Genomic DNA, 72089 nt, shown 5'->3' with positions numbered 1-72089 from the left:
ATTGAGTAACTTGATGGATTCCCTCTAACAGAAGATAAAGATTTTGTATGCAAACTAAAGAAAGTACTGTATGGTCTAAAATAAGAACCTAGAACCTAGTGTGCAAGGTTGGATAGGTATTTATCAAAGTTTGGATTTATAAAGGTTACAGTAGATGGTAATTTATATTTGAGGAAAACTAATGATGTCCTATTTATCATTGTAATATTTGTGGATGACATAATATTTGGAGGAAATGATCAAGAAAGTGATAAGTTTGTTGAAGAAATGAAAAATGAATTTGAAATGAGCATGATAGGAGAAATGAAGTTTTTCCTAGGATTGCAAATTGTGTAAATAAAGATGGGATATTTATTTCACAAACTAAGTATCTAAAAGATTTATTGAAAATATTTGATTTGGAGAATTGCAAACCTGTTAGTACACCCATGATAACTGGTCACAATTTATCCAGTAAGGATGAGACACCTACAATTGAGCAGAAGAAGTATAGATCTATGATTGGAGGATTGCAATATCTAACTCACATCAGACCAAATATAGAAAATGAAATTGGGATTGTGGCAAGATTCCAAGCTGATCCAAAAGAGTATCATTATGCAATAGTAAAGAAGATATTCAGATATTTGAAAGGTGCATGTAATTATGGAATATGTTATGATAGATCAAGTGATTTCACCTTGTGCGCATATATTGATGTAGATTGGGTAGGCAGTATAGGTGATAGAAAGAGCAACAGTGGTACAACATTCTTTCTTGGAGGAAGATTGTTTGAGAAAGAAATAGGATTGTATATCTCACAGCACAGCTAAGGTAGAGTATGTTGTAGCAGCAAATAATTGCAATCAAGTTATATGGATGAAAAAAATGTTATGATAGATCAAGTGATTTCACCTTGTGCGCATATATTGATGTAGATTGGGTAGGCAGTATAGGTGATAGAAAGAGAACCAATGGTAGAGCATTCTTTCTTGGAGGAAGATTGGTTGAGTAAGAAATAGGATTGTATATCTCACAGCACAGCTAAGGTAGAGTATGTTGTAGCAGCAAATAATTGCAATCAAGTTATATGGATGAAAAAAATGTTGAATGTTATAGAACCTGTTATCATTTACTATGATAACATAAGTATAGTAAGTATATCTAAGAAATGAGTATTGCATTCTAAGACTAAGCATATATCCATAAAGTATCATGTTTTGAGAGAAAAGGAAGCAGAAAAATAAATAAGGCTGGAGTATGTAAGCTCTAAAGATTAGATTGCACATATCTTTATGAAGCCTTTTCCTAAAGATACTTTTGAGTACCTAAGAGGTATGCTAGGATTTATGCCACTACCTACTTTAGAGTAGTTGATGAAGGAGTGCATCAATCCAGTGGTATAGAGCTCTATAATTAGACTAGACTAAATGTTAATGCTTCCTGTATGAGGGAGTATCTGACATGTACTAAGTCATGAAGGACTCTAAATATTTGGTATTGAATAGTGTCTTTGGACACTTGAGCTTTTTGATGATTTGAGAAGCTAATTAGTAATTAGTATTGTGTTTAATAACTTTGACATTAATGTCAATGGGGGAGAGAATGTACATGAAAAACATATTGAGTGAATGTACATAAGAAGAAATGCACCTATTGAGATGGCAATGGGGGAGAGTTATCTCTTTAGGGAGATTTAGAAAAATTCTTGTAAGTGTGAGATGTAGCCATAGGGTATTGTAAGTTGTTTACTACGAAAAACTATTGTTGAACCTAAAAGAAGAAGAAGAATAGTATAGTGCTCTAGAAGATCTCAGATTGATGAAGAGGATTTGAGAAGAAGATAGAAGTATAGTACAGTTTGGTATTCTTGGAACTTAGATATTTTTCATCTATATTGTCATCAATGCCAAAGGGGGGATTATTAATATTTTTCATCTATATTGTCATCAATGCCAAAGGGGGGATTATTAGCATAAATGCTAATGATACTACATTGGGGGAGTATCCTAAGCATTGATGATTATTGATATGTTACATTCATGAAATTATTTGTCATTGATGTCAACACAGTAGTAATTCTATTAGGATTGGAAGAATAGTAGTCAGTAATCTTAGTATGTATAGCAACTAAGGAAGTTTTAGATGATGCACAGTAGAGGACATGTTTTTAAGGTTGTCTTGATGATGTGGTTCAAAGGACTAAGTTTGATTTGATGTTTTACGGAAGTTACACCTGTGTTACTAGAAGCAATGTAGAAATAGAGCATTGGAAAATAATGTTTTGATGATCTATCACTATCTTTCATTTGAGATGTAATGAAGGTGATGTGTATATAATAGTGATAGGAAATGATTGTATGATGATGTCAGCATGTGTGCAAGGCATGGTTTCACATGTGTAAATTTTTGTATAGACTATGAGTTGATAGTGTTGTTGTAATTGTGAATTAATTAATTATCTTATTTTAATTAATTGGGAAAGCCTCAAGGCTGACTCAAGGAATTATTATGAAGATGTGGTATAAAGGAAAGTTGTTTTCCTCATTTTTAATAGAGATGTGGATAAAGAAGATCAAGTGGAATACGAAGTATTAGTGCACAACTTGAGAAGTGGAATGCTTACTGAATGTGTGTAAGCAATCCAAGGGATCATTAGATGCATAGTATGAGATTTGGTTACAAGATCTAAAGGAGAAAAAGTTTGGTTGAAAAGATAGAGTTAGGGGAAGAAGTACATATGGTTGAATCAAGGAATTATTATGAAGATGTGGTATAGAGGAAATTTGTCATCCTTTTTTTTAATAGAGACGATGATAAAGAAGATCAAGTGGAATATGAAGTATTAGTGTGCAGCTCAAGAAAGAGTGGAGTGCTTACTAAATGCATATAAGTGATCCAAGGAATCATTGGATGCATAGTATGAGATTTGGTTACAAGATCTAAAGGAGCAAAAGTCACAAGATAGAGATAGAGATAGAGGAAGAAGTACATTTTAGTTCTATTATTTTGCAAGGAATAATACAAAGATCATTTGGAAAATGGGGTCTTTGATCTTAACCTTGAATATATTTGGGTAGTTATATTTGGGTAGTGGGTTTAGCTATCTTCCACAAATCCTAGCAGGGTTGGCACAACTCCTAATAGGGTTGGAATCCCCTAATGAGGATTCAAAGTCTCCTAATAGGGACTCATATGTATTGAATGTTGTAATAGACTCCTAACAGGGTCTATCCTCTAACAAGGAATATTTATATTGTACATCATTTTTTGGGTACCATCCCCACTAGGGTTTTCCCTCTGATCAAGGGTTTCCCTAGTTAACATATCTGGTGTTAATTATCCATTAGTATCTTGTTGTGGTTTCAATTTATATTACTCATATGGTTAAGTTTGTTTAAGGTTAATTTTTGTAATGATAATTGTAATGATAATTGTAATGATAATAGTGATAGCTATACCTTGTATTGTAATCCCAATTATAGGATTTGCTAGTATGGTTTAACTTGGCTTGCTTGTTTGATGACTAGTTTGACTTTGATCTACACTCATATACTCTATGTCCATACTTCTTATAGTTTTAGTAGTAATCTTCAAATATTTGTGTGCTTGATGTCTTGGTCTTACATTCATGTTCCTTATGTCCTTGATTGTTGCACTTGTGACAATTACCCATGAATTTATTCTTAGGGTTTTGATTTTCATTTTTGCTCTAACAAAAATTTATTGTATGACCTATCTTACCACAATTATGACAAGTAGGTTTATAGTTCTTACCATTTTTTCTCCTTTATTCACCACTTTTAGATGATTCTCCTTCTTTAGTACTAGTGTAACCCAATCTAGTAGCATCATTGTTAGATCTAAGAGATCTCATGAATTGTTCAAAGTACTTAATGGCTTTACTATGTCTATTGAAACTCTTAGAAAATTATTTTTCTCTTTTTAGATCATTTCTCAATTTTTCATTCTACAACTTCAGTGTTGTGATCTCAATACATTTTCCATTCAATTCATGATTGGAAATCATCATTTGATTCAATATTTCCAGTTGCATGTGAGCAATCCTATTCACCTCTAATGTCTTCTCTTCTAGTCTATTTGTCAGTATCCTTTTGTCATCTTCAATCATGACTTTATCTTCTCCATCTTTATTTTTCTACTTGGTTACTTCGCATAACAATATTGATTGGACTTCTTGTTCTATTTGAATATTTTTGACCTCTTCAATTAGGGCTCCATTCTTTTCCATCATATTTGCAACTACTACATCAAATTCACTTGTGTTTCTGATGCAAGAGCATCTTGAAAGAAAATAGTCCAAAGGGTTTTGAAAGAAAATGTTAGGATTGAAATTTATGATTAATGTACTTGGGTATAAAAGTTAGACCATGTGAATAGTGAAGTATTGTAAACTAGTGTTGGAAAGAGTTTTGTTTTGCCTCATGAGATGTCTTTAAATATGGAATTTATTTCATGGATTTTAATGGGATCAAAATGTATCCCAAAATTTGGTTTACTCCATGGATCAAGACTTTCCCTTCGGAGAGGATAAGTTTTTGTGAATTGTGGAAGACATTAAAAACAAGAGAATAGTAGGCAATCCTTCAAACCCTCCTAAACCCTCATTTTTACAAAATCTATTGTACAACCTTTTTGAAGCCCAAGACCCTAATAATCTTGTACAGGTTTCTAGGGGATAAAATGTCCTTATTACTAGATATTTTGAATCCTTAAGGGTAAAAATTTATAGACCCTACAAATCCAGTTGGAGGCCTGATTTGGGGCTCTCTTAGTAGCCTTTTTGTGAAGAAACTACTAAATCAAGAATTGACCCATCATTGCCATTAGTTTGATTGTGTTAAGAGTGTTCCAATAACACCTTAGGACATCATTGAAACCTTGGTTTGACTAGGGAGTATTTTGGTACCCTAGTAGACCTATAAAACCTTTGGAGGGATAGTGTTCCTAGAAGAGCAAGGGAGTGATGTTGTAAGTTTGGATCAGTTAACCTAGTGAGGAGGTTAGGCAAGGTTAGGGGATGTTCTAAGTAAAAAGAGATCCTATAGACCATATAGGTGTAGAGAAAACACCAAGATCCTATTGTTGGATGAGAGGCATTAACTAACTAGTCTACCCAGCCTACCCCATCAAATTGGTATCAGAGCCAATGAAAGATCTGGTGTTTTTGTGGGTAGAGATATAACTAGTGGTTTGTGGATCCATCATAGCTACAAGGAAGATTTAGTTTTGATTGTGTATATGAAGATATCAATCTGGGATCTTGGTATTGTCTCCACCAAGATAAGGCTAGGTAGAAGGTGCAAGAGAGCAACCACTAAGAGAAGGATGGTTTGCATCTTCTAGGATCTTGGGTGGGTAAGATTGCAATAAGGTGGTATGGAGAAGTAGCATGAAGCATGATGGCTAGCAGCTAGTCTTTACTCCATTGATGGGAGTCATTTGAAAAAGATAGAGTATGTAGTAGAAGCATGGACCTAGTGATAAAGACAAGGAAGAGAAAGATTTTTTTGTAGAACTCTCCACTACACATTTCCATGTGACATGGAAGTCTTTTAGGACTGGGAGTATGATGCAGGAGCATCTTGACCCTTCATACATTATGATGACTTTCATAATATTGTAATATTTAAGTCATTTAGAATTTCCTATAACCATGTTGAAGAAATGGGTTAAATGCTTAGCTTTGCATTGTGATGTATTAAAAGCTAGAAAAAAATAGATTTGCATTGTAATGGGAGTGCTTAAAGAAGCATTGAAAATGTAAAAGGGCTAAAAGAATGTAATGGGTGAAAGGTGGTTGGGAAGTTGTAAACCACCAAAACCACTTTAAAATCATTGTATTGGTCATTCAAAATCAGATTTGAATGAATGAGAAGAGGAAGATCATTTGGAAACAATTGGTATCTTCATAACTTGCAGTTTTGATTGGTGTTAACTATTTTGATGTGGTTTCCAAGTATTTTATAGAAATGCACATCCTAGAAATGTTGTAAAAAATATATTTTATTTAAATTGGAATGAATAATCTTTCGTTTGGTTCTAGTTTGGAGTGATTATGTTGAGAAATGAAGAAGTTATGCTAGTTTTAGTAAAAGTGGTTATTTTTAGATTTGAGGATGACCAACTATAGTCAGATTTAAATGTTTGGTATAGAAACATTTGGATGAAAAAGAAACCATAGTTATATTCATTAGAATGGTATATGAACTAGATTTAATTTTCAATTTTTTTGAGTCATTTTCATTTAGATATCTGTATGTTATGTTCATTTTAATGAAGGCTGGTTTTTAAGGATCTATGTTGAAGTTGCAGACAATGATTTTTTCTTGTAGAACGATTCATGAATTGGAAAAATTAATGGCTTATAGATTCAGAAACTAGAATCATATAAATTTGATTTATAATTGGTTTTTTTTTCATTTGAAGTCATTTTGAGGAAGTTATTAGATGCCCTAAGCAGGGTTACTGGTTTTACTTCTAATTTATGACAGTGAAAATGGGTCTACATGCAGAGACTATAATGTGTAATAGATTTATCATTTTTAGCTCATATTTGGATATGTTTTGGTATTTTTAATTTGGAACAAATCCTCCAAATTTTTTTGAAATAAAATGTCAGGATTGAAATTTATGATTAATGTACTTGGGTATAGAAGTCAGACCATGTGAATAGTGAAGTATTGTAAACTAGTGTTGGAAAGAATTTAGTTTTTGCCCATGAGATCTTTAAAAATGGAATTTATTTTATGGATTTTAATGGGATAAACATGTATCCTAAAGTATTTTTTACTCCATTTATGCTATTTACACCAGTTTCCATCTACAAAAAAATCAGTAGTGTCTTCCTCTTGATATTGCATGTCATTCTCTTCAATATCTATCTCTTTCCTTCTCTTCAATGAACTCTTCAAATCATCGCTTACTTCATTTAGTTGATGTATGGAAAATTTTATTTAATTATTTTGATTCTCAATAGTCTTTACCAACTTGTAAATCTTTTCTCAAAGTTGCAAAGCTTTCCTTTCCAAAGAACCAATGCTCTGATACCAATTGTTAGAAATACAATAGGGAAAGTAAACTCTGAGAGGTGGGGGTGAATCAGTCCTTCAAAAATTTAACCATAAATTCATTCACCACACATCCATCTCACAATTTTCATGTAAACTGAAATAGCTAGCTAAACATATTCATTCATAGAATGAAAGCAAATAACATTCAACACATATATGACACAAGATATTTGGTTACCTTTAGAATCCCTCCAATGATAAGGGAAAACTATGGTGGGGATGACACCCAAAAATCTCCAATACTATAGTAATAAATTGTATCTAATGAAGGCTACAATGTTTGATCATAAACTATGATCAACCCTGTAAAAGGTCTTCCCTATTAAAGGCTTACAAGATTGTTAGATCTTACCCTATTAAAGGATTTCAACACCACATTAGAAGTGTGCCTGATTAAAGGACTTTGACTTAAAATTAAGTAAGCACCCTATTAAAGGATTTACAACAATTTTTTAGGACTTCTATGTTAAGAGATTTAACTGATTCACCTGCTAGAATGTATCAGCAATGAGCATGTGGTTAGCACTCTGCTGCTACATAACAAATCACCTATTTCCTTATGTGTACTTAATCCTTACTAATTACATGTATCACTTATGTCCTCTAATTCCTTTCCTATGTTCTCCTCTAACTAATTATATAATGTATGTCAATTCACGACTCCTTAGCCACCATGAATACTTTTTTTGTGCATGCGAACTTCTCTATTCAGTCCTTCCACATCTACATAATGTTTTGGGTTTGTCCTGAAGAATACCTAGGTGACTTAGGGTTAGTAATGAATCAATAATTGTGATTCAACCATTTTTCTACTTAAAAAATTCCTTCAACTGATTGGCTACATATAATACATAGGACTCAATAAAGATTTGTCCTTATCATCTAGAATTGCAAAATAATCCTTAAGTCGGCTAAAAAATGGTTCACATAGAAGTTTGTGTCATTACAAATAAATATGTCCAAAACTTTTGACTCAGCATTTGAAGTGTCTAATGCTTGGAATCTACTATCTCTTAAATTTTGTAACTTAGCCTCTGAATGACTTGACATCCACTGATCACTTGGCATCTGAATGACTCGGCACTTACTATCTGCTCAAAATTTGAGTGACTCAACACTTACTAGTTACTCAACATATACTATATATCTCTCTCAGCATATACTATATATCTCTCTCAGCATATACTATATGGAAACTTATGCTTGGCATACATTACTTGTTCAACATGAACTCAAAAAATGACTTAAGTATATTGTCACTCATGTGTCAAAACCAATCTTAGATTAACGGGAGAACCTAAGGATTTCCTAGGCAATCTAAGGTTTCTTATTTTATTATGTAAGTGTGAGCCTTAGGTAATTTTGGATGTGTTGGATATAAGTTCATGTTGACCATAGTATGATTGCAATGGAGAATTTATTCATAGGTTCTTAGGGCCTTTCACTAGGTGCAATCAGGGGCTACTGAGTTGTAAAGCCCTCTGATTGGCACCAGGCAAGATGATTATGTCATTATGAGGTCAATAGGGTCTAGGAATGGTTAGGGTGAATTTTTTTACCCTATTTTAGGGTTTTGGTTAAGTTTGAACAAATGGGAAGGTCATTTGACCAAATTGGTGAAAAGTTGCAAAAATATGTAAAAGTTGCATTGTGCAACTTTGTAACTTTTAAAAGTTGCTTGAGCAACTTTTGGGAAGATAGTTGAAAGGCATTAGAGATGAACCCTAAGGAGTTTATAACCACCCAAAAAACCTATATAAATGTGGATAATACTTATGAGCAAGGTTGGAAATCCATTGTACGGTTTGTGTGTTTTTGCAATCAACATCTTTAAGCATTTTGTGAGCAATTTCATTGTTTTGAATGACATTAGGTAGTGAGGAGTCAAAGATAATTATTATAACTTTTGCACCTTTGGTTCTCATTTTTTATTAATTTTTTTTTTGGTAGATAGGATTTTTTATTATTTTTATTTCCTTTTGTGAAATTACTTTGGTTCCACACTATCACTAGTTTTGTCCAAGCAGTTCTTCAAGATGGAGCTCTAACTTACTTTTCCATTGTTCATTTTGTATGACCTCATATAAATAGTGAGTAGACTCCATGTACATCATGTGTACAGAAGTAAGGGCCCTCAAATTCATAGAAATAATCTTTAAGGTCTTTCCCTAGTCAAGCCTGTGGTGAGCCCAACTAGGGAAGACCATTTTGAAACTAGCATATCTTGCAGAGGAGGAAAGATAGAGTCCAAATTATTTTATAAATGGAATAAGAAAGGCTTACCATTATACCATGAATTAAAGAGGTTCATAAAATCCCTATAACAATCCCAAAACAATCTTGTTTTGTGGAGGTAGCCAATTAAGCCTAAAAAGGTGCAATTTTCACCTAATTTGGGTTAGGGTAATGGATGGAAGGGTATGAACCCAAGACCCCAAAAATATATAAGGGGATGTAAAATAAACCAAGAAACAAAAATTATATTGAAGGGTTCCTTTGGAAGACATAGGAGAAAAACCCTATTTTCTCGTTATAGGAGACCTTATTGGGGCTACTAGCCTATTAGGCCTATTTGTGAAAAATGGAAGAAATTGGATGGGAAGATGGAATTTATGGGACTTATAGCTCACCTAATTGGTTGAGTTGAATTTTTTTATGAAACATATATACCTCTACAAGGTCTAGTTCAAAATTTGAAGGCTGAGAGAATTTATGTTGATGTAAGGGCTAGGGTGAAAGAAGTGTGAAAGTATCAAGTTTTGACTTGATAATTTAATCTTTCTTGGTATTTGGGTTGGCTAAAGAAACTAGGGGACCCTAAGGTATTTAAGTTCCTATAGGTGATAGGGGGTAAAGAATAGACACCCTAAGAGTCTTGCAAGAAGACCAAGAGCATGAATCAATGAGTTATGCATCCAACCTCCCTATCATATTCATAGAAATACAAATTGGTGCAATGAATATCATATTGAAGAGAACACAACCCAAGCAATAAATTTCATGCCCAAAATGAAAAAATGGATGTCTTATGTATGATGACATCCCATGGTGCATCAACTCTACAACTCTAAGTCAAAATAAATAAAAGTTTATTGACATTATTATGACACACTACCATAGCAATCAAGTGGGAAATCCTTTATTTATGATAATTCAAGGAACAAAAATAATAAGAAAGTCTTATATGATTAGTGCCATTATAGAATCTTTTCAAATGGTAGAAATTAAAAATACTTCCCTGCTTCTATTTCTTGGACCAACTATGGTTTTAACTTTTAATATAGGAGCTTCTACCATTCATTAGAAATTGTGGATATCGATTACTAATTTTGTGTAGCTAGAAGGGACATGAATTATGAGTTTTCAACAAGAGATGAAGAATAAAAAAATATCTTTTGATTGATGAAATGAGCTTCATTGGCCAAAACATATTGGAATATATATATGGTTGAATCAGACAAACCTTCTCGTAATGTACAGACATAAGCTTTAGTGGTATACCTTTCCTTACATTATCTGGTGTTATTAACATCTTCTAATGCTTATTAACATAGATTATATAGAATTCATATGTTATGAAAATGCTATATGGTCCTCACTTAAAATTTTCCAACTATTTTTTAGGTGCATCTATTATTTTAGTTGGTGATTTGGGCCAATTACCTCATGCTAATGATAGACTGGAACATATGATAGCAATAGGTAGCTAAAGTTACTATTGTAGGAATTCAAGATGGTGGTTACACTAGATAAAGTATTTAGGAAAGATGGAGAAGATATCCAACAACAAATATTTTTTCATCTTCTAACAAATCTGAGAGATGCAAATCCACAAATAGATGGCTAGAACTTTCTCATGAAAAGAACACATATAAGGTGATGTTGTTATAAATGATGACTTTGATAAGAAAAAAAAAATTCCTCTACAAATGACAATTTTCATAACTGTAGCATGAGGATTTTGCATTATTTAAGACATCCAATTGCATGTAGCCTCACAACTAAGTCAAGGAGTGGTAATAGAAATAAAGATTTCTCAACTAAAGAACTTGATACATAGTTATTGTTTAATAATAATTCAAGGGTAATGCTAACTACAAATCTATGGATAGAAGATGGTCTTGTGAATGGATCACTGGGCTATATATAAAATATTGTTAAAAAACTAGGAATAGCTCCACCTGAGCCACTCACATATGTTATAATTGTATTTGATAATTACTCTAGAATACTATTTGATGACCATCACCAAAAATAATACCAATAGCACCATTGCAAAGGGGTAGGACCTTCCAACTACCATTAAGGTTGGCATGGGCATTGATAATTCACAAATCTCAAGGGCTAAGTCTTTCAAAGGCCATAATTGACATTGGTCCAAGAGAAAGAGAAAGTTTGACATTTGTGGCTATATCTCGTGTGAAGTCACTAGAAGGTATGAGAATTATGTTACCCTTCACATGTGGCCTCTATGAGAAAATAAAAAGTGGGAAACAACTTTTAAAGAGAAAAGTAGAAGAATGTAGACTCGGATGTCTGGAAAATAAATAATGTATTTGCAAATTATTATTAAATAATATAGAATTGTTTATTCTCTTATATTATGGGAACATCATTCTCAAGTATTATATCAATAATATTATTGAGTACATTGCCAATTTATATTAAACACTTAATGACAAAAAAAGTGCATATTCTCAATGCAACATGATTACCTTATTATTTTAACCTTTTAATGGTTGAAAGATTCATTTGGCTAAATTTTTATTAAATTAATTTAGTAATTTCAGAATTTTGCTATGATCATGAATTGGGTCCTTAGATAAGGTTGTAGTAAGACTAATTCAAATCATAAAGAACACTTAGATTAAAATAAATCATAATAAAGATAATTGAAACTTTAATCCTAATATTACCCAAGGTTGCATACAACTCTTTGCCAAAAACACATTTAACATAAAATAAATACTAATATATTTGTAAAATGTAACCCAAAGACTAACTACAACGTAATACATAATAGTTACCTTAGCATTAAGTATAACTATAACAATATAATATTCTATAATTCCAATACAAGCACTACCCTTAGTTTTTTTTATAACCTAACACTAACATTAAGTGCAACAATAACAAGTTAAATTTTATTGTAATAGAAACACTACCCCTAACCATAACCTTCACCTTGGGAATATTATTAAACTTAACCATACAAATACAAAACAAACCTGAACAAAACCAAATGTATCCAAAAGATAACCATAACTTATAGTAAAAAATCATTGTGTCAAACATTACAAACCGCCTACTAGATATAAATATGTTTCTAACATTAACTCTAACTGTAATCATAGTTGTACTCCAGTCTATTACATTACCCATTTCCTTTTCCTAATTTTAATATAAATCTTAACTATAATAGTACATATAATCTAAAATTATAACCCTAATCTATTTCTATTTGTAACCCTAATTATAATTTTAAACAACTACATGTTTGACACTTACTATAATTATAACCTTAACCATAACCCTACTCCTAAACATCCATGTAACTATACAACTATCTCAGCTTCTAAATCTAACCCTTTATCAAATCATAGTTCATGACCCTTACATCTAACTCTAACACTAACCCTACCTCTAACCCTAATACTAACCCTAAACCTAACCCTAACCCCTAAGATAATCCTAACTCTAACCCTAAATCTAACCATAACCCTAACCCTAAATCTAACCTCAACCATAGCTCTAATCCTAACTCTATCCCTTACTCTAATCCCAATACTAATCCTTACCCTGACCCTAACCATAACCCTAACCCTAACTCTTACCCTAACCATAACTCTAATCCTAACTATAACATTTTACATAACAATATCATTAAAATAAAATAAATATTTTAAGTTATGCAAATTAAACACCATATAGAGAAATTAAAAATGAGATTAAAAGAACAAAGTTGTGTCATCCTTGAAGATATTCAACTGGGTTATGGTCAAAATAGTTATGTTTGAAAGTGTTATGGTTGAACCCATGTGGTGCGAAGTGACATCAACGTGGCATGAAGGTGGCAAAATGGTTACAACTGAAACAATTTTAGTCATAACACTTTCAGCCAAAACTATTATTTGAAAATTAATGAAGAAAGGTGTTTATCTTATATGAGGTCGTATAACTGGGTATAAAAAGTCACCTTGGGTTTTGGCCAAGAGGGTTTTGGCCAAGAGGGTTTTGGCCGAAAATCTTTGGGTTGAAACTGTCTATGCGACATCCTATGTGGCAACCACACAAGCAAAAATTAGAGTTTTTTTAAAACTTCTTACTTCTAATGCTAATTTCTCTATAAAAAATAAGGCTTCTTCAAAAACTAAAAATACCCTTTTGTAGACCTCTAACTCAATATTATGGTCATATAAGTTTTATAGTGTTTTGAGTAGTTATAATATGTTATAGTTTTAAAATATTAGAGGTATTTATTTTAAGATTCAAGAATTTCTCACTTCAAAAAAGGAAAAAAATAGTAAATCACATTCAAAAAATTAAAATTTTATATGTACCCCTAGAGGAGATAGTCCTCTTCAAGAATATGTAACTTGTTTTCAAAAATGTGTAGATTTGGTAGGGGAAAAAAATCATCAATTTCTATTAAGTTTAACTTTGAACAGTTATAACGTAAAAAAATATAATCAAAAACCAAAATTTATTTTTTTGTCCACTCAATATACATGTTAACTATAAAATATTAAAAAAATTAGAGAAAAATGTGATCAATTCCAAATATTTGTTTAGCGATAATGGAACTCTATATTTTTCAACATTTTTAAAAAAAAAAAATGGACTTTAAAAAAAAAATTAAAATGAAAAACTTCTTTCTCCATCTGTAAAAAAAAATTATAGAAATAAAATCATCCATTTTTACACATTTCATCAATTTACATCATTTTCAAATTCTAAACACAAATGCCACTTTTATGTTGTTAATGTTGAATAGTTTAACTTTTGAGATCCTTTTTCTTTATAAAAGGTAACACATGTTTGTGCTTTTACCCATAGAATTTTGAAGAATAATTGATACTAATCTTATCAAAATAGAAAAATAGAAATATGTTTTCCCTATTGCATTTTGACTACGACTAGCTTATGTATACCTATATATATTACATCGAAAGTAATCATTCTCGAGGGGCCTATTTTCATAAATCTCAACTAAGAAAATATAACCTTGCGATTAAATAAAAATAGAGTTGACATAAAGGTCAATTTGTCTATTAGTGACTCAACACTTAGTCAATTGGTTAAATTTCTACCAAGCTCTACAGTTGCTACTGAGCTTATCATTCAGTTTGTAGTGCTAACCAAGTGATTCAATTTTTTTGAGTCAAATAGTTAGAATACATTGTCTACCAAGAACTCGAGTCAGTTTTTAGTGTTTACCAAGCTACACAATGTTTACTGAGCTTCATAAATAATGTACACTGCAAATCGAGCATCGAAGAGGCTGTCGAGCTAGTTAGTAGAAGTGAAGAAGATCGTACTATTAACTGAGCTTATAGGGTTAACAAAGTGGGTCTAGTATTGACCAAGTCATAAAGTGTCAACCTAGTGATCTAGTTGCTACTGAGTTTCTTAGTATTCACTGAGTCACATAGTGTTGATCGAGTTCAAGTTACTTGGAAGTGATTAGTATCAAATAACCTTCTAGTTCAACCTAGTGCCAAAGATTGTCAAACATTGACAGTGTTTATTGTGTATCAGAACATCACCAAGTTTGTCTTCAAAACCTAAGTTACAGTAGTTGGGTTGACTTTGTGAATTATGATGAAATTGGTATTGGAGCCAACTCGAGTAAGTTATGGTTTGGATTGGTATATATGTATTTCATTGTATCATATCCAAATATAGACGTGAAGAGAAAATGATGACCAAAAGTGTGAAGTAAAGAAGGCTACAAGAAATATAAGGGATAGTAGAGATTTTTCTATCACAAGCAAGTGCTCATTGTAATACAAGGAATTTCAACTAGAAAATTAGAGTTGTAGATCAGAGACCAACCACTGGTTCATCCTAATAGGTGCATCTATCAAATCCTTTAATATGGTAGACTTAACAATCTTTTCTAAATCTCTTAACTGGGTCCATACTTTTATGTATGTTTGTAAATCCTTTTACAAGGTAGACCTCATAGTCCTTATTGTTTCTAATAGGGAAGATCACCAAAAGTGGTCAATTGTAAGCCTTAACAAGTTAACTTTATGCTTCAATACTAAAGCTTGTGGGTATCATCCCCACCCAATTTTTTCTTTCTAATTGGAAGGTTTCTGAGTCACCATATCTTGTGTCAAAGTGTTATGAATATTTAAATGCTTTCATTATTTCATGCATGCAATTAGATAAGAATATTATATGAAGGATTAATTGGTGAAATAAGATAAAGTTTTATTGGTTCTTGATTCACCTGTCCCCTCTCAATAACCTTTCCTACCTTATATTTCTAATAATTGGTTCTCACATTAGAAGTTTAGTAGGTTGAGAAAAGATCAGAGGCAATGGAGGTATATGGACTAGATAAGGCTATTGGCAATGAAAAGTTGGATCTTGAATTGGAGAAACTCTCTCAATCATTGAAAAGAAGGAAAGATCTTACAGTACAAATGAATGACAATCTCTACACTAGAGAAAGAATTGAAGATATGTATCCAGAAATAAATTTAGATGAAGTTGATGAAGCAATCAAAGACCTATTAGAAAAGAATTCCAATCTTCAAGAAGAAGTCAAAAAGCTAAAAAGAGAACAAGAAATCCATTCAATCGAATTATGTGAAGTCATGGAAGAAAAAGACAAAGCCAAAGAAGAGATATAAAAAGTAATAATGAAATTCAAAAACTATCCCTTCAGCAAGAAGACTTCATTGATCAGCTCATTAATGCAAATAAAGAACTTGTGAATCTAAGATCAGAGAATGAAAGACTACAAAATGATCTCAAAATTGAAAAGAAAACCTATGAAAGAATGATGAAATCTCAGGAAATCATGAATCAATTGAATGAACAAAGATAGTATAGACACAAAGAAAAAATTGGAATAGGATACACAAAAGAAGGTGAATCTTCCCAGCAAGAATCTCAAAAGAATCAAAAACCTACTTGCAATCATTGTGGTGAGATAGGTCATACATCAAAAAAAATGTTGGAGTAATGGTAAATAAAAATTCAATGGAAAGTGTTACAATTGAAATAAGCATGGTCATAGAGAAAGTGAATGCTCAGAAAAACCTAAGTTTGAAGGTAAATGTCACAATTGCAAGAAACAAGGACACAAATCTTCAAACTGCAAAACCAAGCAGTGGAACCTAACAAAAAAATTTGTGAAAGAAATATTTTGATGGGATTACAATACATGGTTTCAATGTCACTACTATGGTGAATTTGGGCACATTGGAGAAAATTGTGTGAAACATCATATGAGAAAAAAGAGATACTAAAAAAAGGTGTCTTATTTCTACAGAACTTGGACATCTTTCCAAGAATTGTATGAACACAGGTAGAATTGAAGATGAAAAGAAAGAAAAAGCTAACAATATTAGAAAAAAATGAGTTAGCAATGGGTACCAAAATCTCAAGAGAATGAAAACCAAGATCATGAAGTGAATGACACCCAAGTCAATGAGTTGGGTAGTTTAAACATTTCAACTTAGTTCCTTATGGAGATCACTAGAACTTTGATTCAAAAGAATTAATCCAACACCAGTTCTAGCCAACAAGCAAAATGATCCACATCAGCATTCAAGATGTGCATGGATCATCGAGCATGATGGAAAGTAGGAGACCTTACCAACAAAGGTTAGGTTGCAAGACCTTACCGAGTAAGGTTGGGTTGCATACTATTGCAAACACAAAATTGGTAGTTCCTATTGAATAATGGTGACTCTACCAAGTTGTAGATGTCTCCTAAGAATTGAAGAACAAACTGAGTGGAGGATAGCCTATAACCGAGTGAGTATGAAGTATGAAGCATTAATGGCAATTGAAAGGAGAAAATTTGTTAAAAGGAACAAATCAGAGGCATTATTTTACCATGAATTTCCAAAGCTATTTATGAAGAGAAAATTCAGAGCCCTCAAGTGATTTGAATATTTTTTGTTGAAGAATTCTTGAAGTTTTTAAAAACCCTACCAAGCATGGAATCTTCAAGTAGAAAAGAAAAGATAGGTTCTAAAATTTTGGTTTGTGGAGTCAACTACAAGGCACCTAATTTCAAGTTGAGTACAATGATTGCATAGGCACTCGACCGAACTGGTGCATAGTCTCAAATTCCACCTAAGGTATTACTTGTGCATGAATTTTTTTCCTTTTATCATTGTTCTATTTAGGAACTTAGAACCCTAGAGATGAATGAAGCATTCAGGGAATTATGTGTGGATTGTGCATTAAAACCTGAACATCAACATTTGGAAACCAAGGGTTTGACACATATCTCTCATATGCCAAGAGACTTCTAGGTCAAATGGATTTGTTATATTCTAAGCCATGTAAACAATGGGAAATTATGGTTGGACCAACCCATTCAAATTATGAAGAAAATGATTCACAAAATCGCTTGGCTTCCAATGTTAAACAAATCTAATACTCCCAAAATCCTAGGTCGGATCGAATTGGAAAAGTGAACTCTTGTCAAGTGGGATGAAAGAGGTATAAACATTAGTGGAGTTAATGGAGCTAAATTTTGGAATTCATGTAATTGCACAAAAGATTTACATTTCTAGAAGATTAAACAATGCATCATGTGAAGCTATTGATCTTGCATACAAGGTTGTAAAGAATAATCTATCCTTCGACCTTGCCAAGTTACTATTGAACCAATTCAACAAAAACATGGAGAGCATCAGAGGATCAAAGAATAATCCATGTAAGTTAAAATCTCTTTTGGCATGTTTATTCTTCTTTGTTCAAAAATTATTCCCTTATAAAGGTACAGTAGTATGGAGGAAAGATGTTCATGTTTTATATCAAATTAATTTGTATATAGCAGAGATGGGTGAAAATTTTGATAGCATCATGGATAACTATTTTGAAACATTCAAAAAGAAGATAAATAATAGATTTAGGATCCCTAAAAGGCTTACAGAAGATTACAAGGATGATATATGTTTCATGGTAGACTATGACAAAGTATATATTCAATTAGTTAAACCTAGAGTGGCATGGGTTAAGTCTCTAGAGTATGAGGTTAACATTGATGACACCAAGGATATCATAGAGGCTTAGGTGAATGAACCTGTGGATCCCAAAGCTACATACTTCAAAACATATGATGAGGCAAAGGAAAGAATAGAGCTTGAAATCAAGCCACCTCAAGTAGTGAATAAAGGAAGGAAAAGAGTAGAGAAGCTACTGAAAGACACTAAGAAATAAAGTTCCCCTCTAATACTTACCAAGGGAAAAGGTGATGATATAGAAGTTGATGATGTAGAGGGTTAAGAAGAAGAAGCCAAAACTAAGGAAGAAGAACCTCTAAGGAAGAAAGGTAAGGTTATCATAACTAGATCTTCCAAGTCATCCCCTATTGTATTCATAAGAAGGGCAACCAAGTCTAGGAAGAAATTGAAGTTAGGTGAAGATGAAGCCAAGTGGATTATCTTCAAAAGATTTGCACCTACACTTTAGAAAAGATTGAAGAAGATGGAAGAAGGAACTGGCATGGCATGTTTCAAATTCATCAAGTATGAGACAAGGAATTCAAAAGAGAAAAGGAATATTGAAGATACCATTATGACCAAACTAGGCAAATGGAAGTACTCTCTAGATGATCTTGTGCAACAAATACCTGATGAACTTATGCAGGTAATAAAGCCTAGATGGGACCATACAAAGAAGACTTCCAAGGACATCTATGTATAGACCTTGAAGCAACTCATTCCAAATCTCAATAAGAAGGAGGTAAAGGAATCCTTGAAGCAAAATGAAAAGAAGTTCACTCTCAAGTTGAACACTTGTATGATATTTCTTAAGGACATTGAATATGTAGTGAAGGTAGCTACAACTACATGGAAGAACATTTATAAATTGCATCAACCTAGTTTCTTTGTTGTGAATGTTGATGACAAGGTTGATGAAGATGAGAAAGAGGATGTTGAAATAAAATATGATGAGCTATATGATGCCAATCTAGATGAGGAAGAGGAAGAACAAGAAGCTACTAGAGGAAGCCTTCTAGAGATATAAGGTATTAAGGAAACTGATGCAAAGAAAATTACAGCAGCAGTCATGGCCTCATTTCCTCACTCTCCAAGCATAGCCTTAGTGTAATATAGATCAAAGATAGCTTCTACTAAGTTGATTGTGGATACCATTTCTATAAAAAGAACCCAACCAAGCTCTAAATTTATTTAGCTAAATGTTATAATGACTGAAGTACCAACACTTCATCTACTAAGTAGCAAGGTCCTCCATCATCAAGCTTGACTGAATAGCAACAAGGTATTTATGTTGTTAGTGTCATTTCAACATTTTTTTCTAATCCATCAGTTTCTAAAATTGCTTCCATTCCAAGCATATCCATAGATAGTACAATGATAGTTGAGAACTAGTCTCAATTGAGTATGTTTCCACCATTCTAAAGGAAAAGGGCAAAGAAGTAGAAGATATTAATATGGATGAGGATATAACTATTCCAATTTGGGATGTCTCTACCCTCACCCCTAATCAAATGAATACCATGGGAGAACTACTAAAGAAGAGAGCTAAGCAACAAAAGCTCAAAGAAGAGAAGAAAAAATAAAATCAAGTTTTTGAAGACATAAAGAGCATATTTGTTGATGCTCTAAGTATTGAGGTTGATAGTACTCAAGCTATTCTTGATTAGTTAGCAAAAATTGTCCAGAAATTCAATAAAGACTTGAATAGACAAGAGAAGTTACTTCAAAGAGCTGAAAGAAAAATTGAGAACGAAGTGTTACAACAAGTTGCACAAAGAATTGCAATAAATCAAGTAGAGTTAGCTACTATTCTCGGTTCACTAGTAACATCTATTAATAATGTTGTATCACTATTTGTCAAGTTAAGTGACACATCTATCTTCACAAAGGATATTAAGGATAAATTATCAAAGATAGATGAAGACATGAAGGCAAGTGCACACCAGTTTTCAGTTGACCTAAGTCATAGTTCTACACATTATTCAAAGATCAGATATCTGACAAATCTATAGGTAGAATTATTGAAGGAAGAAGCCAATATTAGGGTCACACTTGTAGAAATCCAAGGCTTGATTCTTCCAAACATGGATGCATTGCATAGGCAAAGACACTCATCCATGATAACAACTTCTCCATATCTAATCACATGATGGAATTATCAACAAAATTTTAGATTGCATGCAAGCAAGGTGCTATAGGAGAATTTGGACAAGACAATGGTACTTATTATAAAGGTACATTTTGAATTATTGTCACATTTTGGTTTTAACATATAGATATTATACATCTTTGGCATTTGTGTCAAAATGAGGGAGAAGTGAATATGTAGTATTATATGTAAAAGGGAGAGAAGTGATATTGTAAAGGAGGAGAAATATACTATACTCCATTTGTATGTATATCGGAGAGATATATGTATGGGGGAGTAGTATAGTATGGATAAGCAAAAAATCCCTTTACAAAAGAAATTTTAAAAAATTAGAAAAATAGAGTATGTTATCGAGCCAGAACAGATGAAAGTCAAAACTGAGTTGAAGATAGAAAATGATGCCAAAGGAAGTTTTAAATTATAGTTTTGAATGATCAAATTTTTGTTTGGATAAGTGTTTTTGTCATTAATGCCAAAGGGGGAGATTGTTGACATAAAGGTTGATTTGTCTATTAGTCACTCAACACTTAGCTAATTGGTAACATTACTGAGCTTATCATTCAGTTTTTAGTGTTAACCAAGTGATTTAGTTGTTCCTGAGTCAAGTAGTTAGAATATAGTGTCTCTCAAGCACCTGAGTCAGTTTTTAGTATTTGTCAAGCTACACAATATTTATTGAGCTTCATAAACAATATACAGTACACACTAAGCATAGAAGAGGCTACCAAGCTAGTCAATAGAAGTGAAGAATATTGTAGTGTTAACTGAGATCACAAGGTTAACAAAGTGGATCTAGTGTTAACTAAGTCATATAGTGTCAACCTAGTGATCTAGTTTCTACCAAGTTTCTTAGTATTCACTGAGTCACACAGTGCTAATAGAGTTCAAGCTACTTGGAAGTGATTAGTATGGACTGAGATTCTAGTTCAACCTATTGCCAAAGATTATCGAGTGTTGATAGTGGTTGTTGTGTACCAAAACATCACCAAGTTTTTCTTCAAAAATTGAGTTACAATAGTTGGGTTGGCTTTGTGAATTATGATGAAATTGGTAGTATAGCCAACTCCAGTAAGTTATGGTTTAGATTGGCATATATGCAATGCATAGTATCATATCCAGATATAGATGTGAAGATAAAATGATGAGCAGAAGTGCAAAGTAAAGAAGGCTACAAGCAGTATAAGGGACAACAAAGATTTATCTATCACTGTCAGGTGATCATTGCAATACAAGGAATCTCAACAAGAAATTAGAGATTAACCATTGGTTCATCCTAACAAGTGTATCAATTAAATCCTTTAACAGGGTAGACTTAATAGTCTTTGCTAAATCTATCAATTGAGTGTATACTTCACTATATGTTTGTAAATCCTTTTACAAGGTGGACCTCATAGGCCTTATTGCTCCTAACAAGGAAAATCACCAGAAGTGGTCAATTGTAAGCCTTAACAGGTTAACTTTATACTGCAGTACTAAAGCTTTTGGGTATCATCCCCACCCCAGTTTTACTTTCTAATTGGAAGGTTTCTGGGTCACCATATCTTGTGTGAAAGTGTTATGAATGTTTAAATGCTTTCATTATTTCATGCATGTAATTAGATAAGAATATTATATGAAGAATTAATTGGTGAAATAAGATAAATTTTTATTGGTTCCTAATTTACCCCTCCCCTTTGACCCCTCAATAACCTTGCCTACCTTATATTTCCAAAAAATAGGCACCTCTAGAACTATTACTCTCAATGATATATATATATATATATATATATATATATATATATATATATATATATATTGAAATCATTTATGAATCTTGTGCTCATTCAAGAAACAGCATGAGCATCGCAACCTTACTCAAGCTCCTTTCGAGAAACCAAACTAGAAACAACAACATTTGGAAGACCAAGAGTCATAACTTAGAATTCCACAAAGATGTCCTTGGGATTTGAACCAAGATCTTGACAATGAGAACTCATTGCTTCAACCAACTAAGCTAAACCCCTTGCACATATATACATATATATACATACACACACACACACACACACACACACACATATATATGAATGACAACTGCCTATCTATATATGGGGGTAGGAGAAGCCATGGTGGTCAACCTAGGAATCATACTTACCTAGCATCAGTTCTATTTATAGATAGATAGATAGATAGATAGAAACTAGTATGTATTATATATCTAAGTGCATAGGTATACTTATATGTACATATATAAGTGTACTTATATATAAGTATGTATACCTTAGAATATAAAATAAAATATAAAATAGATAAATAAGAAAAGCATGAGAACTCGATAACATGAAAGTACATTCTTATATATACATGAACCAAATATTTATAAGAAATACCTAGTGATGATAATGAAGAACTAATTAAACATAAAGAAATGATTTATAAAAATATAAATAATGCAATGTGAGTGTGTGTTTCTATATATATATATATATATATATATATATATATGTTGTAAATAACTGATTAATTATTTATTGTCTTTGATGTTACACAAAATGTCATATCATTTCCAGTCAATATATTTCGAGCTCACTTGGGTGGTGAAGATAGTTTCCTATATCTATCGAGCATTTCAGAGTTTACATAGTTCAGAAGATAGTGTCTACCGAGTTCACTTGAGCAATAAAGAAAAGTTCGTAGAAGGTTGAGTGTTAACCAAGCTCACTCAATTACCAAAGGAACTTTGTGGAAATGTAGTTTTAATTGAGTTCACTTGGTTAACATAGGAAAATCGTTTCTACTGTCTACTGAGCAAGGTCGAGTAATGCAAAATTTTCTTGTTTTGGCATATTGTGTAATAGTTTTTTTTGTTGGTTATAGCCAACTGAGGAGATGAATATTAATTATTCTAAGTTGTATTCAAGCCAACTTGACAATGTGAAGATATAAATATAAGGTCAAGTTGAGAATTGAATATGTGTAAGAAAATAGAAGATTTGAAGATGCTTAGAGGAACTAAATTAGAAGGATAAGCAGAATATCCTTGTTGAGCTGGAAAGATACATTCAATCAGAAAGGATCAAGTATACAAGCTAGAATTGAGATCTATAATCAGCAAGTTAGTTGCATTAGAAATTAGGTCATCTCATTATTACTCTCTAACCATTATAGCAGTGATCTAAATCTCTAAATAGAGTTGTCTTAACAGCTATTTGTAAATCCTCTAACAAGGTGGCATTTCCAGATTGATGTGTCTAAAGACCTCTAACAAGGCCACCTATAATAGGATGATTAAATCCTCTAATAGGGTCACACCTAATAGTGTGTTTTTATAACCTTTAATAGGGTTGGTTCCTAATATGGCTCACTTTAGAAGAGTGAAAATCAGTAACTAGTTAGAATTGGTGGCTTTTTTCAAATTGGGTTTCCACATTAAATATTGGTGTCACTTTTGTTCATGCTATTTCTTTTATGTGTGTAACTAAGTTAAATAAGATTAAACACTAATATTATCTTAAGATTTACATTTGCCAAGTTACTATTGCTATTGTAGTATTTTCTAAATTACAACATTTTCTAGTGTAAACTGAGTACCTATGTCTTTATCAAGCATCAGCATTTTCAGTGAAGATTATGATCTTTATTGACATCTAAGGGATTTGGAATTTATTTTTGTGGTAACTAATTCCACCCTCCCCTCTCAGTTACTCCTCTTATATTTCCAACAATATATATATATATATATATATATATGAACCAAAAAGTATTTTTTTTAAAGAACAAAAAGAAGAAACAAGAAAATAATACAAGCCCTAAATAAAAGTAAGAATAAAATAAAACTCAAAGTCAATATATACTAAAGAACTAGATACTTGTACAACATACAAAAATGATCTAGGAGCATAAAAAGTACTATCAACTAATAAAATCGAGAAGATAAAATTAAAAAAAAATTAAAAAAAGACACACAAAGAAAAGAAGCAAGAAAAACCACCAAAGAGAGAGAAAAAAAAAAAGTGAAAGCAAGGAAGAGGCAAACGCGGCATGAAAGGAGGAGGGCGATAGGGGGGAGGAGGTGTAACACCCCACCAAGGGATCCAAAAGAACTAACTTAACATTTTACTAAGTTTACCAAAATTCTTCTTTTTTTTAAATTGTATAAGATTTGTTTTAAAACAAATCTCCCCCTCCCCCCACCAAAGCTTTTATATATATATATAGAGAGAGAGAGAGAGAACTCTATCAATTCTTTGATAGGGAAAATATGACAAACTAGCCAAATTTATAATCTAAAATTTTCATTTCTTTCAAAACCCTTCCCAATTTGATTTACAACTTTTAAACTTTTGTATGAGGGTTCTACTAATTTCAATCCTCACATATATAGAAGAAAACAATAAGAATACTAGTAAATTCTAATGAAGGATTGAAGAGCTCATCATAACGCAATTTGGAAAAACAATTCACAATCGCAATGAAGATAGGAATATTTAAATTGCATAATTAACTGGGTGAACAAAACACAAGTATCTACCTGGTTCTGATGCAAATTCACAACACCCGAAGATTCTGAGAGAAATCTCTTCTCTCAAAACCTTCTCTCTGAAAATTCCATTTTCAAAAATTCCCAGTACTCCAAAACTTCGAGTTCTTGGAAAATGAACTCTAAATTGCTGATAAGGAGTTCTCTCCTAAAATTGGGTCACTGATTATGCAATCACCCGAGGGAACTCCTTGATCACAACCCTTTAACTCTTTATGATCTTTTCTTTTATGTTTTCATGCACACTTTTTGTAATATAAAATATCTTTATTAAATTGATTTCTTTTTCACTCTTTAATTTATTTTCAAAGCGTTAATTGATAAAATATTTATTAACTTAAGTAATAATAATATTTAGCATTTATTTAAAAATGATCTCCTAAAAATTATTACTATCGAATTAAATAAATATTATTACGCTCTCAAACTAGACTATAGTTTTCTCTCTAAATTTAATTATTTTTATTTAATTAATTTCCAATTAATTAAATATAATTAAATATTGAAAATATCTTAATAATTTTAGATTAAATTAAATCATTAATTAAACTTGTAATTTGACTTAATTAATAGAAAAATCATCAAAGACTTACAAGGCAAAATAACAAAACCCATAATAAAAATACCATGTACAAAATCAAAATCAAGGGTTATAATTACAAATCTACGTCATATGAAAAATTTGGTAGGGTAATCATCACAGATACTTCTCCTAATTTTCTAGAACAAATGGCTTAAAGGCTAGAATGTGGACTCAAGAATTTATCTCCCCTCTCTTCCCATTGAGATAACGTGATAGGATACGCTCATCCTAGCAATTCAAGGAAGTCAATACCTGATACCTACAATCTACATAAAATACACACATGTACAAATACATATATTCTAAGCTAAATAGGCAATGGTAGGAAGTGGTGCATCATGTAGATCCTGACTAGTAGGTGACTACAACTCCCTTCCTTAACCACATTAGAAGTGTCATACATAAAGAAAACATACATGCACACCATACACATGTAGTATGGTGTAAGTATCCATAAGAAAACACATATAATAATCCATCTAACTAACATCATCAAATAACTAAAATCACTATAATAATCATCATGAAGGTATAATAATGCATACATGAACTCACTAGTACCAAGTAGTCTCATCATAAAATCAACTGAATATGAAACAATATCTAATAATCTAAAAGATAATGCTACTAATCATCAATCATAAACTGACCTAAAAGAGTTCAGCAATAATAATAATATTTAAACTAGAGGTAGGCACTACATCCACCCCCCTAAACTTAGGCTTACTCTTGGAAGCCTACATGAATGGTAAAACTAAAGAACTCACTGTGTGGGTCCCATTGGACCCTTTCCCCCTATAGGAGGATATGACTCCACTGAGAACACTCTTTGGGACCTACCCATGTCTCCAACTATAGGTTTGAAGCTGTAGATCTCTAGTCTGAGAATTGTGATTTCCATTGAGGGCAATGGGATGACTTGTGTCCACATTGTCCACATGAGAAACACTCTCCATCAAAACTCCTTTGCACTCTAGGTGCACTAGACTATTGAACACTACCGTTACTAGCATAAGATTGGTTGTTCTACATAGACTGAGTGTTCTAATTTCACCTATTGTGCTTAGCATTATGATAACTCCTAGCATTGGAACCTCTGCCACCACTTTTTGTTGGAGGATAAGTTCCTCCCTACTATTGATTACCTCCAGAAGGAGGTTTCATACTACCACCTACTCCTAGATTACCCTTTGACCCTGATACTGTAGGCGCTCCCACAAAGCCCCCCTATTCTAGGTTTACACTTTTCTCTACAAGTATGGCTCCATGTACCACATCTTTGAGGCTTTTAAGTTCAAACACCTTAACACCCCCAACTAAATGGTTGTTCAAGCCTTTGATGAAATGTTCAGCCAAATGTGTTGGTTTATCACTAATTCCTAAATAGGGCATGAGCTCATAGAATTTTCACTCATACTTTACTATAGTCATAGTAAACTGTCTCAAGTTGTGGAATTCATCTCCTCTCTACTAGTTCCATTCCTCTAGTAGGAATTGCTCATGAAATTTTTCCAAGAATAACTCCCATGTGACATTGTTCATGTTTATACCCAATTTCTTCTCTTCAATAGTCCACCATGTGGCTCCAAAGAGTTCTAGGTTGGTAATAGAAAACCTCGCTTTGACATTAGTGTCAAAGTCTTGAATAGAAAAAACTCTATCAAGAGCAATAAGACACTACTTAGCTTCATAACTTGAACCCATCCCATTAAAGGGTTTGATGTTGGACCTCTGAAGGTCCTTCATCTGAGCAGCTACAACTGATCTCTATTAATCCCTTTGATGGCTCCTAGACCTAGGTATTAGCTCATTCCCTACCTAATGAGCTCCATCTTGACCATGAAGAGGAGGTAGGCGATCCATGATGATCTTCATCATTTGCCTTAGGCCAACTTCCTCTGAGTCGGCCTACTACTCTCTATGGTTCTCTTCCTATTGTTCACTAACATGCTCTTCCTACCCTCTTCCTGATTAGGGCCTTCATAGATAGACTCATGTAAACTAATGTTTTTGCCTCATCTGCAGCCTCTACCATGGCCTAGGCTATGACCTCTAACTAAATATCTCATCTCAAATACCATCCTATAATAATATCCAAGATACAAGATGCTATAATAAACATACTACTATAAAGCATACATAGAAGACACATGTTTTGAAAACAATATAATTTCAATTTTTAGTTTTCCCTAATTTAGGTTTAAGAATATTTTAGTTTTGAAGTCTAAGTGTTCAAGTTTGAAAATATACAACTAATAGTTTAAGTTTTGTTTTAGTTCAACTAGTTTCAAGTTTCAATTTGAAATATATATATATATATATAGCAATTCAAATTTCATTTTCAATTTAACTAGTTCAAGTTTTTAGTTTGTAGTAGATATACATGGTAGTTTAAATCTCATTTTAGTTCAACTAGTTAGCAACTAGTGGTGTTCCAATATGCCCATAGCTCCCAATGTAGAACTCAAGCTCTAATACCAGATGTAATGCCCCGCCAAGGGATCCAAAAGAACTAACCTAACATTTTACTAAGTTTGCCAAACATTTTTTTAAAAAAATTCATATAAGATTTTTTTTTAAATGAATCTCCCCCCTAAGAGAATTATATATATATGTATGTATGTATATATGTATGTATGTATGTATGTATGTATGTATGTATGTATGTATGTATATGTATGTATATATATGTATGTACATATATATACATAGATATATATATATATATACATACATATATATACATAGATATATACATACATACATATATATATACAAACATATATATATGTACATACATATATATACATATGCATATATATAATATATATGTATATATATATATAATACACACACACACACACACACACACATATATATATGCATATACGTATGTATGTACGTATGTATGTATGTATATGTGTATGTGTGTGTTATAAGAACTCTATCAATACTTTGATAGGGAAAATACGACAAACCAGCCAAATTTATAATCTAAAATTTCCATTTCTTTCAAAACCCTTCCTAGTTTAATTTACAACTCTTAAATCTTTTGTACGAGGGTTCTACTAAATTTTAATCCTCACATACATAGAAGAAAACAATAAGAATACTAGTAAATTCTAATGAAGGATTGAAGAGCTCATCAAAATGCAATTTGGAAAAATAATTCACAATCACAATGAAGACAAGAATATTTAAATTACATAATTAATTGGGTGAACAAAACACAAGTATCTAGCTAGTTCTAATGCTAATTCGCAACACTCGAAGATTGTGGGAGAAATCTCTTCTCTCAAAACTTTCTCTCTGAAAATTCCCTTCTCCAAAATTCTCAATCCTCCAAAACTTTGGGTTCTTGGAAAATAAACTCTAAATTGTTGATAAGGAGTTCTCTCCTAAAATCGGGGCACTAATTGTGCGATCACCTAAGGGAACTCCTTGATCACAACCCGTTAACTCTTTATTATTTTTTCTTTTATTTTTTTATGCATGCTTTTTGCAATATAAAATATCTTTATTAAATTGATTTCTTTTTCATTCATTAATTTATTTTTGAAGTGTTAATTGATAAAATATTTATTAACTTAAGTAATAATAACATTTAGCATTTATTTTAAAATGATCTCCTAAATATTATTACTATTAAATTAAATAAATATTATTGTGCTCTCAAACTAGACTATAATTTTCTCTCTAAATTTAATTATTTTTATTTAATTAATTTCTAATTAATTAAATATAATTAAATATTGAAAATATCTTAATAATTTTCCATTAAAATAAATCATTAATTAATCTTTTAATTTGACTTAATTAATAGAAAAATCACCAAAGACTTACAAGATGAAATAAGAAAACCCGTCATAAAAATACCACATACAAGATCAAACTCAAGGGTTATAATCACGAATTTACATCATACAAAAAATTTGGTAGGGTAATCATCATAGATACTTGTCCTAATTTGCTAGGACAAATGCTTTAAATGTTAAGATTTGGACTCAAAAATTCAACTCCCCTCTCTTACCATTGAGCTATTGTGATAGGGTATGCTCATCCTAGCAATTTGGGAAACTTGATACCTAGTACTTGCAATCTGCATAAAATCCATGAATGTACAAACACATATATTCTAATCTAAATAGGAAATAGATGGAAGTGGTGCATCATGTAGATCTTGACTAGCAAGTGACTACGACTCCATTCCTTAACCACATCAGAAATAGCATACATAAAGAAAACATACCATACACATGCAGTATGGGGTAAGTATCCATAAGAAAATACATATAATAATCCATCTAACTAACATCATCAAATAACTAAAATCACTGTAATAATCATCATCAAAGTATAATCATGAATACATGAAATCACTAGTACCAGGGCCAAAAGAGTCCAAAATTTTGAGAAAGGTCTCAAGAGTGTCAATGGTTGTCCAACATGTCTTACAGAGGTTGTTGATAGAGGCTTAAGGACCACCCATCATCTAAGTTGAGGTTTCTTAAGTTTTATTTAATTTCAATGGCCTCTTTGATTTTCCTCTTAAAATAGTTTTCCTCCTTGAGTTTTTGTCATTGTTAATGTTGAAGAGTGAGTAAGCAATGTATAAAGTTATAGAGCAAAAGAGCCAAACAAAAGGTAGGTTTATTCAAATATCAAGAATAGGTGAATGATGAAGGTGGTGCAAAGATGATCATAGGGAAAGCCAAAGCAAAGAAAATAGGTCAGAGGAGTTTCAAGGATTGAACAACATAACTACAAGGAAATGTGTGTTAGTCTTTACATTAACCATTTAGTTTTATTTGTTACAATTGCAATTATATGTAGGTCTTAATCAGGTATGCTAATATAGTAAATATTTGTAAATCCTCTAACAAGATACCTTCTAAAAGGAGCATTGTGAATTCTCTAACAAGGTAGCCTTCATCGGCTAATTGTGATCCTAATATATTACTAGCATTCTTAACAGGATGAGATCTCAAAAGAAACAATTGTAGCTCTTAATAGGGAAAAATTATATCTGTAATAAAAGGATATTGGATATATTACTCTCACCATGGTTTTCATCCTCTCACTAAGGGTTTCCATCTACAAAACTCTGTGTGTCATTGATGTATGCCTTCTTGTGTGAGTTTTTCTAGTTTTATTTTATTGCTTTTATTATTGTATTACTTTTATTTAGAAACTAGTAAAAAAATTGTTTGAAGTTATAGATCAGCTAACTAGTTTTAAAGTAGAAATTGATTCACCCCCCTTTCAATACTAGTTTGAGACTACAATATCTGCATGTTATACCTTAAGTCAGACACAAACACTACCTTTTCTAGAAAATGGAAACAATGTCATTAAAACAACTTCACTCGTATTTCTCTTTTCCACAAAATAATCTTGACAAGGAGGAAGAATAGAGTCCATAACAAGCCACAACCTTTGCATTAGATAACTTTCACATATTGATCATCACCAGTCCAAATGGTGACACTTTATTTTTCCTAGACACTATCTAATCAAAAAAATACATATCTCTAATGAATTAACAATAAGTCTCACCAATTTTATTTCTAACCTTACAAAATTCAAAAATAGAATCTACACTCATCCTTCCACAAGCTTGAACCTTAGTAGCATTTGATAATATGTACAATAGTTTCACCAAATGAATCATTTCAACTAATCATCTCTACACTATTACTGCAACACTATCTGAACATAGAAATATGTTGACATCAATGTGGTGTAGGGGCACTTTGAGAAATAGGGCCCTCACCAATAGAAATTTTGTTGTGCTATGCTCTAAGAGAGCTTTGTAAATAGAATAAGGGTCTAGTGAGCTAGTTGTGTACTTTGGCAATATTGGTTAGCGGATAGGAAGTCATAAGGGTCCTAGGAGGGGCCTTAGAATTAGTAAGGTATTCCTTGTCATGAAGTCCTAAGATAGGTCTCTAGCCTTGGAAAGTTAGGAGTTAGCACATTTGGCAAAAAGATGTCAAAAAAATGTAAATAAAGATGTAAAAGTTGCAAGGTACAAATGTTGCAACTTCACAAATGTTGTTGAACAACATTGCACAACCCCTTCCAAACATGGTGGAGATTGTTGGAAACCCTAGTTATTATTGAAAAAGACCTAACATGAATTATATAAGCCTACAAAACCCTAATTTTTCTAGAGTGTGGGTGTTAGAGTACGGATAGTATGTTGTAGTGTGGATTTTGAATGCAAAAAGAAAAAATAGAGAGTTAACAAAAGCTTTTGTATTTTGGCATTGTATGTTGGTTTGTTTAGAGCAATTTTTTTTTAATAAAGTAGGTGTGTGTGTGTGTGTGTGTGTTCCTTTTCAATTTTGTAAATCTTTTCATTTTTGCCAATTAACTATCCTAAACTAGGTAGTTGGCATTGAGGAACATGTAACTCACTATCCCTCAATAAAAATAGTACAACCTCTTTCCTACAAAAGGAAGGGCCCTCAAAATCCATGGAAACATTTTTAAGCTCTTTCCCTAGGTGAGCCAATGCATGCCCGGCTAGGTAAGATTAATGATATAGAGCTTATAGAAAGTAGGGTTATGAAGACCAATAGGAAAAAAAGCATGGAGTAGATAGGGGAGTGAGTTAAGACTCCTTGGGAAGAAGGACAAGTTGGTGGAAATATTGCAAGGCACCAAACTATCACATGAAGCAGACAGGCCTAAAAAGGCCAAGAAACCCCCCCGATTTGTGTAGAGGTGTTGTACGGCATTTTTGAGACCCAAAACCTAGAAAATTTGTGAGAACTAGTGAATTGGGAGTCTCTAAAGGAAGTTTGTATTGTTTAGTGGAGGAAAATGGAGAAAATCCCTAATTTCTCAGAGTAGGAGGGCTAATTGGGGCTCCTTTCTAGTAGCCCTATTTTGGTGGAAAAGTGTGAAATTATTAACAAGGATAAATGGTTTTAGTTATCTTAGGAAATGAAATAAGTGTGTTGAGAGGTCTTGAAGCATCTCCATGACCCTGCAAGATGTGTGCAAAGAATTGAAAAGGAAGACCTAGAAAAGTTGAGGAACCTTGAGTGTTCTTCATCTAGCATGAGAACCTAGGAAGTGGAAAGAGAAGGATTTTACTCAAGATAAAAGAGTGGGGTTTGCGATTAGGGGATCCCTACATAAGAGGGATCCTATAGATCCATTTGGTGGACTTGGAAGTCACCATAGGTCTCAGTGCTAGACTAGAAGCATGAACTAGTCATTATTTCATCCCCTCTCCCTGTCACCATGACATCACATCTCTCAAATATGTGAAGAAACATATTTTATCAACAAAAGGACCTTTAATTTCTATTACATTTTATTTTTGTCCTTATAGATAGTTAAATTTGTTTTTATTTTCAAAATACATATAAATTTATGAACTATTAGAAAATGATTGTTTGAGTTCTAAATATTAATATACTATTAATTGAATTAATTGTTCATATACAACAAACAATTCATAGTAGAATAATGTCTAAATAATATAGAAAATAATAAAATTCAATAGTTGTAATCCTAAGATTCATCAATAAACAAATATTTAATTAAAAAAATGAAAATTTTTATATATCTATATCTATATATACATACACACACACATATACATATATGTGTGTGTATGTGTATATATATGTATATATACATATATACACACATAGATGTGTGTACATATAAACACACACACACACACACACACACACACACACACACACACACACAGATGTGTGTGTGTGTATAGAAAATTTATATCAAATAATTGGATGAGAGATACATAGTCTAATTAAAAATCATTTATGGAAATTCAATATAAAATAAATATGACTAAAAAATTTCCAACAATCCATATGGCAATTGTTTTGAAAATGACTTACATTATTTATTTGCAAATAAGGAATACTTAATTTAAAAGATCTTTTAATATCTACTGATAATGCTCATACCATATAATAGTTATTGCTAGATTTCTATGTCATATCCAAACTGTTCTTCTAGTGAATTCTTAACTAATTTTCTAGTCCTATTCGCATGGCCTAGATCAACTCAAGGAGGCAAGAGATGAATTGCAAAATTCATTGAAAAGAACAAAAGAATTGGCCATTTAGCAAAATGATAGTCAATATCAAGAAGAAGACACTATTGGATTATTGAGGATAGGAACTCAGAAGAGTTTGATGCAGCAATTACAAATCTGATGGAAAAGAATGAAGCCCTAAATGAAGAAGTCAGGAATCTAAAAATAGAACAAGAAACTCAATCAATATTATTGTGTGAGACAACTAAATTGAAAAAGAAATTTGAAGAAGATACAGTCGTGATAGAAAAAGAAAAAATACTACAAGTTATTAGACTTGAGGAGAAGCCATCCGATGTGTAAAAGTTGTCAAGCATTCAACTAGATCTAGTGAATTAGTTGATGCTTGCAAATCAAGAACTAAATAGGAAAGACATTGAGATTACAACTTTTGAAACATAGAATACCCTACTATAGAATGAATTGAAGACCAAGAAAGAAAATCTTAACAAGCCTAGTGAAGCCGTAAAGTATTTTGAAAAAATGATGGAAGAACCATGGTCAAACAATGATAGTGCTAGTATGGGATATTCTACTACTGATAAAGGAGAATCATCTAGAAGTGGTGAACAAAGGAACAATAAAGGAAAGAACATCAATTCCACTTGTCATCACCATGGAAAATTGGGTCACACAACAAATTTCTATAGGAGCAACAGTAGAAATCAAAACCCTAAGTAAAAATTCAAGGGATATTTCCATAACTACAACAAGTAAGGACATCAGGCACATGAATACAAGACTAAGACCATCAACACTTAGATATTTTAAGTATGGTGTTACAAATGCCAGAAGGATGAACACAAGGCATTTGAATATAGATCCAAACCCAAGTGGACATCAAACAAGCAGACAAAGATGCATCATAATGCAAATTCTTACAATTGGGATTACAATACAAGGTATAGTTGTCACTATTGTCAAGAATATGGTCATATCCCTAAAAACTTCATTAGGACACACTTCAAAGGTAATTACAGTAGATGGTTGAATGAGATTGTATACTTTTTTGTCTTAAGACCAGTCATGTAAGTAAAAATTGTCCAACTCAGTCACCTGCACCGAGCAATAAATTCAGTAAAGGTAAAGGAAAGGTAGATGTTGAGAAGGTAAAGATGAAAATGAGAAAGACATGAGAAAGAAGGAATATTGCAGCACATCAATTCCAAATGAGGTCACTTTATCCAATGGATTAGGTGATCACATCACCCCCAACTAGCCAATCAAAGGTATGTGTGGAACTAACACTCAAAATAGTATATTTTGAATTAATTCCAAGCATTCAAGTAATGAAAAGGATCTATCAGCATATATTAAGATGCAATGAAGTGATTAGAACAAAGAGAAAATCTATCCTTTTTTTTGTTTTCTATGTTGTTGTTGAGTATTGGAAGTATTATAGTATGTGTTGAGTAATGAGTTACTATAGTGACTGCAAATAGCTGAGCAAATTTAAAATCCTATAGAGACTGAGCTTACAACTGTATATGCACTAAGCATTAATTGCAAGGTTTTGAAGGCTATATACTCAATTTTTTTAGTCATTTTCTTTTACCAGAAGATTAAAGAGCACAAAGGTGACTTGAGAAAGATATTCTAGTGATTGCTAACTAGATTCAACTACTACACAACATTTTACATCAAATTGAAAGGTATTTCACTTGTGTCGACTTATACTATTTCACATTTTACAAACCCTAGCAAGTGAAAATGGCAAAAATTTCATCGGCAGGAGTTAGGAAAGAAGGTAAGGAGGTTTTTAATGTATAATTAATCAATAATGATGTTCATCAACCACCATTCAAGGGATTCCCAATATTGCATACAAGGGTGATCCATCTAGTGCATTGTTGACTATTTCACCCAAGGTTTTAATGATCCAGGATGTAAAATGTTGCTACACATGCAAGGTTGATGAGGTTGGAGACTTAGAGATTAGAGATGCCTATCAGAGGTTGTGTGAAAATAGAGTTTTGAGGGATGGAAACAAAATTTTAGAACAAAAAGGGTTAACATGTGCCCTAGATTTTCTCCAAGTTTTCAAAATAGAATGGATAAATATTATATTGAGTCGGATATATAACAATCAGATATGGTTGGAAAATGGATTTGTTAGAATATCAAAGATCATTCATAGAGTGATAGGGCATCCTACCCTAGACAGGCCAAATAAATTGAGGAGCAATGCAAAAGAAGTAATTGAGAAGAATACTGGAGTCGTATGGAATAAGAGGGAAATGTGAATTGATACAATTGAAGACCCTATTATTGCATTTATAGTAAGAGTGTTTGCATACAAATTCTACCAGTGATTCAACTCAATGGTGTGTCATGCATTTTCATTGACCTAGGTTATGAACTCATTATGAAAGATCATACATATGACCTAGTCAAGCTACAATTTCACCAATTGTCAGAAAATATAGAAGTTATGAGAAAAGAATTGAGTTCTTCATGTAAGTTTGGTTCACTCATTTTTTTTCATAGTCTTCTATGTACAAAAAAATTTCCTACATTTGGCAGGGTAGTATGGAAGACCAGTCGATCGGTTACACAATAAATAGGTGAATTCATTGAGCAATTAGGATAAATTTTTGATTCACTAATGACTAGTTACTTTGAATATTTTAAGAAATCAATGAAGTAAAAGTCAAGAATACATGTGTCTCTAGTGGAGCAACATTATAATGATGTTTGTTTCCAAGTAGATGCCAACTATACCTATGTATAGGAAGTTATTCCAAGGGTTAGATGGTTGATACCATTACCATATGAGATAAATGTAGACAAGGCATCAGTAGCCATAATTGTACTATTGGCAGAAGAGATTGACAAGGATGCTACATCCTTTCAAGAACACAGAAAGGAGAAGATCAAGCTTCAAAGGATGAAGAGGAAGTCAAGCAAGAACCAAAGAAAACTAGAAAGAAGAAGAAGAAGTAGAAGAAGAAGAAGAAGAAGAATCTTTACAAATAACACAAGAACAAGGAGAAGATCAAGCTTTAGAGGATGGATAGGAAGTCGAGCAAGAACCAAAGAAAATTGAAAAGAAGGGGAAGGCTCAAAAAAAAAAAAGTTCAAAATCCAAAGAAAGTGGCGAAGAAGGAACAAAAGAAGCCAGTTGCACCTTTGACAATGTCGGGCACAAGGGTTGCCACTACACAAGCTAAGGAAGCTAAATCAGAAAAAGGTAAAAAGAAGACTGATATAGTACAGCCAAGCGTGCCTTCTAAGAGATTGAAGAGGAGTCTAAAACTACACGAGGAATTAGATGATGAGAAGACTGAATCTAATGACCTTGATCAATTCAAAGTGCTAAGCCACAATCCCTCATCTGATATTGAAAACCTATGTGACAATATAAAAAATAATGCAAACTTTTAAGGTTTTCAGGATGTTGATTTTGATAAGTTAGGAAGTGGAGATCAAAAAAATATTGAAGAGTCTATTTATGACATGATGGCCACATTTAAGACCACTCCATTGGAGATTGCTAACTCTATTCCCAAAATCTTATATGAGAGAGTTGAAAAGAAGTGGACATTCATATTGACAACTAAAAAGAAAATCAGAGAGGCCAATTTAGCCCAAGTTATGTCTGCTTTGGATAAGAAGATGATAGCTAAAGCTATTGAGAAGTATAAAGGTAATTTTTCTCCCAAACACCAAGCATTTCATATATTGATAAATTAAGTAGAAGAGGTGGTAAATAAGAGTACCTTGATATGGAAATCTATCTATGGTTTGACCACAAAGATAGTGGAAATAGTTGTAGAAGAGAAAGGAAAACAAGAGAAGGATGAAACAACTAAGGAAGGTACAATGAAAGAAAAAGGTCACATAGTTGAGGAAGATGCATAGGATGTCAATGTGTTGAGCACCAGTCCTCTACATGGAGAGAAAGAGAGTCAATAGGACTTAGTGGAAATTGAGGACATACCTAATAACTCTACATAGAATGTAAATCCATTAGGTGAGGAAGATATAAATAAAATGCAATAAGAATCCACCAATACAATCATGCCATGCTCAAATCTTATATTGGTAAGGATTGATGAATCTCAAAAGGATGAGATTGCATCCACTGGTGAGAAATAGCAAGACACATCTAATGTGCCCCCACATATTGTAGAAGTTAAGAAGGAGTCACATGAACAAAGAATAGATCAAAATGTAACCCTAGAATAGAAAGGTCAACTTAACCAAGCACCATCTTTAGTGTAAACATTTTCCATTGAGATGAAAGAGGAAGAGGAAGAAACACCAGCTACATTACTACCGAGTTGAAAAAATTTACAATTACTAGAAATTGTGGTAATTGACAAAGAGGGTAATGAAGAGAAAGAGGATAAGGAAGAGAATCCTACACCTAACCTCCATAAACATATTGAAGATCAGAAGTGATCAAGTTGAAGAAGATAATATGACTATTGAGGTAGAGGAGTAGGTGGCTATTTAGACATCGGTTGCTTTGCTAATTATTTCAACTCCTCTTAGTAGCCAAACTCTTCAAAGGTTGAGTACTGAAGCTAGACCATTGCAAATATCAATGCAAAGTACAAGTACACCTAAGAGTGTTGAGACTGCATCATTTGAGAATGTGAGTTTAGATGAAGTGATTGTTCTACCCTAGTTTGATCCAATAAAAATCACACTTGAAGAAATGGTTGTTCTTCAAGAGGCTCTATAAAGGAAATCAAGGAAAGAAATCTTGAGAAGGCACTACTACATTTGGGTGCAAATTGTGATGGTGGGCCACAATAATTACAATAGTAATAGGTCACCCAACTGACATCAGTCAAATTAGGCTCCTGTCAAACTTTTGTTGTCGCAAGTTGTGATGGCAAGGGTTACCATCATGATTGCAATACCTATAGGTGTCATAAATTGGGCTATCATTTTGGAAAATCATTCATTTTGACCATAAGCATTGTGATAGAAATCTGTCGAAGACACCATTGCAATTGTGATCTCTGTGTGATAGAAATGTTATGGGTCCAATAGAAAGCCATCGAAAACCTCCATTGCAATTGGGATGGGCATGTGGCAAGAATGTTGTAGGATCAACGGCCAATCCTTGCAATTGTCACATCATGTTGTATTAATAAAAAAAAATAGCAGCAAACATTGAATAGTTATGATGCAATCATAGCTTAATATTGAGCTTTACTTGGTTTCAATAATAGTTTAATATTCTCTACTAATCAGGGCCAACCATGTGAAGTTGGAAGCTCATTTGGCCCCACCCCCCCCCCCCCCCCCCCCCAACATTTAAATTCCCCGTTAACATCTAAATTTTTTTTTAAATGATCAATGTTTAAAGTATTAAAAAGGTTCTAGACCTGCAAAAGTGACATCACTTTCCCATCTTCTACTGCATGTCATTTTTTTGTCACATCCAAAATAAGATTTTGCCACTCTGAATCGAGAATGCACATGCAACTATGTCCTTCGTGCATGGACAATAGGTAGAGATGAAAAAATGTAGCATGATTACATTTATTTAATAGGTCTATTAAGTTTTTAAAATTATAGACTATCATCATGAACAATGTTTGTGATGGTCTATAACTTAAAATACCTAATTAAAGACCTCTAATGAAAATGGAAACCTATTATGTTTTTTAGCTCTGCCTAATCTCATATGCATATGAATTGATATTGCATATTGAAATCTTGTATGCATATGAATTGATATTTCATATTGAACTATGGCATCCTTCTATATTTCCTAAAACCAAAAGATTCACACAAATAGTTTTCATACAATTATAGGTTATTGTTGAGCTTCAGTTGGTTTCAAAGAATAGTTTAATATTCTCTAATCAGGGGCAACCAAATGAAGGTGGAAGCTAATTCCCCCACAACCCCCCCCCCCCCCCCCCCCCCAAAAACATCAAAATTCCTTGTTAACGTCTAAATTATTTAAGAAATGATCAATCTTTAAAGTACCTAGAATGTCCTCATCACCTCCTACTACTCTCAGGGGAAGTCCATCTTCATTGCTCACAGGAAATTCATCACACAAGTACATCTAGGAATGTCCTCATCACCTCATGCATAAAATGAATCCAAGATCAAAAAATGTCCCTAAAGAAATAATAGTTCAAGTGAAATAAACACATGAAAAAATGAGAGAGAGAAAGAAGAATCTACTTACCAATAGGTGTTACCATCGCATTTGTGGCCATGCTACCTATTGAGTGAGTTTTATTATTTTCCTATTGTGCCAAGATCTCTTTATTTACACACACACACACACACACACACACACACACACACATGCATGCATGCATGCATGCATATACATACATACATACATATATAGAGATTGCAAGGGCATGACACTGAGATGTAGAGATCACAAGGGCATAACAACCTATTGAGTGAGTTTTTTTTTTTAATGTTGTGCCAAGATCCCTCTATTAAGAAACATACAAATGGGGAATGATTAATGTTGTTTTTTCTTTTATTTTTGGTTTATAATCCATAATCCATAATCCACAAGATCTCTATAGTGATGCCTAAATTAACTTCAATACCTAGCTAATCAACAAGTCAACCAATTTAACTGGGTTATGGCTTGAGCATGTGCTATTCCCATTTATAATATGGTTGCAATGTTGTAGGCAATATTTTTTCAAAAGTGGAAGTAGGTTTTGTATCATTGGCCTAATTTTAATGAAGTAACAGAGTGGATTTTAGGGTGGAAAGGACTATTTTGCCTTATTTTTCTTGCTAATGGGAGGATAAGAAGTTAGCTAAATGTAGCCCTTAAAATGATAAATAAAGTTGTAGAGGGTACTACTGTGGAACAACATGGGGCTAGAGAGAATGTAAGCTATCTTAGGGTGACACAGCAATGCCAATTTGAGGCACTTCAGTAGCAACATATGCTTAACAACAAGCCTTAGCTTCCATGGGTGCACCTCAACTAAGTTTGAAGGAAGTGATTGTAATATATGCACAAGAAAATGACATCCAATTTTTCCCTATAGTGGGATGTACACATGATGGTCTTTAGGTTTATGGCTTTAGAACTCTCAGTATCTATCTAGATTATGTAAATCAACAAGTGCTTGCATAATATGGAGATAGATGGGTGATTGCATCATTGGAGTAGCTAGTTGACATGCACTATAATCAAACTAGAGGAAAACGAAACATATAATGAAGTGGAAACTTGAATACTTGAATACTGAAATGTTGAAATGAAAGCTATCGAGGATCAAACACCTATGCTAGAGTTACAACATAATGTCAAGTTGATTTTAGATATAAAAAATGAAAAAAGAAAACATGACATAAATCATTCCCAATTTTGTGTTCACAACTCAAATGCTCTCCAATGGCTTGGGCTAAAACCCTCATTACTGCATCCAAAATTAAGGAATAAAATATGATTATGTCCCCAATGGAAAATTGAAATCCAATTTTTTTGGATTCCACTTAGCACTGTGTCGATAAATTCAAGAAATTTTACTACCATGCAAATTAGCTTACATTGATTCTAAAGCTTACACCCTAACAACAGTCAAAAGGTAAATTATTGTCAAGAATTTGCTAAAAAGAAGCAAGAGTACATATTTAGAATGAACATAGATATTGGAAAAAATGAAGAAACATATAATCCTCTTATACATAATCAGAATTATGTCAGAGATGAACTCAAGAAATTGAGCAATATAGGAGGTGCTCAGCCATATATTCTAGCCATCTTAGGTGATTTGGTGAGAGGCTTCTGCAAGGGAATGAGCCTCATGCCTTAACATATAATGTCTTAAAATAGTTAAGTGCCGCCTAAATTTTTCCAAGGCATCTACACACTAGAGGCATACTCCACCTACCAGGCTACCTACATACCCATATCCACAGGATCAAGACCCTTGAACTACTCACTATAACAAATATGTAGTTCTGGTTTCTAATTGTTTTGATGTAATTGTATTCCTATAACCACTAGTGAGCTTTACTCACCTAATATAGTTCTTCACCATCAAACACCCACTTGGGTGAATTAGTCATTTTTCTATAATTACAATATTGTAATGCCTTGGTGCAACCTTTATGTTGTAGTTTATAGTTAATGTAAGGTTAACCTATATACGTCCTAACTCACTCCTTATATAGTTCAAGTGAAATAAACACATGAAAAATGAGAGATAAAAAGAGGAATCTATTGCTAATAGGTCTTGCCATTGTATTTGTGGCCATGCTACCTGTTGAGTGAGTTTTATTATTTTTATATTGTGTCAAGATCTCTCTATTTATATATATACATACATAGACACATATATATACATATACAAATGTATATATATGTATATAAATACATACCTATACAAAGATCACAAGGGCACAGCAATGAGATGTAGAGATCACAAGAGCATGACAACAAAATGCAGCAATCACAAGGGCACATACATACATACATGCATACATACATACATATATACACATATATATACATACATACATACATACATGTATATATAGAGAGATATATATTTTTTAAGGTGCTAAGTGCCTTACCTCAAGATCCTCCACAAAAATAATGCAGACCAGGAAAAATGGGCAAAGCTTGCAAGAAATTTTACAAGGACATATCATAATAGATATTTTTAGAAAGAAACAAGCCATAACCTAGTTAAATGGGTCTAGTTTCTTATTAGTTGGGTTGATATATACTTATATTTAACTGGGTTATGGCTTTTGCAAGGGAATGATGCTCATGATTATGGCATTTACACAAAAGAAAAACTTGCTTCTTCAACTCCTTACACTCAAATCTTCACTGAAGTTATTCTTCTAGTAGTGAGAATAGTTGCTACAAATTCTGAAGAGCCAAGGAAATCTGAACCTATGGTATTTTTTTTTGAGACATGGGAGAAGTTACTATCGGCTTTAGTACTTCACAACATTCTAGATCATATAGTGATACCCAAATTAATAGTAGCAGTAGATGCTTGGGATGCAAAGATCAAAAGGGCATGGCAACCAAATCCTAGATCTCCACATGATATATATGTGTGTGTGTGTATGTATGCATATATGTATGTATGTATGTATATGTATATGTATATGTATATGTATATGTATATGTATATGTATATGTATATGTATATGTATATGTATATGTATATGTATGTATGTATATATGTATGTATGTATGTATATGTGTGTGTGTGTGTATATATATATGTATGTATGTGTATGTAAGTATGTATATGTATGTATATATATATACATATACATACATATACATACATACATAAACATACATATATATATACATACATACATATATATACATATATATACATGTATGTATGTATGTGTGTGTGTATGTGTATATATCTATACAGAGAGATCTTTTTAAAGGTTCTTATTACATATTAGCTACACAATAGAAAAATTGATCCAGCTGAATACATACTCCAGAATTCAAATAATTGAAAAATAAAACTCACTCAACTAGTGCTAAATGACTTAGCTTGAGATCCTGCAAAAAAAAATGTTGATTGTTCCTTTTACTGGACCTAATCTGACGATAGTTCTATAGGAATTTGTAATCAACCCAGCTAATCAACAACTAGACCAAATTAATAGTAGTAGTAGATACTTGGGATCCTTGTAGGGAGAGTGTGCCAATACAAGTCAAAACCTATAGAATTCAAATCATGTTATTTATTTGCAGTTCTTTTAAACCTTTAATAAGATAGGCATAAAACACCAAGTCTGCTAGATCCAAACATTTCAATCAAATTTACTGGAAAACATAGAAAAAATAATAACATAGTCCACTAAGTTTCCCAACATGTTCCTACATTGTTAATACCCTGGCTTAGCTAATTTTCTTGAATCTAATTGAAGTCAAATTGAAATTTCAAAAACTCGTATTTCTTGAGCACATAGAAAACATAGTTATAATTAAGAGGCATAGACAAGTAAAATATTCCAAACCCCATTGAAAAAGAAAGCAATCATTAAATATAGATACTCTTTAGAAAGATGAACAAATTTTTCCTTAACAAAATTAGATATATTCTAGGATTTCTATACAATATTTAGGCTAGATTTTCTCATTAGAAATCATGGCATTTGGAAAAAAAAAAAAAACATAGATTTGAAATAAAATTTTGTATTAGCCAAAACCAAATAAAAATCAACTCAATTAGATATATTCTAGGATTTCTATTAAATAAAGAAATAGGTCTTATCACCAAAAACATAAAATGTAAGAACAACTATGCAAAAAAGAGTGTAAAAAGATGATTATCATGCACAATCAATTTTTTTAGCTCTTTTGGCACAATAATCTTACAATTTTTTGGCTCAATCTCCAACTGGTCAGTATGTGTTTTGAAAAATTATTCTTAGACTATGAGTCAAGAAAAAGAGAAATATCAAACTTGAAAAAGATGTACATAAATACAATTAATTTTTAAACTTCAATTTTATAAACTTACAAAAGAGAACCATAGAATTATAAGAAACTATTATGGTTTGTACTATTTGAAAATTATAATTACAAGTGATAAAGTTATATACCTTTGATTTAGAGAATGCAAATAATGGAAATGAAGTATTGCTAAAGATGCAAGCTCAACTACCTTTCCACCCCCCACCACCCCCCCCCCCCCCCCCCCCCAACATGTGGATGACACTGTTAAGTAGAGAATAGTTACATACATACATACATGGTTAAATGCTACCTAACTATGTCCAAGGCGTCTACATACTAGAGGCATACTCCACCTACCAAGCTGCCTACATAGCCATATCCATGGGATCAAGACCCTTAAACTACTCACTCTAACAAATATGTAGTTCTAGTTTCTAATTGTTTTGATATATCTATATTCCTATAACCACTGGTGAGGTTTACTGACCTAATTCAACTCTTCACAATCATACACCCACTCAGGAAGATTAGGTAGTTTTCTATAATCAAAATATTGTAATACCCTGGTGCAACCTTTGCATTGTAGTTTATAGTTAATGTAAGTTTAACCTATATATGTCCTAATTCACTCCTTATATAGTTATGTTTAAAATCTTGTGACAATACCTAGCCATGCTACCTATAGAGTGAGTTTTATTATTTTTCTATTGTGTCAAGATCTCTCTGTTTATATACATACATACATATAAACACACACACATACATATGTATATATATGTACATACATACATATATAGAGATCACAAGGGCACAACAACAAAATCTTAGATCTCCACTAATCTCCACAATCCACAAGATCTCTCTATATATACATACATATATATAACATACATACATCTGCATATGCAATTTTATCACCTTCGAAAATTGTATTTGATCCTGCTAGCTAGGAACATCTAATTATTCATTTTATTGTACCTAATATGATGATAGTTCTACAAGAATTTGTAATCAACCCAACTAATCAAAAACTAGACCAATTTAACTAGGTCGTGGCTTATTTTTTTCCAAAAATAACTACTATGATATGTTTTTCTAAAATTTCTTTCTCATTTTTCCTGGTTTGCATTATTTTTTTCTAGGATCTTGAGTTAATCCAATTAGCATAGGTTGAGTGAGATTTTTTGTTTTATTATTTAGATTCTAGAATATGGGCTTTGTTTTATCATTGGCTTTTTTCAAGTCTTGATTTTAATGCAGTAATAAAGTAGTTTTTAGGGTGGAAAGTGTAGAGCTATAATTCTATATGCTTAAGGAACATAATGTTAGAAATAAAGCATTCAAACACATAAAATTAAGCCACACTTATAATAAGACAAAGAAAATAATTTAGGAATGCAAACCAAAAAGAGGAAACACTCCATGCTTCCTTGATTTTGTAGATGTGTCCTTTGATGTGGATGTATGCTCAATTGCTTCAATATTGGAGATGGATAATGGAAAATTGGTAGCCTTGTGAGCTCTCAATTTGGCATTATGAGGGTATGGTTGATGGCTTTGTTTCTCAAAATGGCATTATGGCTTTGCATGAAGGATTTTGTTTTTCAAACTAGCATGATAACTTTACTAAATGGATTGTGTCTCCAAATGGCTTGGGAGGGGATTCCTTAAATAGGCAAAGGGCTTGAGGGATTGATGGCCAAGATGCAAGGAGATATGAAAGCTTAGGGAGGGCTCAGATTGAATGAGGGGGGAGCACATGGATTGTGCTTCCTTATAGCTAATCAAGGAGTGACACATGTCACAGGGTCATTGGTTAGGGCAAGAGGGGTTGAGGAGTCAACAAAGGAGGCTCAAAGATCATAAAGACCCTCATAATGGCTTGTAAGAGCAATAAATGGGCTTGTAAGAGTCATTTATGGCTTGTAAGAGCATTTATGGCTTGGTGGTTGGGATATTTTGAGGGGATAGACTTTGGCTTGGCTTAGAAAAGTCTTAAGCTCATTTAGAATTGTGCAAATGATTAGGGTATGGGTTAGGCTTAGGTTAGGATTAGATTAGGGATGTTAGAGATGTGCAAGTGGATGGTATTGATGAGGGTGGATGAGTTAGTGGCTAAGCTTAGTTAGTATGGGTGGATGGGGTGGATTAGGCTAAATGGAGGATTTAGAATAGTTTAGGGGCTATTAGATTTGAAGGTTTTATTTATTAAAGTGATTTTAATAAATTTGGGATTTGGAATTAGATAGGAGAATAAGATTTAATTGATAAATGATGGGTTATTTGATTTAAAAATTAGGACTATAGTTGATTAATCAAATTAATCAGCTAGGGGATGGCAAAGGATTAATTAAATAGAAATTTAATTAATGATGCCTTTTAGAGATAGCTAAATAGGATTACCAACCTGGTGTAATCAAATTTAGGCATCTACATTTTGCCCCTCTTTGACATAGTGTTGAGACAACACTATTTTAAAGAAGTTTGAACGGAGATGACACGAGGAAGATGTTTTAGCAACAAGGTTGCCCCAGTCTCTGATAGGAAGAGGAGAGACTAGACTTAGAGATGCCCCCTCAAGAAGGCAGTGGAGAGAGAAGACAAGGCTTGACGGCTTTTTGAAAAGCAAAAGAATTCGAGATGAGCAGAGACACAGATTGACAAAGAGAAGGGGCTAAATTATCTCAAACTCTCACTATGGGAGAATGATAAAAGGAGGTCAAATGCACAAGATGAAGCAAGCCTAAGATGATCCAGGACTAGGGGGGATGAAGGGGTGGAGCGTGATAAAATGAAACCAAGAGGAGGGGATGGATGATGGAAAGATAAACTAGTTTGGATGGGGATAATGGAGATGAAGGGAATTCATGGAAGCAGTTTGAGTGGGGGGAGACTTCAAGGAGAAGTACTACCATGTAGTTGACCATGAGATTTAATATAGGAATTTTGGTTAATGGCCAAGGTGACCAAGAATAGCAAGGCCTTTTTACCAACTTTCTAGAGGACTGGCGAACTGACTCAAAACAAACACGCAAGGATTTCCCCCACATTGCACATGAATCCCAAAGGAAGCAGCATGGAAACAATATTGGATAACCCACAAGTAGAAAAGAAAAACAAACAAAAGACCTAATCAAGACCTTGCACTCGGACTACCCCATTCATAGCACACCATGATATAAAAGATCGTGGTGACCGTGAGGAGGGAACAAACAAGATTGCTAAGAAAAGACACTCTAAGACCCAAAGGGAAAAAAATCCAAATCAAAAGAAAGTGAAAATCCAAAAGAGAACCATTTGCCAATGAGATGTGTAGGATGAGGTACTAACAAACCAAGATCAGATAGGAGGAAAGCTATATCCTACAAGGATCTATCGGAGAGCACCTAAGTGGAGGGATCAGAATGAGTGATGCATCTGGAAAGCTGAACTAAGAAGGATAACACTATGGTGACAAGAGAGCTAGCTAAAGGATGCATTGAAAAAGCTAACCAAGAGTTGTGTGATGTGTGCAAGATGTTGATCAAGGATGAACTGATACGATAGCTGGGATAGATACAAGGATACTAAGTGAAAGAGGATGTACAAGCTGACAGACCAAGATATGTTACAAGTATACAAAATTATTTTGGGTTTGTTGTGGTGAGATGGGAATGTTTGGGAAGGGTGGGATGATCAAGAGGGGTAGTCAGGGCACTAGGTTGGGCTATAAGGGGTGAAGAGGGGGCTAGAAGGGGTCATTTATAGTCAAATTGAGGAGGAGATATTGCTGGTGAGAAGCTCTACAGTGGAGATTATGATGGCGGGTATTAGGCAACCAGAGCACCGAGTGGACATAGTGCGATGAGTATGAGTACAAAGGATGCCTGGTCGATCGGTAGGGTCTAAAACCTCTTTGTGATTTTTGTATATATATTTGGTAGATCATTCCCGTGAAAGCAAAAAATGTGATCTCATAGGCATGGGTCCAGCAAGAACATAAGCGAGATTAGTAGGATCGCAATCTTGCGAAAAATAGCGTCGAGTGGGGGTGGTGCAGGGGGCAAAATAGGTATTTGTGAGAAAGCAATCCTGCAATGGGAAAGTATGTGAGAATGAGGTAGAGTTAGCGAGATTGCGTCCTCATAAAGAGGAACACAATTCATGTAGTGAGAATGCGTACCCACAGGTTAAGGGCTTTGCATAGCGAGAAAGGGGGAAGAATGGGCATAGGGTAGGAATGTGATCCTGTGGGACCAAGGATTGGCAAGATCGATTGTTGGAGAGACTATGAGAATGCGCTAGTGAGATTAGCGTAAAAGGTCAAGGGTTAGAGTATAGTCAACACCGCAATCCCGTCGAAAGATAGTTCCACAAGAATGCGAGAATGTTGTTTCCACGAGAACACAATTTTTGCAGAATAAAGGTAGAAAAAGATGGGGTTAAGGAAAGGGAGGGTGGGAGGATAAACAAGGAGATAAAAAAATTGACATTTTGGATTTGTTTTGGTGGTGTGCAGTGGTCACTGGATGCATTAGTGTCACAGGAATGATGAGCAACAGTGTTGTTCGCTGGAGAGACACTAACGCCAGCCGAATGGGCACAGATCAAGGCAATCAGGCTAGGCTACCTAGAGAGGTTGCCCCATACCCGCACCTACATGACAATGGTCATAGCGCTATGTGAGAGATGGCACAGTGAGATAGCGATGTTCCATCTACCGATGGGGGAGATGACGGTGACATTGGAGGATGTGTACTACATATTCAGACTACCAGTACAGGGGATTCCATTCATGGTGACTAAGGAGATGATAGTAGAGGTAGTCATGTAGAGACTGGTGGGGCAGGTAGTGGAGTACAAGATTCAAAGGGGATAGTTTGCACTGGATGAGCATCTGGATCCCGTGACGGTAGAGAGGCAAATTTATTTCTATGTGCTAGGGCTGGTTTTGGGGTACATTTCCCCATATATAGGTGGTACAGGGGTTACACTAGCGATGATTCCAATGGTGATGCAGATTGTGGATGGGGGATGTCCAACAACATGGGGTTCGCTGATGTTGGCCGAGCTATACCAAGACCTACATCAGATAGTATACCAGGGTGGTGGTCGATAGGGGAGGAGTATTGGGTTCCCTACACTTTTATAGGTATGGGCATGGGAGCATATAGCAATTCTTAGGCCATTGGGGTGCAAAGATAGGCAACTAGAGGAGCTAGTGGCATACAGCTGGGCTGAGCCTTTGACATACCACCACACAGATTCAGTGGATTACTGGAGAGTTTGGATTGATGAGATAGTGACAGTGGTATGGAGGCCATACATGGGCTTGGGACCATGGGCTGAGCAGGGAGAGCAGCTCTCATACACCATTTCCCCATGTTTTGTGTTCGGGAGATGGGAGTATGTGGCATAGCAGTATAGGCTAGACAAGGCATTGTAACAGTTTGGGTTGCAATAGGTGGCATTAGGAGATTTGCACTAGTATCAATGGGTCACACATGAGTCGATGTTGATGTATGGGCTAGCACTGAGAAGACATGGATTGCTGAGGGCATGGCAAGAGCTAGAGCTACAAAAGTGGGATTGGTTCAGCAGGGCAATAGATGTGGGCTCCACACAGGAGTATCGAGATACTTTTGTGTGACCAAGACTGGTGGGGAGAGCACAGGGTACAAGGGTAGTGGTGGCGGTAGGGGAGCTAGCCCGATAGGGGCCGTACGTGGTGAGGGGGTTACGGCAATGGGCAGTAGTAGTTACATAGGATGAGGAGCTAGCTTGATAGAGGAGGAGGGTGGGGGGGAGGAGAGGAGAGCTTAGCCAGAGAGGAGAGCAAAGGAGAGGGGAGCCCAGCTAGAGAGGAGAGGAGAGGAGAGGAGAGGAGGCATAGGGGCGAAAAAGGGTGGTAGGGGGAGATGTAGGGGGATCATTTGCTAGGGGAGGACATGATGGATTGGCAAGCTAGTATGCCTCGCTAGAGCAAGAACACACAGTAATGAGCCAGTTGCTTCGTGACACATAGCAGGAGAGAGATCAGCTCCAGGTAGAGCAGGATTAGTTTAGACAGGAGTAGGATATAGCCCAGGGGCAGGCAGATAGGGAAAGTGTGGAGGTGGGGAGGCTACAGATGGAGGTGGGCTAGGTGGAGGGGAGGTTGGATGCCATGATTGTGGAGCGGCAAGGGGTGTAGGTGAGACTAGATGCCCTCCAGCAGGAGCTAGATAGGGTGGTGGTGGAGGTGGTGACCTTACAGGTGCAGGTGGCGATGGGAGAGGGATTGGATGAGCTACGGAGACTACGAGAAGAGATGGAGGATTTGAGGGAGAGGGCTAGATTATATCAGGGGAGGTACCATGCCATAGTGTCAGCATCACAAATTGAGCATTATAGGTGGCTGACTCGATCAGGCACAGCAGGTACCCACACAGGGATGCAGGGAGGAGGGGAGAGTGGATGGAGCATTGGGGGGGAGAGTATAGATGGGTCCCAGCACATAGGGCATAGTCAGAGGGCAGGGTCGAGCCAACAATGTGGGATGAGAGAGGAGGCAAAGAGCTCTAGGATAGCGGGAGGACTGATGAGGCCACCACCACTTGTGTCAGGGGTCAGGAGAGGGGTACAGGAGGAGACTGATGAGGCAAGTATGATGGGTTGATTATCAAGGAGTAGGCAACTTTTTGGGATACTGAGTATCATGTATATATCCACTTTTTGAGACACCTAGAGAATTTGTGTGGGCTCAGACCCGTTTGTATGATATGGACATTCGTACACTGATGGACTGTTTATTCTTTCATTCTTTTATCGATATATAGATCTGATGATTCTGGTGATATATGTGTTATGGACTAGTGGTGTTATGTATAGTGGTTGATAGTGATGTTTTTATGGTATTGCTGATGATTGGTGATGCAGGATGCGACATGTGCTATGATTTTATGATTGTGCTAACAATTTTTGATGTAGGATGTGAGTTTTGATGATATTGTATATATGATACAATATGATTTTGATGTGATTTTGGCTATGATAGTGCAGATGTGATGTGATGTGATTTTTACCTATGATATCACAAATGTGATGTGATTTGATGTGCTCCTTGATGACACATTTTTTCCTTATGATATTGTAGATGTGGTGATTTTGTTGTATGATAGATGTCATGTAGTATGATAGGTTTTTAATATGATCCTGATGATGCGATGTTGCTTTATGATGGATGTGATGTGATCCTAGAGAATTGATTGCTTTGGAGAGTATTTGTATGATGATAAGTACAAACTATAAAATAAGTGACAAATGTAAAATGAATCACCAACTAAAGGATAAACAACAGATTTATGATATGGAAAATAAATATAATGACACTTTTAACACAAACTAAAGATGGATGAAAGATTAAGACAAATGAATTTACAAAATAAAAGATGAAAAAATGAAGTACAACTTTAATGATGAACCTCAATACTAAAATGAAACCTAATCTAATAATGAATGATGACAATGCTAAAATGAATCATAATCTAATGATGAGTGACTATGCTAAAATGAATCAGAATCTACTAATGAATGATAATGCTAAAATGAATCATAATCTAACGATGAATGATATTGCTAAAATGAATCATAATCTAATGATGAATGACTTATGCTAAAAATGAACTATAATCTAATGATGAATGAATTATGCTAAAATGAACTAAAAGAGAGAATAGTAAAAAAAAGAACACAAACTAAAAGACACACCTGAGATTTATGATAAGAAAGCGAGAATAACATAAAAGACTAAATGCAATGATATTCCACAATATGATAAAGGATACAAGCTATGATAATACAACATACGAGATTCTAGGAGATGCAAGACAAACAATGATGGTGGAATAAGATAACCAATGTTTTGACTTATGATAGCATTCTATGATATGAAAAGTGTTCATAGGAGATACTAACTCTAAGGAGAATAATGTTGAAAAAGAGTGACCAACAAACTTGTAGTCAGGAGGATAGCAGAGATTTTTTTAGAGCTAGGATAGTAACTTATGATATGGATCACATTATGATGAGAAAGAATAAGACTTGATGTTCAAGGTTTTGAATCAAATGATTTTGAGGGCAAAAAAGTGATAGTCCAAGGGAGAGGGGTGATGACAAGGAGGAAGATACCAAGGGTTTCTAAAAAAATAAAAGTGAGGTGTAGGGGAAGCTTGAGCATTAGGTACTTAGTGAGGAAGTACCACTATGTAGTGTAAACACTTTAGTTGATATAGGATTGTCAGGGATCTAGCAAGGTTACTAAGAACATCAAAGCCTTTTTCCCAAAATTTCATAGGACTGACTCAAACAGGCACGCGAGGATTGCCCCATCATCACACATGAGTCTTGGAGAGATCAGTGTTGGAATTATGCTAGATGATCCACAAGCAAACGAGATTACCCAAGTGCATCATGTTTTATCGAAAGATGAAAACATGTTGGAAATATGCAAGGATAATATCAAATTGACTCACAAGTAGCAAAAGACTGTAATTGAAACCAACCTCCTTAGTTGTCCTAGTCAAAACACACCATGATATGAAATGATCATGGCAATCTTGAGGAGGAAACAAAAAAAGATACGTGGAAACAATCAACCAAAAAATGAAACAACAAAAGATTTTGCAAAGTGAAAAAGGAACCTTTTGTCAAAGGGATCAACTGATAGGTTGCAACAAGACCTGGATAGTATGTACAAGTATGACTAGTTAAGGACATGGGAACTCGTGACTAGATAGCAAAACATAGTAGTAGGTATATGCATGATGGGGGAAAGCTCGGGATGAGGAGATAGTGTTGTTATAATACATGGTTTTGTTTAGGTGGGATTATGTAAAGTGTGATTTATGTACAAGGGTCCAGATATTGTTGTATTCACATCATTATGGTATATGGGAGACAAGGGTTAGTGCAAAAGGTATGAGATGCATGTTATATGGGCTGCATATGCTACATATGGTAAAGTACATGGATAAAAAAGCACTTGATAGGGTACATCTAGTAGAGTAAAATGGTGGGATACATCAAGTATGATACATGGGATGCTATAAATGAGGTGGGATGTTTACATAGTGCAAAGTGCTAAAGGATGATGTTGCGAGGCATTGTGAATAACAATAAGGAACACCTTGGAAAAGAAGGGGAGGATGAGTGATATATTATGGAGGGGTGATAAAGGGGTGTGTGTCGGTGATAGATAATGGAAGATTTGTAGTACATCTGGGCCCTATTTGCTAAGTCTTCACCAGGGACCTATCCAAGGTGCTTGAATTGCCAAGTTTTCACCATTGGATGCTTTATTTATTTTGTGCCTCTTTTCTTTCCTTGATTTGCAAATTCTATCCTTAGGTGTAGAATTTTTTGAGGTGGATAATGTTGGTAGGATCATTAGGACTTCACCTTCAAGGGTAGATAGCTGATAGGCTCCTGAGCCAAAAGATGTCGTGACCACATAAGGACCAAGCCAAGTGGGCTCAAACTTGCCTTTCTTTTCTCAGTCAGCTTGAACCTTTGTATTCTCTTTAAGGACCATGTCACCTTCCTAAAAACTGCGCGGATGGACTTTTCTATTGAAATTTTCCTTGAGGCAACTTTGATAGACAATGAGATGTTCGTAGGCTTGTTGCCTTCTATCATCAAGTAGATCAAGTTGAGTAAGTTGAGCCACTCTATATTCCTCATTAGATATTTGTCCTCAGAGAGAAATGCATAGTGATGGGATTTCAACCTCAATAGGCAAGACTGCTTTAGCACCATAGCCCAAGAAGTATGGAGTTGTGCTAGTGGCTGTAAAGAATGAAGTGTGGTATGCCCATAGGGCAGGATTAATTTGCAAATTCCAATCATGGCCAGAGTCATTGACAACTTTCTTGAGGATTTTGAGTAGGGTTTTATTAGTTGCCTCTGCCTAATCGTTACCTTGTGGGAAATACAAGCTAGAAAAGTGGTGATGGATGTGAAGGGAAGTGCATAATTCCTCCATATTTAGGTTTTTAAAATTACCTCTATGATTTGTGAAAATGGTAGCTGGGATGCCAAAGCGGAAAACTATGTGATACAAGATGAACTTGGAGACCTAAACTCTTGTAGCTGAGACTAGGGGGACTACTTCCACGCACTTGGTGAAATAGTCTGTAGCTATGATTATCCACTTGTGCCCTTCTGAAGAAAGTGGCATAATAAGACCAAAAAGATCAAATCTCCAGTAGGAAAAAGGCCACAGTGGTGCAATGGGTTGCAAGTCATGTGCTGGAGCCCAGATTAAATTAGCATGTGGTTGACAAGGTAAACATCTTTTTACAAATTCACATGCATCATGTTCTAGAGTAGGCCAATAATATCTAGCCCGAAGGATCTGCTTTGCTAGCACCATCCTGCTCGAGTGAGCACCACAAATTCTAGTGTGTACCTCTTTGAGATCCATCGCAGTCTAATTTTAATCTAAACATCAAGAGAGAGTATCATGATAACCATAGCAATATAGGGTTTGGGCAATGATAGTGTAACAAAAAGCTTTGTGAATAAGGTTTTGGCATTGGGTTTGTGTGAGGTGAGGAGATATGATACCATTTAGTAGGTAAGCATGAATTTCATGGTACCATGGAGATTGGGGACCAACCAAGACATAGACTCATGTTGATTCATCATTATCATATGCAGGTTTGTGCAGCCGCTCAACCAAGAATTCATATTGCGTAGCTTCGTGTGGTATTTTCAAGAGAGAACCAATAGTAGCAATAGCATTAGCTACCTTATTCTAGAGTCCAGGTATCTATATGAACTTGATCTGAGTGAAATGCTCCTTTAATTGATCAACTAGATCTTTGTAAGGTAGTAACTTGTCATCCTTGGTTTGATATTCATTCAAAGCTTGTTTGATGATAAGCTGAGAATCACCATAGACCTAAAGCTCTGAGATATTCCATTCAATGGTAATTTTTAGTCCTACAACAAGGGCCTCATACTATGCAATGTTATTGGTACACCAAAATTGTAGCTTGAAATATTTAGGAATATAATTGCCTTGAGGTGTAACCAAGAGTTTCCCCACACCGGAGCCATGAGATGTATAGGAGCTATCAAAATATAGTTTCTAGAGTGATTGTTTTTCTATCAAATAGAGATATTCGTCTAGAAATTTCATGATGATTGGGTGATCTGCAACTAAAGGTGCATCAGCCAAGTGATTTGCAATAGCTTGGCCTTTGATGGCCCTTCTGTCAACATATTGGATGTCAAACTCACTGAGAAGCATAACCCATTTTGCTAGGCATCCGGTAAGTACTATATGAGAGAGCATATATTTTAATGGATCAATCTTTGATATTAATTGTACAATATGACTCAACATGTAGTGACGTAGCTTCTGGGTGGCAAACACCACTGCTAAGCAAGCCTTCTCCATTGGCATGTAGTTGAGCTCATAGTCCACTAATGTTCGACTGATGTAATAAATAGCTCGTTCCCTTCCTGCATCATCAAGTTGTGCTAGAAGAGCACCTAATGCTGTGGGAGTAGCTGTGATGTACAATATGAGTGGGCACCCAGCAACTAGAGGAACCAAAATAGGTGGATTAGATAAGTATTGCTTAATGAGTTCAAAATTCTAGTGGCAAGCTAAGTCCCATTTGAAATTTTGATCTTTCTTAAGCATGTGAGTGAAAGGTTGACACTTATCAGCAAGCTGAGAAATGAACCACTGGACTAATTGGAGTTTTCCTTGCAAAGAACGAAGGTTCCTAAGTGTCTTAGGAGGAGCCATATCCATGATGGCTCTTACCTTCTTAGGGTCAATCTCAATATCGTGGTGTGACACAATGAAGCCTAGGAGTTTTCCTGAAGTAACACCAAAGACACACTTCTTTGGATTTAGCATGAGACGATATTCTGCCAATCAGTTGAACACTTCCTCGAGGTGAGATAAGCAATCCAAAGCATTGAGAGATTTGACTAGAATATCATCCACATAATCCTTAAGTATCTTATGGATTAGGTCATGGAAGATGACTGTTATCGCGCGTTAATAGGTTTCCCTATTGTTCTTTAACCCAAATGGCATCATATTGTAATAGAATGTGCCCCAAGGTGTAGTAAACGTTGTCTTATGCTAATCTTCTTCTACTATGTGAATCTGGTTATATCTAGACAAACCATCCATTAGTGACAAGAGTTCATGACCTGTGATGAGATCCACAATCATGTCGATATTTGGCAATGGAAAGTCATCCTTTGGACAAGCTTTATTAAGATCCTAGAAATTGGTGCAAATTCTGATATCACTAGAGGGCTTCGTAACAGGCACCATATTAGAAATCCATTTAGAATAATCTATTGGTCAAATGATTTTGGCCTCTAACAACTTCTCTAGCTCTACTTTGACTAATAAAGCCACCTTGGGGTGCATTTTTTGAAGTTTTTACTTGACGGGCTTGGCCCTTGGATCTACTGCCAGATGGTGTACAACTAGTTTGGGGTCCAACCCTGGCATATCCTGATATGACCATGCAAAGCAGCCTATATTTTCATAGAGAACTTCAAGAAGAAGATCTACTTGTTCAGGTGGTAGAGCGGTGGCGATGTATGTGATATGTGGTATCTCTGTCAGGCTGATATTTAGAGGCTGAGTTTCTTCTATCAAAACTGAAGATATAGGAGTTCAATGCTCCTATGGGGGGAGGACGAAATCTCCATCCTTAGGTGCCTCTGAGAGTTTTTCACCATTGGATATGTCCTTTATTTTTGTTTCATTTTTTGAGTCACCTAATGGCGCTCGAGAGGAGTTTTCACCAGGGGATTTTTTTCTTTCATCCTTTCTCTTTTTTGTTTCTTTTAGGATTTCATTTTTGCGACATATGCCGATGCTGGAGGTAGCCATTTATGTGGAATTCCTGCCCCCATCAATTTAAGGAGCATGTGCTTGGTAGAGAACTCATTAACATGAATGACACTTGGTTGGTCAAAATCTATGAGTTCAGGGTGAGCGAGGAGGAGGTTGATGAGATTCAAGGATAACTGGCAAAGCACAGAGGCTCCAAGGATTATTTTGTCAAGAAAAATATTGTCGTAAGCTTTCTTTTCAACTTCCTCAGGGATGTCTTCAACCTCAACGAGAGTGTTTTGGATGTTCATAAAGGCATGGCCTTTTGTTGTAGTGCCCCCAATTGTGAGGAGTCCATAGCCCAAGCCTTTGGTTTTCTACCCTTGGTGTGGTTCTATAGGCTATCTCATACCTAATTCCTGGCAGCCTAAACCACCTCCTTGATAATCCCATTGCTCCATGGCCAAGCTATGTGACCAGGGATATTTCTATTTAAAGTGATCAAGAAGTGCTTCACTTTTAGGAGGTGGCTCTTTGTATAACCATGTGTTAATGTCTGGTGTTTTTTTTGCTCCATCAAGCATACCTTTGGTGAAAAATGTGGTAGGGCCCAACTAGTGAATTCGAGAGGTGGTTTTTGGTATAGGCCCTTGATGTATTGGGCATCCTTGAGTATGTGGGTCAAGTGGTAGAGCACCAATAAAAAAAGAATCTATGAGACTATACTCGCCACAACCTTGATAGTTGATCTTAACTATGGAGAGAGTGGAGGCTAAAATGGTATCTAGATCATGGAAAGTGCCAGAGGAGCTAGCCATGGTGGTGCCAATTTTGATCCCAGGACAGTGATTGGTGTATGAAGTTTCAACCACATTGCAATAAGCAAAGGGTTCAGGATCTACGTGGATGGTTATCTCAGTGCCATTATGCGTAAATTTGACACACTAATGATAGGTGGATGGAACGGCCTTCATGGCATGAATCAATGGACGACTGAGGAGGATGTTATATAGAAGATTAAGATCAACTACATGAAAAAGTGTTTCTTGAGTGGCTAGGGTGACTCTGATAGGGAGCAAGATGGTTCCTTCAGTAGTACGCTCCAAATTGTCATATGCCTTGATGGTGATCACCTCATTGATGATATATACTTCAGTATATCCTACCTGCTTGATGAACTTTAGAGTACATAGGTTTAGAGCCAATCCATTATCTATCATGACACATTTAACTACAAAGTCAAAAACGATAACAGCAATGCAAAGTGGGAGGATATGATCGGGTTCAACTATTGGGATATCAGTATTTTTGAAGGATAAGGCACATGAGGCTGAAAGATGGCCAACCAAGTTGCAAAACTCATTAGCGTTAATGTCGGAGGGGATGTGTGACTCACGTAGAGTGTTGTCAAGGATCTCTTGATAAAGTGGTCTTGTCTGTAAGAGATCCAGGATGCAGATCTGGGCCAGTGTGTTTCCAATGTGTTCCAAAATGTTATATTGTGGCCCTAGTGAAGGTAATTCTAATGGAGATGCTCGAGATGGAGGTGGTCGTGCTAATGGTGGTCTGATTTGTGTGGATACAGGTGGACCAGCTATATTGACTTGGGTCTGATGGGTAGCAACTGCACACTGAGTGTCTGGGCCTTTGATATTGATGACATTGACAGATGGTTCAACTTGGGATATGCAACCAATTAAGCTACCATAGTCTAAGTATGCTAAGGTATAATTTTGAGATGTGTCTTATTTGTCACCTTGTTTACCCAAAGCATTGTTAGGTTTGTTGAGTGGAGGGTTTGCAGGTGCCTTTTTTGGGTTTGTGTTATGAGGAGGGAAAGCATTTTGATACATCATTAATCCTGCATTAGGTGAGGGTTGTGCCCCCACTATGATCTCTTTTCGGCTAATGAGGTCCTGTACATAATCCTTAAATTGCATGCATTTAAGGGTAGTGTGCCCTTTGACACGATGAAATTTGCAATATTTGTTATCTTTATACTAGGATGCTCTAGACCGATTAGGTTCCAAGGGTTGTGTTTGGGCGTGCCAAAATGTAGAGCTATAATTCTATATGCTTAAGGAACACAATGTTAGAAAGAAAGCATTCAAACACATAAAATTAAGCCACTCTTATGATAAGACAAAGAAAAAAAATTTAGGAATGCAAACCAAAAGGAGGAAACACTCCATGCTTCCTTGATTTTGTAGATGTTTCCTTTGATGTGGATGTATGCTCAATTGCTTCAATGTTGGAGATGGATAATGGCAAATTGGTAGCCTTGTGAGCTATCAATTTGGCATTATGAGGGTATGGTTGATGGCTTTGTTTCTCAAAATGGCATTATGGCTTTGCATAAAGGATTGTGTTTTTCAAACTAGCATGATAACTTTACTAAATGGATTGTGTCTTCAAATGGCTTGGGAGGGGATTTCTTAAGTAGGCAAAGGGCTTGAGGGATTGATGGCCAAGATGCAAGGAGAGATGAAAGCTTAGGGAGGGCTCATATTGAATGAGAGGGGAGCACATGGATTGTGCTTCCTTATAGCTAATCAGAGAGTGACACATGTCACAGGGTCATTGGTTAGGGCAAGAGGGGTTGAGGAGTCAACAAAGGAGGCTCAAAGCTCATAAAGACCCTCATAATGGCTTGTAAGAGCAATAAATAGGCTTGTAAGAGCATTTATCACTTGGTGGTTGGGATATTTTGAAGGGATAGACTTTGGCTTGGCTTAGGAAAGTCTTAAGCTCATTTAGGATTGTGCAAATGATTAGGGGATGGGTTAGGCTTGGGTTAGGATTAGATTAGGGATGTTAGAGATGTGCAAGTGGATGGTATTGATGAGGGTGGGTGAGTTAGTGGCTAAGCTTAGTTAGTATGGGTGGATGGGGTGGATTAGGCTAAATGGAGGATTTAGGATAGTTTAGGGGGTATTAGATTTGAGGGTTTTATTTATTAAAGTGATTTTAATAAATATAGGATTTGGAATTAGATAGGAGAATAGGATTTAATTGATAACTAATGGGTTATTTGATTTATCAATTAGGACTATAGATGATTAATTAAATTAATCAGCTAGGGGATGACAAAGGATTAATTAAATAGGAATTTAATTAATGATGCCTTTTAGAGATAGCTAAATAGGATTACCAAAGCAGTGTGATTGGTTTCAAAAATCATTGTCCGCTACCTCTTCCTCTCTAATCTCTATTGTTCTGATCATGGAAATGTTAGAAATTTTTTCCCCTCTAGTTCTAACTGTTACTTCCATCCTCATCCTTGTTCTTCTAATCAGCACTATGGCCTCCATAAGATCATCCGCCACATCTTCTACCGTGAACTCTTCTGCTATTCTTGGTGTCAAACTTCTTGTTCAATTTTTCTTCAACTCTTAGGGAAAACTAGTATGCCTCCTCAATACTATTCATTCAAATTAGACTCAACTCATCTTGAATACCTAGCCTTAATCCATAAAGATAACAAGCAACTTTCTCCTTATCAACTTCTACATGGTCAGTTCTAATGAGAACTCGGTAGAACTCTTCAGTATACTCTTGAATAGATTTTCCCACTTGCTTAAACCCTTGCATTTTCTTTAATAGATCAAGCTCATAATCTATGGGAATGAACTTCACTCATTTTAGCTACAATCCAGTCTCATCTAGTGATTTTTTCCTTTCCTCTTTTATTTTGATCCAATTGGATCTCTTGCCACTAGATGTTTGCATGACCCTTCAATTTGGCCTTCAAAAACTTGACCCTGTTCGGATCTTCAATATCTTCATATTCATAGTACTCTTCCAATTCATTGATCTAGTTGATCAATTCCTCTAGGTTGAGACTTCCCAAAAATGTGGGAGCATCAAACTTAGGTCTTTTTCCAATACTGGAAATGGCTCTAAAAAACTTTTCCTCCTATGGGTTAAGAACTTCCTTACTGCATCTAGGTTTGTGTTTCCTTCTTCTTCTCTTTCATCCTCACATCCATCATCTCCTATGGAAAGATTCATTCCTCTATGAATCTATTTTTGCATCACTTGCATTTGCCTCTAGAGGGTTCTAAAATTCTTAGGTGTAACACCTTCAACTCTTCCACTATGCTTTCTTCATGGAGGCATTTTTGTGTTTTTGCTAAAACCCTAGTACAAACTACCTCACAATCAATGATCTATCTATATGATTAGCCCAAAACATGATCCGAGTGCAAACTACCTCACAGTCGGCAATCTATCCACACAGTCCAAAACTCTAACTCTGATACCACTTGATGAAGAATGCTCCCCTTAAAACCATAAACGATAACAAAAAACAAAGAAACAACAGAAAATGCAAGAAAAAAATATGGACTTCTTATTTGCACCACAAATGTGGAATTATAGAATTTACAAGTATAATATACTAACCCACATGGGTGCCTTCATTGCAATAATCTACAAGACAAGTTGTGAACTATCACCTAGAGCTATCCTAGACAATGTTTGGGCCTTTCTTAAATAGGCAATTTTATGCCATTCGAGAAGGTTCTAAACATCAAAGCTTAATACCTAGGACTAATAGACACTAACAATACATATAGAGTTGGCCAAATACATCTTTGACAATTAGTTTAGATATTTTGGGTACCCCAACTTTGAAAGGTCATAACTCATGAACCATTGCTCTAATTGGCTATTATAACCACTTTTCAAAAATGCTAGGTCATGGTCTATAAGTTTAGAATTGCATAGGTGCCCTTTTCTCAAGTTTTTGGACCTCATCTGGGCACTCTAAGACCTCCAATGGTGAGCCTGAAGATTTTTTTGCAAAGTTTTCCACCAAAAACCTGCAATAACTTCTTTGATACTTAAGATGAAGCAATGATATTTTTATGGTAGCCTTATAACTCTAGAATGAACCTTCATGTAAAAAATGAGAACATTTTGAGCTTGTATGAGAAAAATACTAAACATAGCAAGTTCCCATAAATAGTAACCACCCTGTCTACTAGTCCATATTAAAATAGAAAAGACTGAAAAGAAAATATATCTTTTTGGTGATGCAAGATTGCTCTTACACCTAGGATTCTCTTGCATGATATATACATACATATATACATTTGCTTATACAATTTTATCCCCTTGGAAAATTGTATTTGATCTTTACTCAATCACCAAGAGATAATCTAATTTGTAAGTACAAATTTTTGCATACTTAGTTTCATATGAATAGTTTTAATTGAATTCATCTGAGGAGATTGAGTGTACTCATGATGATAATGGATCCATGTATTGGATATTTAGAGGAGAGAGACTTATAGAAGATTAGATTTTGTTTATGGATATGGGTTGATTCATTTGTGTGAATGGCTAAATTAACAAGTTGTAGAAAATCAAGGTGTCAATTGCAAGTAGTTTAATTAATTAGATAAGGGAATCAACTTTGAAATCAGGATGATCAAAATTGGTCTGTCCATCCTTATGATAGATGTCTCAATCTCATAATAGAAAATTAACTCAAATGACATCTGAGAAATTATTAAATATATGGAAAATTAGAGGAACGTTCACCTATAATATTTTTTAAGGACAAAAATATAATTTGGTGGAAAAAGCCACGAGCTATGTGGCTCTATAATGTGGCTATTCCACTATCTAGTAGTGGAAACTCTTCACTTTAAATATGAAGATCTTGAAATTAAAAAAGATAGTTAAATTAGAAATCTATTTTTCTATTTTAGGGATAACAAATATACAGTCTAATTTTAAGAAAAATTATAGTCTTAAATGTATATGATTAAATAAAATAAACAAGAGTACTAGTTGTAGCTATATAATTCTAGTCTTACTAATTATGTTAAACAAAATTTTCAATAAAACAACTATGAAGTAATGTAAATGGATCATTTGCTCAATCTTATTATGACTTAATGTGAATGGATCTAATCATTACCTAGATGATATCATGTATGAGATCTTTACTCAATCACCAAGAGATAATATAATCTGTAAGTACAGATTTTTGCATACTCAGTTTGGTATGGATTAATTTTATTGAATGCAAGGATAATTGCTTGTGTGAATCCAAGACGTGAATGAATAATTTAATTTTAAAAAAGTACTATGTAATTGTGTATTTATACATGTAAAGCAGTTCACATAATGAATCGATTTACATACACACATGCACATATGTATACAATCATCAGAATTAGTTATCCTTGAATTTGACCAAAGCTATTATATATGAAAAAGAGATACATGTATAGAAAGAAAAGAAAAGAATATTTACATAGGTACCTCTTCTCCCCTTGAATAAACTCACAAAGCAAGGACATGGAGATCAAAAGGGAATGGCAACAAAATCCTAGATCTACATCGATCTCCACCATTGTTCAGAGCTCTCCACCCTCGTTTGGAGCTTTCCACCCTCTTTTGCGAGAAGCTCTCCATAATCAATCAAAATAAATGGGGAATGATTAATGTCGTGTTTTCTTTTCATTTTTGTTTATAATCCATAATCCACAATCCATAAGATCTATCTATATAAATTCATACATACATATATACATACATCATCTATACATGCATACATTAAAACAATAATGCACTTTCTAAGAGTTTACAATTGTTCAAAAAAATTAATGTTTCACAAGAAAATGTATTTGAAGAACTATTAGCTCAGATGCAAGAACATGGTGTTGAAATAGTACAAAAAGCTTGAAATGAGAGGTCTGCAAGTGAGGGTGTTGACCAATCTTGAAAAATTGAATGCTGAAATGAAAACTATCAATGATCAAACACCTGTGCCAAAGTTACAACACACTGTGAAGTTGATTTTAGATAAGGTAAAGGAAGATATTCTGAAATTTGATCATCAAAATTTAAGGCACAAGAGCAAAGCAGAAGGAGCAGCTTTAGAAAGAGAATGAGAAGGAGTAGCTTTAGAAAGAGACTGCATGATAGAAACAATAGCTAGACAACATGGAGGATATTATGGGATCTGCTAGATAGAATCTAGGAAATTATTGTAGTAGGTACTATGACATTGGTATCACTTGCACGTGTCTTTGAGAATTTATAGTCCAAATATCAAATGCTTATAAGAGTGTTTCAAGTATTGGCAGAGTCTCCCTATGATGATCCCAAGTATCAAATACTTATAAGAGTATTTCAAAGTTGGGAAGCATTTCATCATCCTTTGCAAGGTTTAGAGGTAATGTCGTTGTGGAAGAGGCTTCTACAAGGGAATGAGCCTCGTGATTATGGCTAGTTTCTTTCTAAAAATATCTACTATCATATGTTTTTGTAAAATTTCTTGCAAACTCTGCCCATTTTTCCTGGTCTACATCATTTTTCTGGAGGATCCTAAGGTAAGTCACTTAGTACAGCTTGAGTTAGTTTTATTTTTTTATTATTTGGATTCTAGAATATGTATGCAATTGGATCAATTTTTCTATTGTGTAGCTAATATGTAATAAGCACCTTAAAAAAGATCTCTAGATATACATGTTCAAAAGGAGCTATAAAAAGATACCTATTTAGAAGGAAAATAAACCAACATTTACATGCCCTTGAAGAAAATCGCAGAGCTAGGGCATGGCAACAAAATCATAGAGCAAGGGCACAACATGGCAACAAAATTGCAGAGCAAGGGTACGACATGGCAACAAGGGCATGACATAGAAATCATAGAGCAAGGGTACAACATGGCAAAAAAATCATAAAGCAAGGACACAACACTAAAAGCATAGAGCTAGAGCATGACAATGAAACATAGAGATCACAAGGGTGTGGAAACCAAGTCACAAAGCAAGGGCATGGCAATGAAATGAAGAGATATATCATAGGAAATAAATGCACCAAACACATATGCATAATCACTAGGCTTATTCCCTTTTAGATGTCATAACCTAGTTAAATATGTGTATATATCAACCTAGCTAATCAGCAACTAGACCCATTTAATTGGTTATGGCTTGTTTCTTTCTAAAAATATTTGCTATGATATGTTTTTTTGAAATTTCTTGCAAACTCGGCCCATTTTTCATGGTCTACATTATTTTTGTGTGGGATCTCTAGGTAAGTCACTTAGCATGGGTTAAGTGAGTTTTATTGTTTTATTATTTGGATTTTGGAATATGTATGTAGGTGGTTCATATATGTAATAAGCACCTTGAAAAATATCTCTCTGAATATACATATATATACATGTTTAGAAGAAAAATGTAAAGACATACATGTTTACAAGGAAAAGAAATTTTTATTTTTCATATGTACCCCTTCTCACTCTTGAAAAAAATTGTAGAGCTAGGGCATGTAGATCACAAGGGCGTGACACAGAAATGAAATCGCAGAGCAAGGGTACAACATGACAATGAAATCTCAAAGCAAGGGCATGGAACAACAATAAAATTGCAGAGCAAGGGCACGATAATGAAATGCAGAGATCATGAGGGCACAACAACCAAATGCATCAATCACAAGGGTGCCACAACAATGTTTGTAGCTCTCTGCCTCTTTTGCTCAGAGCTCTCTCCAAAATCAAAACAAATGAAAAATGAGTGTCGTGTTTTTTCTTTTTTTTTTTATGGTTGCAAGGGTGTCACAATTATAATTCCAATGTTGGTATTGTGACAACATCCGGGATAATTGCAAAAAAAACATGAAAATAACCACAAATTACACTGTCATCACAAATTGTCATTGCAATTTGATCCCAAATGTTGTAGTGATGGAGCATAAGAAAAAATAGGTTCTACATGACATTAGAGATATTTTTGTAGATGCTTTTGATATTTTAGATTCATTTTCCAATAATCCTATTATAGAGAAACTTGTACATATAGTTGATAAGATAAAGGATGAGGACATAGAGTCAAATGTTAAATTATTGGAATGGTCTAAGAAGAGGTTTCACACTAAGGTTATGGACAAGATATCTAGTGTCATTGCACTAAGACAAGTTTATTTATCAACTAAGATGGAGAGTGTGATGAAAGTTTTGGATAACATTTTCTCTCTGTATAGAAAATTATGTGATGTTGATATCTTTACTAAAGAAACTCAACAGTCAATTGACCAACTGAAAGGAGATTTACAATTAATAGGTACTACATTGAGGCAATCTCCTGGCACTATTCAAGTTCATTTTTAGAGGTTATTGCATACACAGAGTAGGCTTGCCAAGTTGCCAGAAAAGGATGCAAATATTAGATCTAGTCTAATCAGTTATAAAATCCATGTTGACCCCTCACATGGAAGTCTTGTAGAAGGAACTAGCCTTTGTAGAAATATTGATTAAGAAAGATTATCATCTTTCTACACAAGAAGGTCTAGTAGATATGGAAGAAAATCTAGAAATACAAATTTAATCTTTAGATGTAGCCAGTGATAATTGGGATTCCGCTTTGGGAATCATAATGGAACTCCATAAGCCATTTTTGGACAAACACACTATAAGTGTACCACCCAAATGACATAAGTGTCAAAAAAGGGGGATTTTTAAGATTTTGGAAAATTTGGAAAATTTTGTCAAGGCAGATATCTACTCAAAAGGAGTAACAAAAATGAAATAAAGTATTCACTCAAGGGGAGTAATAAGGTATGGGAGACATCACTTTTGCAAATTTTGAGATTTAGAAATTTTGTATAGAAGTTGAATAGAGATGATATATTTTTTAATTTATGCATATCATAAGAGTGTATATTCCATGTAAAAGTGTTTTTGCCACTCATGTCAAAGGGGGAGATTGTTGATCTCATTTTGGTTTTGACAAGGCAATGACATAATACTTATTCGTTATCTAGCAAAGAACAATGCAAGCTGAATGCATAGTATATGTTGAGCATAAGCCTCCAAAAAATACATTTTGAGTAATGTGAAAGTTAGTATTGAGCCCTAGTTAGTTCCAAGTAGTCAATGTGTATTGAGTCACTCAAGTGTCAAGTAAATAATGTGTGCCAAGGGATTTAGGTGTCGAGCAACAATATGTGTCGAGCCATTTAGAAGTTGAGTATCAACATAAAGAGTAAAGTGAGGGTCAAGCATTAGAGTCTATTTATGTTGAGTTACTAGTCAATAGCATAGATGTTTCTTATAGCACAAACTTCTATGTAAACCATTATTAGCTGACATAAAGATGAATTTTTGATATTAAGAGATAAGGATCCAGTCATTTTATGTATCCCCATGCAATACATGTTAGATTATGGTGACTGATCAGGGAAGTACTGTACATACTCCATAATTCCTTAGTAGGCTTTGGGGCGACACTAGGCCCCGACCAAGGGTTTGGGGGTGACAGCGCCCAATATAGTCGGGGCCATTAGGCGATGGCTATCTGAGAGTTCAAGGGTAGAGTCCCTGAGAAAAAACAATTGGGTCCTATTCTATCAAGATTTTGGGCCGACATGTAATTATTAATTATAACCCTCAAGCGGTAAAAATACTTGTGTAAAAGGGCTTAGGGTTAGGGATTATTTTATTGTGGGTGATGTGCAAATTGGTTCTTGTAGTAGTATTGAGCTATAAGAGATTACAGATTGCAATTAGGTTGTAATCATTGGATCGTAATAATATTGGACTTATTGTTTGGTGGATGTAGCCTAGGGTTTGGGTGAACCACATTAAATCTTGGTGTCTTATTTTCTTTTGTGTGTGATCTATTATTTTTTGATATTGTTTAAATTTGCATGTAATTGTTATTTCTATCATCCTCTGCAAGAAAGTCTCACAATTGAGTGGGAGTCTCATGGTTGAGTGGGAGTGATGGCAAATGAGGGTAAGCTAAGGGTTGAAAAGTTTAATGGGCAGAACTTTTAGTTATGGAAGATACAAATGGAGGACTATCTCTATCAGAAGGATTTATGGAAGTTGTTGGAAGGAAAAACCAAGAATCAAGGATTTATGTCAAATGATGACTAGGATCTTTTAGACAAAAAGACATTTGGAAGAATTTGATTATGTTGGGAACCATCAGTGGCATTTAATATTACAAAAGTGAAGACGAAGGAAGAGTTGATGGAAACCCTAAAGAAAATTTATGAAAATCCCTCTACTTCAAACAAGGTATTTCTCATGAAGTGTTTATTTAATATGAAAATGATAGAAGGTGGATCTATTGCGGATCATTTAAATGAGTTTAATAAAATTACTAGTTAGTTATCTTCTATGGGTATTAATTTTGATGAAGAAATTAGGGCTCTCTTGATTTTTTGTTCTTTTCCTGAAACATGGAATGGCTTGGTAATGGCTGTGAGTAATTATGTTCCTAGATCTAGTACCCTAAAATATGATGATGTGATCGGTGTTATTTTGAGTGAGGAAACTCAGAGGAAAACCTCAGGTGGATCTACATTAGGAAGTGCTTTAAAAACACAAAATCAAGGAAAAATGACTGAGAGAGGAAGTAATTCTAGAAATCATGAGAAATCAAGAGGAAATTCAAAGGGGAGGAGGTCTCAATCGAGAGGACTGAATGATTGTTGGTACTGTGGGAAACTAGGGCATAAAAAGAAAGATTGTTGGACTCGAAAGAAAAATAAAGGAGATAAACCAAATGGAGACAAGGAGGAAATTTTGGTAAGTAACAAATCCGAAGAGGATGATTTGCTTCTATATTTAGAAAGTGTTGATGAGTCATGGGTTTTAGATTCTGGTGCTTCATTTCATGCTACACCTCATAGAGGTTATTTCATTGATTATGTCCAAGGGGATTTTGGACTTGTTTATTTTGGGGATAATAAACCCTATCAGATTGTTGGAAAGGGAAAAGTTAAGATTAAGTTATAGAATGGGAATCATTGGCTAATACATAAGGTAAAACATGTTCCAAAGTTGAGTAGGAATTTAATTTCAGCTAGGCAACTCGGTGATGAGGGTTGTTTAGTTACTTTTAATGATAAAAATTGGAAGGTTTCAAAGGGTTCCCTTGTAATAGAAAAAGGTGTGAAAGTAGGCACCTTATATCTTTGTACAAGTCATATTGTTCCTTCTACTTCAATTGTTTTAGAGAAAAATGAATGTTCATGAATGGTTAGTTGAGTAGGGAGAACAAATAGTTTTTGTAGATTTTGATACAGCGTTGTAGCACAATAGACTTGGCACATGAGTGAGAAAGGTATGAAAGTACTTCATTCAAAGAAATTTTTACCATGTTTGAAATGTTTTAATATGAATTTTTGTGAAATTTATGTGTATGGAAAACAACAGAGAGTGAGTTTTGTGAAGACTGGGAAGGAAAATAAAAAGGAGAAATTCGAACCTGTGCTTATAGATGTGTGGGGGCTGGCTTAGGTATCCTCCCTCAGTGGCTCTCATTATTATGTTACATTTATTGATGATGCAACTAGAAAAGTATGAGTTTATTTTTTTAGATAGAAATATGATGTATTTCAAACTTTTAAGAAATGGAAATGCTTGGTTGAAAGTGAGACTGGTAAGAAATTAAAATGTCTCAAATCTGATAATGTTGGTGAGTATTATAGTCATGAATTTGAATATTATTACTCCACTAATAGTGATTTGGATGAAGAGATATATATGTCTCAGCACAGGGATTTAAGGTCAAAGGTAAGGAGAACTTAGTGTATAAATTGAAGAAAATTTTATATGGCTTGAAGCAAGCACCTCGGCAATGGAATATGAAATTTGATAGGTTTATGCATGAGCATGGATACAATAGGTGTCATTTAGATCATTTTATTCATTTTAAGAGGTTGGATGATGATAGTGTTAGAATCTAAAAATATTAATAACGCAGAAAACTAGTGCAAAAAATAAATATCTAAACTATGAATGCAAATGATACAAAATCAAAATAGCAACAGAAAGTTAGTCTCCAAGAGAGTAATGCAAATGCTAGAAGAAAAATAGCATTAAGAAGATGCAAAAAAAAAAAGAGATACAAAATACAAGCCAGGTAGCATGCTTATATAGGCTAGGAAGAGGGAGGAGGTGGCAACACCAACCAATGAGGAGCAATCATATATCAAACTAAAGATAGCAAAGTATCTTCCCAAGATAGCTAATGGATGCTCACATGTAGGAAGGTGACACCTCACAACCATTCATCTAATAAGACATGCTTTATTAACCTAAGTGAGATTATTAAAAGTGTAGGAAAAACCTAGCAAAATAGGAAAAATAAAAAACTACACTAACACCCCCATAAGCGAAGCTTAGGTGGACGTAGAAATGGGTCCCAAAAAGTCAAGCCTGATGATGTACCCATGTACATAAGATTTCTCAAAAGAGAGGGAAAAGAGACCCCACAAAAAAAAAGGTAGGACTCTAAGTGAGAGGAAGAGGCCCTCCCAAAAGATGAAGCATCCTGCACCCCCAGCAAAGCTTGCAAATGAAGGAACTTTCTCTCAGTGAAGGGTTTGTTAAAGATATTAGCAACTTGCTTGGAATTTGGACAATAGAGAAGGTCAATGACATGAACATGGATGAGCTCTTGGATGTAGTGCATGTGGACCTCTATGTGTTTGGTCTGCTAATGATGAACCAAATTTTGTGAGATTTGAATGGCACTCTGGTTGTCACAAAATATGACTGATGGTCATCTGATCTGGATACCAAACTTAGTGAGAAGATTTTGAACCCAAATGGCCTCAATGGTGGCATTTATAGCCCCCCGATACTTAGCCTCAGTAGAAGATAGAGCAATAGCAGACTGCTTTTTGCTCGACCAAAAAATAGGACCTATCCCAAGTGAGAAGTTATACCCTAAAGTAGACTTATGATCCTCAGAATCTCCTACCCAATCTAAATCTATGTAGCCCACAAAATCAAGCTCAATACCTGCTATGTAGTGAATCCCACAACTATGAGAACCTTAAATGTAGTGAAGGATCCGCTTGGCTACTTTCTAGTGCAACTCATGGGACTCCTAAATGAATCGAGAGACCATGCCTATAGCATAGGAGATTTCAGGTCTCGTATGAGTGAGATAAATGAGACTCCCAGCAAGTTGGTAGTACAAAGTGCCATCAACAAGTGGAGAAGAACATTGAGCCTCAAGTTTGACTCCAAAAAGGAAGAGAGTCAGAGCAAGCTTACAGTTAGCCATATAAAACCTTGACAATAAATCTAGAGCATACTTGGATTGTGTGATGGTGATTCTAGAAGGAGACTAAAGGATCTCAATCCTAAGAAAGTAATGCAACAAGCCCAAGTTAGTCATCAAAAAATTGTCTTGAAGGGCCACTTTGACAACCTTAATGGTGGGTGAAGAACTTCATGTGATCAACAAGTCATCAACATACAAAACCAAAAATAGAAGTGAATCACCCTATTGCAAAATGTAGACATTAGGATTAGAATGGCACAGTGTGAACCCAACTAATAGAAGGAAGTAGTCCATCTTGGCATACCAGGCCCAAGGAGCCTGTTTGAGGCCATAGAGAGACTTTCAAAGATGGCACACAAGTGAAAAATCCTGAAGGAAGCCCTATGGCTACTCCATGTAGATCTCCTCATGAAGGTCACCATGAAGAAAAGCACTCTTCACATCCATCTGATGTACTTCCCAATGATTAGCTACAGCAATGGAAAGAATAATTTGAATGGAATTCATTCGAGAAACTGGCACAAAAGTCTCAAAGTAGTCAATCTCAGGAACCTAGGAGAATCCTTTGGCAACCAAGCAAGCCTTTTGTTTGTCAAATGACCCATCTACTACAAATTTTGTTTGATAGATCCACTTACATTGAACAATTTTTTTTCCTTTAGGAAGAGGGACAAGATCCCATGTGTGGTTCCTCATCAAGGAACTATACTCTTCCTGCATAGTTGTATCCCACTCAGGAATACCAAAATCCTCATGAAAGGACTGTGGATTAGAGGCAGTAGCAATGAAGACATGTGGAGCATCCTAGAATTGTGAATGAGTTTGCCTGGTGTCTGATGGATCCCCAACCCAATCACCTGCAAACTGTAAGGTCTATCTAGCCCAAAGTGGATAGGAAGATGGAGAATCTGGAGGGGAATCATTAACCTCTGAATAATGACTAGAAGAGGAAGGAGGTGAGTTATCTGAATCACTTTCTACATCAAAAGTAGAGGTAGAAGACTGCTCAGGTCATTCTGACTCATCAGAAGATCTGTCATGTATTCCAAGTGACTCTAATGTCAAGGTAGAAGGAGTTGGAGAAGTGATAGAAAGTGAGCTTGAAGATCCCTTCTCAAACCAAACACTCCTCTCAATGAATAACTCATGTGTAGTAGGGTGGAACAACCAATAACCCTTCACACCATCAGGAT

This window comes from Cupressus sempervirens, chromosome 2 (assembly GCF_028749045.1).
Source record: "Cupressus sempervirens isolate cs-2001-9-10 chromosome 2, ASM2874904v1, whole genome shotgun sequence".
NCBI lineage: Eukaryota > Viridiplantae > Streptophyta > Pinopsida > Cupressales > Cupressaceae > Cupressus > Cupressus sempervirens.
Note: the sequence above shows the minus strand (reverse complement) of the source record.